This window comes from Helianthus annuus, chromosome 17 (genome assembly GCF_002127325.2).
Source record: "Helianthus annuus cultivar XRQ/B chromosome 17, HanXRQr2.0-SUNRISE, whole genome shotgun sequence".
Taxonomy (NCBI): domain Eukaryota; kingdom Viridiplantae; phylum Streptophyta; class Magnoliopsida; order Asterales; family Asteraceae; genus Helianthus; species Helianthus annuus.
The window spans coordinates 23,241,394-23,313,482 of NC_035449.2; the positions used below are offsets into that span (position 1 = coordinate 23,241,394).

At 35.3% G+C, this 72,089-nt stretch overlaps 4 protein-coding genes and 2 long non-coding RNA genes across 33 annotated transcripts; 1 reads left to right on the top strand and 5 right to left on the bottom strand.

Moving 5' to 3' along the window:
- Positions 1 to 10,691: 10,691 nt before the first annotated feature.
- LOC110922555 lies at positions 10,692 to 13,273 on the bottom strand. The gene is made up of 2 exons (XR_002583248.2): positions 13,208 to 13,273; positions 10,692 to 11,167 (listed from the first exon to the last, which is right to left on the bottom strand). It is a non-coding gene; the product is annotated as an uncharacterized LOC110922555 (long non-coding RNA).
- Positions 13,274 to 22,475: 9,202 nt separating this feature from the next.
- Positions 22,476 to 24,467, bottom strand: LOC110923833 (transcription factor MYB41). Its single transcript, XM_022167890.2, has 3 exons — positions 24,154 to 24,467; positions 23,709 to 23,838; positions 22,476 to 23,166 (listed from the first exon to the last, which is right to left on the bottom strand). The coding sequence occupies exons 1-3, from the start codon at positions 24,278 to 24,280 to the stop codon at positions 22,476 to 22,478; spliced, it is 948 nt and encodes a 315-aa protein (XP_022023582.1). The 5' UTR covers positions 24,281 to 24,467.
- Positions 24,468 to 31,085: 6,618 nt separating this feature from the next.
- LOC118489141 (protein THYLAKOID FORMATION1, chloroplastic-like) lies at positions 31,086 to 32,970 on the bottom strand. The gene is made up of 5 exons (XM_035986780.1): positions 32,628 to 32,970; positions 32,269 to 32,539; positions 31,975 to 32,191; positions 31,445 to 31,560; positions 31,086 to 31,345 (listed from the first exon to the last, which is right to left on the bottom strand). Exons 1-5 carry the CDS (start codon positions 32,824 to 32,826, stop codon positions 31,252 to 31,254), a joined length of 897 nt encoding a protein of 298 aa, XP_035842673.1. The 5' UTR covers positions 32,827 to 32,970; the 3' UTR covers positions 31,086 to 31,251.
- A 1,244-nt stretch (positions 32,971 to 34,214) lies between these two features.
- LOC118489142 (putative 12-oxophytodienoate reductase 11) lies at positions 34,215 to 36,094 on the top strand. 2 transcript variants are annotated; one of them, XM_035986781.1, is made up of 5 exons: positions 34,215 to 34,338; positions 34,444 to 34,518; positions 34,613 to 34,753; positions 34,821 to 34,951; positions 35,034 to 36,094. In XM_035986781.1, the coding sequence occupies exons 2-5, from the start codon at positions 34,448 to 34,450 to the stop codon at positions 35,888 to 35,890; spliced, it is 1,200 nt and encodes a 399-aa protein (XP_035842674.1). In that variant the 5' UTR covers positions 34,215 to 34,338; positions 34,444 to 34,447; the 3' UTR covers positions 35,891 to 36,094. The 2 variants fall into 2 exon arrangements, with proteins under 2 accessions (XP_035842674.1, XP_035842675.1); XM_035986782.1 differs by lacking the exon at positions 34,215 to 34,338 and having other exon boundaries at positions 34,356 to 34,518; positions 35,034 to 35,216; positions 35,292 to 36,094.
- LOC118489143 (ATP-dependent Clp protease adapter protein CLPS1, chloroplastic-like) lies at positions 35,938 to 38,610 on the bottom strand. The gene is made up of 3 exons (XM_035986783.1): positions 38,208 to 38,610; positions 36,499 to 36,646; positions 35,938 to 36,424 (listed from the first exon to the last, which is right to left on the bottom strand). Exons 1-3 carry the CDS (start codon positions 38,263 to 38,265, stop codon positions 36,163 to 36,165), a joined length of 468 nt encoding a protein of 155 aa, XP_035842676.1. The 5' UTR covers positions 38,266 to 38,610; the 3' UTR covers positions 35,938 to 36,162.
- An 8,266-nt stretch (positions 38,611 to 46,876) lies between these two features.
- On the bottom strand, positions 46,877 to 52,661 carry LOC110922382. Of its 27 annotated transcripts, XR_004886374.1 has the most exons (12): positions 52,522 to 52,636; positions 51,996 to 52,139; positions 51,491 to 51,688; positions 51,321 to 51,348; positions 50,220 to 51,252; positions 50,002 to 50,116; positions 48,837 to 48,898; positions 48,661 to 48,683; positions 48,343 to 48,430; positions 47,974 to 48,032; positions 47,169 to 47,876; positions 46,877 to 47,086 (listed from the first exon to the last, which is right to left on the bottom strand). It is a non-coding gene; the product is annotated as an uncharacterized LOC110922382 (long non-coding RNA). The 27 variants fall into 27 exon arrangements; XR_004886380.1 differs by lacking the exon at positions 48,661 to 48,683 and having other exon boundaries at positions 47,169 to 48,430; positions 50,220 to 50,633; positions 50,746 to 50,770; positions 50,888 to 51,252; XR_004886381.1 differs by lacking the exon at positions 47,974 to 48,032 and having other exon boundaries at positions 47,169 to 47,521.
- Positions 52,662 to 72,089: the final 19,428 nt, after the last annotated feature.

A 72,089-nucleotide genomic window follows, 5' to 3' on the forward strand; every position in this document is an offset into this window, starting at 1 on the left:
TATATATATATATATATATATATATATATATATGTATAAGGGAAGGCTAGACAGAAAACCATTAAATTTTTAGAAAACTCTGGAAACTCAAATCTCCCCCCATTTTTACCCAACCTCCCGACATTTTTTTTTTTTTGAAAAAAATAACACATGTAATATACATGTTTTAAAGTGTGTTGGGCCAAAAAAAAAAAAAACAAAAAAGCGCCGAAGGGATTTTTTTTAAAAAAAATAAACAAATTTCAGCAATGTCCGGTTGCCTAACATGTGTTAGGCACAAAAGACAGAAATTGTTGAATTTTTTTTTTTTAAATCATTCCTTCGGCGCTTTTTTGATTTTTTTGCCCAAAACTCTTAAAAACATGTATATTACATGTGTTATTTTTTTCAAAAAAAAATGTCGGGAGGTTGGGTTTTCTAGGGTTTTCTATATATATAGGGTTTTCTATATAGCCCTCCCCTATATATATATATATATATATATATATATATATATATTTATATATATATATATATATATATATATATATATGTTTATCCATATGTCCATAGTCCAAATGTCCAAAATCTTTGTTAAGTAAATATATATAAATATACATTTTGTTTGTCCATACACCCATTTTGAGCTAGTTTAAGTATCTTTATACTTGGTTGTATTTCATGGTATATTTGGGTGTATTCTATATTTGATTTCCTTGTGTGTATTTTGTAGTTTTTGCACCCTACGTATATATTAATACATAAAACACATAATATACACATAAACACACAAATTTTTGGTGACCACTAAATATATATAACTTGTCCTAATTATATATATTTATATCCATTTTAATCTTTAAGAAAAAACTATTTTCTTAACTTATATTTTGTATAAAAATTTGGGAAAATTATGGCTAAAAACTTTGAACATTTTTCTTGTAAAAATTCTTGTAAACATATATTTTTCTAAGTGTTTAAATTCTACAAAAATTTTGCCATAGTTTCCCCTAAAATTAGAGGTTTTCGCATGTTTAAAAACATGTGTTATTTATCTTCAAAATTCAACAATCATCCACAACAATTTTGCAAGTAAAAATATACAAAATAATCCATACTTTTCATGTTAATAAAGTTGAAATTTCATATGAACTTGTAGTAATTTAGATCTATACTTTTAACATGTGGATCTACTTGAAACAAGACTTATTTATTAAATTTTACAAACTTTGTAGAAACTTATTTTTGAAAATTTGTTCATCCACTTTATTTGTGTGTTTATAAACATAAACATGTCATTTTAACAACCTTTACAAGTTCAAATTTCATGTTTTTCAAGTCTACTAACATGTTTATCATGGATCTTGTAAGATCCATGTATATACTTGTTAGATCTACACTTCTAACAAGCATGCATGTGATGGATTTCATCCATAACACAAAACAATCAACCACAACTTCATAACAACTTCAATATAGCACAAGAATCACTTATTTTCTTTAGATTTTGTTATTTCTTCTAGTGTTCATACTTTAAAGTTTGAGATTCATGATGGTTTAACTTGTACATCTTTAACATACTACTAATAAGTATCAAAATGAAGGATTAGAGGACTGACAACTAGCACTATTAGCTAGGGAAGATGAAACAAGAACAAGAAGATGAATATGAGACAAAGTTGGTGGTTAAAAGCTTCCTAGAGAGGTCCTTGCACTTTCGAGACTTGAACCTTCCTTAGTTATGCTTGAAACACCCTTGAGAACCCTTAAAATAGCTTGGAGATCAAAGAAGAATGGAGGTGTATATGGATGTGATATGGCCGAAAGTTTGAAGGAGGGAGGAAGGAAGATGGTGTTTGAAAGTGTTGGTGATAATGAAGATAAGGTTGATGATTATAAAGTTCAAGCATACACCCTTTTCCTTCATGCATCCTATTGTCCAACAAGCCAATTGCATTCATCTTGAGACAACATGGGGGCTTGTGGGTCCCCCATTGTTGACCGTCCACTTTAGAGGGGGGGTTAATTGGCAAACTTTGAAAGTTTAGGGGCCTTGGATGTAAATTGATGTTTTTAATTAGAGGTTAAATGGAATTATGGGTTTTTAAGTGAAACAAGGTGTTTAATGATAATAACTAGCCTTATGTTGTCAAAATATGTCTAACTAGTTCATATTTGGTGTTTTGGTAGTGTTCTAATAATTCTTCGGTGCTTGCTTTGTTGTCGGTTTGCTAAAAGGTTAAGTTGCGTAGCTTATAAAGTATGATATGTTTTTAGGTTTTAATGATATCCCCGATACTTTTTAAGTTGTTTTTTATGTTTATTATTATTTCTAGACTTGGTATAATTTGGCCGATTCTCAATCCTGTGGAAAATTGTCATTTATGGTCCAAGACGGACACTTTTAAAGCTAGTTAAATTTTCCAGAAAATGTTAACAATTATACTTGTTTTCCCACTCTTGATTTGATATATTTTTTTATGTCGGACCTATGTCTAAGTCCTAAATCTACCATTTAGCTGAGTACTGAGGTTGTGGCAGCACATTTTGTCTAACCGGTGAGTTTACTAATTGTTTTGACGCATTGCTAAAATTGTTTCAAAAAGCGACGAATAAAATGTATGATATGCATGATTAAGATGTAAAACATGCAAACATGTAATGTTGACATTTAAAACACATAATTGCAGAAAACAAATAATTATCAAATGGTACAGAAGTTACCGGATTGTGTCGTTTGTCACAGTTATAAAAATAACATGTAAATAAAACATGGCTTTTTTCATAAATTTCAAGACACTACAAGGAAACGAGGTTTCAAAGGCGACATAAGTTGCTGTTAAAAAGGCCCGAGTCACCTTGAGTCACCGCTAAAAAGTGGTCACTAATGACCAAAAAGTCGACACTAATATAACAACATATATATTTTCGAATATTTCTAAGCTAATATAATAACTTTCAAACATTAATTTAAGCCATCACCGTCAAGCCACCACCTACCTCTCAAACATCAATTTAAGGTTAGTTTTCTCTTTAATTTTGTTCAACAAGAGGATTTGTGTAGTAGTTTCAATTTTAGGCTAATTAGTTTAGGATTTTTGTAGTTGTTTGGAAAAACTTGAGTTTATGATGTGAATCTTGATATTTAGAGAAAAAATTGTGATTTAGTGAAAATATGTCTATGTAAATGTGTGTATTTGGTAAAAATATGTGTATGTATGTATGTATGCATGCATGCAGGTAGGCAGGTAGGTAGGTAGGTATTCATATGTGTGTGTGTGTATGTAAGTATGTATATGTATGACAAAGTGTGTATGTAAGTATGTATGGGTGTATGTAGGTGTGTATGTACTTATATATTTAAATGTAAGTATGTATGCGTGTATGTAAGTATGTAAATGTGTATATGTAAGTATGCAAATGTATGTGTATTTGGTGAAAATGTGTGTATATAAGTATGTATGTGGGTATGTATTTATATATGTAAATGTGTTTATGTAAATATGTATATATGTGTATTTGGTGAAAATGTGTGTATGTAAGTATGTATGTATCTATGTAAGTATGTAAATTTGTATATGTAAGTTTGATAATTTGTATGTTTTTGTTTATGTTCGATGATATTTATGTTTAGGTTTGATAATTTGTATCTATAATTTGGTATGTGTGTGTGTGTGTATATACATATATAGAGGGAGGTTTATTTAAGAGGTAAAATTAATTAAAAAATAAGAAATGGTACAATTGTAAAACATTAAATAGTTTTTCTTTCATCTTATTTATTATTATTTTTTACTAATTAATTAGTCATAAACACTATCATCCTCCACACTAAAATTTTTTAGTTACACACATCAAAATTTGTCTTACACATTTCGAATTTATCTTACACATATCGAAATTTATTATACACTTTATCATACATAACTCGTAATTTATCATATACACCTCGTCATTTATCTTACACTTTAAATGATTTTTTTAAAGAAATATAAATTTTGAAAATAAGTTACAAATTTAATATAGTTAGCTATTAAAGAAGAAGACAACAAATTAATGATCTATGTAAGTTTATTTAGATACCCTTACAATAACATTAAATACAAATATTAAATTAAGCAAAAAAATATATGTTTACGAACTGGTTTTTTCTCGACCTGTATGTATCACTTACGATGTCGTAAATCCTGTATCATTTGAAATTTTTTTTTCTGAAAAGGTAATTTTGAAAAAAAAAAAATTGGTGAAGTTTTTTAAAAAAAAATCATTGGAAGTAGGAGTTCTCGTGGTTCTCATAACTCGGAGTGATATATATAAAGAGAGAGAGAGTAAAGTGTAATTTGCCACCCTATGGTTTGGTCCAGATTGCAATATGATACCCTACCTTTCACATTTTACATAATGAAACCTTGAGGTGGGCATTCCATCACACCATGCCACACACTGTTAGTCAACCGTTAGTTGACTGTTAGTTTGAGGGTAATATGTGTAATTTCACCTTTGAAGCTTATCAACCACACTCCATCACCTCCCTTATCTTTGGTACCTCACATTCTGGCACCAACAATTTACCAAGTCTTCACCTTCTTCCCCACAACCACCACTCGTCGGTTAACACCAACAACCACCACAACTCTTCAAACCTGTCACCACCAACCATCGTCGAGAATCATCCATTTCTTCATCTTCGCCGACTCTTAAACCTAACAACCACTCGCTGGTCACTCTTCCCGCCACGGTCCCAATCTCTACCGACGTTGTTGTGCTACACCAGCGAGGCTTCATCGCCTCCACTATTAGTCCCGAGCCAGTCCATGGCCAAAACCACCATCATTTTGCACCCGCTTGTTATTACCATATCTTCTGATCAGTCACGTCCGACAATAAAGGTAACAAACCGAACCCTCGTCTGATTCGAACATAAACGTCGGTCACTCTTGATTCGTTTCGTTTATTCCGGCGACTAATGCTTTAAAAATCTTGGATTCATTTAAAAATTGAATACTATGATACAATAATAAAGTTCGATTAAGCTTTGTTACTGAAAAACTTATCTTTTGTTCATGTTTGTTACTGAAAAACTTGGATTCAACTAAAGCTTTAATAGCTTGTCTTCCGTTCATGTTTCTTGAATCAAGCTTTGTTACTAAAAAACCAGTGATTATAACCTTTATGATTTTATGTGATGACACTTATGTAAATTTACAGGTATAGGTTTGATAAAAACTGTTTGTAAAATTAAGTTGGGAAAATCATATATATGTGTGTGTGTGCGCGCGCGCACGCTTTATCTAGTTTTCCTTTCACTTGTAAAAGAATTGAGTAGTTGTTAAAGTATGGATGTTGTACCAACAACAATCCACCAAGGAACTCCTGAAATTGATGGTGAGGATGATGGTTTTGGGTGGTGGTGAGGATGAAGGTGGTGGGTGGTGATGGTGATGGTGATGATGGAGGTGGTTTCAAATCGTTATAGTGATAAAACACGGGATGGCATAATGCAAGTGTAAAAGGGTACCATTGTCTTTTCACATGGTTTTTAGCCAGACATTAACGTTTCGGTTGCAATGGGTGATGAAATGTCCACTTCAGGGTTTCATTATGTAAAATGTGAAAGGTAGGGTTTCATATTGCAATTTGGAACAAACCACAGGGTAGCAAACTGATATATATATATATATAAGAAATATAAATTGGACACCCACTTGAGTTGACTAACCCTCAAAACCCCTATGTAGTCTGTAACATACTAACATGGATGTAACTTGTGCGGTATTTAGCGAAAAATTATAGCCACACAACTGTTACATTAAAAAAATTAAGAAAAAAAACAATTTAAAAAAACGCTCAGCGTTGCATTTTTTTGCTCTAAACGCTCCATACATACATACATATATACATACATACATATATATATATATATATATATATATATATATATATATATATATATATATATACTAAATGCCCATTTTTTATTAGAAAACAGTTTGTTACGTTAGGGTTTTCAAGGTTTAGTCAACTCAAATGATAAATTTTCAAAACATCCACCCGTTATATATTTGGTTTTTGGTGGATGCCATCCAATTTTTGGAGTTTGGGGAGTTGGGGAAAAAGATACTGTGACGCTAAGATCTCATTTGAGAAGATCTAAACCCTATCTCCTCCACACACCACCACTGTTGAAAACCCCACGAATCACCAACCCTTCACTAGTTCACCCTGTCATCACTACCCATAAACCATCGTCAGGGCCGTCTATGGCCAAGTGCAGAATGGGCCTGTGCACAAGGCCCAAACTAATATAGGGCCCAAAAATTTATTTATATATATATATATATATATATATATATTTAAAAAAAATTGTATGCTTTTATATATAAAAAAATTATTAGGCCTGTGTTTAAATGTTACAGGGCCTGTTTATTAAGTTTAAATGGGCCTGTGTTAATGAACTAGTCTTGGATCCACCAGGTCTATCAAACTCTCCTTTTGTTGAAATCAGAATCCAGTCTTGGATCCACCAAGTCCATCAAACTCCCCTTTTTGTTTTAGAGAAACAACCTTAAGAATGGAAGAAATATATGATAATAAGATTGTGAGTTAACTGGGATTTGTGGGTAGGATAATATAAAACTGTAGTTTCAGTCAAAGCGCTTCTACCCAATCAACAAGACAAATAGATTCTTCAGTTGGCTGATATTTCATATTACTCCTTCCTGAAACGATTTCCAGAGCAAGAACCCCAAAACTATTAGACCTGTGTTTAAGTGTTACAGGGCCTGTTTATTAAGTTTAAATGGGCATGTGTTTAAATGAACTACTGTATGGGTGTGTGCACAAGAAATGAATAAACCCAATTGAAATGGGTCTGCCTTAGTATAACAGTTTAATAGGCCCAGGTTAATAAACAAACATAATTCAAATTAAACCCATTAGAGGGCGCTAGGCATTGTGCGACTGTGCGGGAAAAGAAGACCATCAGACGCTGTGTTCGCTGTGACACTGTGTGACCAGACCAGGCGATCATCATCATCGACGTAAATGTTTCGTTTAAGGGCGAAATTGAGGGTTAACCAAGATATCATCATCATCATCGGTGCAGGAATTTTTTGGAACATCAAATCAAGGGTTTTGCGAATAGGACCCAAATTTTTATCTCGCACAGGGCCAATTTTTTTTTCATTTTTGTAGAGGACCCTGACCATCGTCACCCTCAACCACTACCTATGAAAGCTTGCCGCCACCCACAAACCATCGTCATCACCACCCACAAACCAACGTCACCCATAAACCTACTGTCATCATAACCCACAAACCACCACCACCCGTAAACCTGCCGTCATCACCACCCGCAAACCATCGTCACCCATAAACCACCGCCACCCACAAACCTGCCGTCATCACCACTTACAAACCACTGTCACCCTTAACCACAACCATCGTCTTCACCACCTGCGATGACCACTTCACCCTGTCATCACCATCCTCAAACCGAGTTGTCAATCGCAACCCACCCCCACGGATCGTCATCAAATCCGACAACTTGGGGCAGAATTGTTACTGGTGGAGTGACGACTTTCCTTTTAATATATATTTCATTGGTGTTGGTGTTGGTGTAATTCATGGAGTTGCAGGTGGAGTGAGAATAAAAGAGAGAGAAATGTGAGGGGGGTATTTATTTTGTTTTATAAGAAGTAGGTCTCACAAATAAATAATTAATTAGTTGGATGTTTTACTATAAGGACGTTTTAGTTATTTCACACTCACATAATACTAGAAAATAACTCTCATCCATATTAGAGACTAGTCTGAAAAACAAGTGTGCAAAAGGTACCGGTCAAAGATGTAATTTTAGAAAGGTGAAGACTATAGGTAAAATTTCACCAAAACATAGAGACAACCCGAACATTTTTCTCTTTAACTAAATATGTTAAGTTGTAAAGTTAGAATCTAAAGTGTTGCTTTTAACAAACCACATACACTATTTCTTTTTCTTTTTTTAATTTATATGTAACTTTACAAACACTATGTTTTTTTATTCATATGTAACTTTAACTAAACTAGTATTACGCACCCTCGCATTGCGGCGGGGACGTACACTAATGTCACACTAATGCCAGCAATCACCGACACTGAAGTTACAGCGTGTTAATGCGAAGAAATTAAACCGAAACGTAAAACGTAGAATAAAATAACTAAGTTGATCTAGGACTTGCGCGTTACGATAAACCTGCGTCTATTTTTTTTCCGTTTGACAGGTTTATCGTAATCTATATATAATATATATCATTACCACTATACTAACCATAATGCATACAATACAACAACCATTGCATCAATATGTTGCAAATTATATTTATACAAGATTTTGGCTAAATTAATTAGATTATTATAAATAATAATAATTTACAAACAAAACAACACAACTTTAAATGGATCAAACCGATTGAATTTGGTAAGATAATGAAACCATTATTTGATTATGGTACAACCACTTAAGCACAATTCACAACCATACATGCTTACAAACATATTGAATTTGGTAAGATATGAAACCATTATTTGATTAAGGTACAACAACTTAAGCTCAATTTACAACCATAAATTACATACAAATGTTAAAAAATAATAGTATATAAATAAGGTACAACAACTTAAGCTCAATTTACAACTAAAAATGCATACAAATGTTACAAAATAATAGTATATAAATATGTTAAGTTCTAAAGTTAGAATCTAAAGATCTTGCTTTTAACAAACCACATACACTATTTTTTTTAAATTTATATGTAACACTTAAAACACTTGTTTACAGTTGCACTATTTTTTCACATTAAAATACGAACAGAATAATATTGCCGCGAAACTCAAAACTCTCATTTTTACGGCTCTAAACTCTCATTAAATTAAATAGCTCTTTCATTTTATCTTCTTGTCAACGTTAAATTGAAGGGTAAAGTTCTTGTACAAATAATCTTAACATACTAAACATACAAATTGAAGGAAAACTCAAAAAGACAAGGTGGCATTTTTGTAATTATCAATAACTATCAAAGTTACTCTACAAATATACCTAAAAAAACCTAACCACTCCCCCCATCCTCAAAAAAAACCTAACCCCCCCCCCCCCACCCCCCAAAAACCTAAAAAAAAACCTAACCCCCACCCCCACCCCCACCCCCAAAAACCTAAAAAAACCTAACCCCCCCACCCCCAAAAACCTAAAAAAACCTAACCCCCCCCTCTCCCCCCACCCAAGCTTAAATGCTAAAAACTAAACCACCCAAAAAACCTAAAAAAATAAAAAAAAACACACAAATTATTTTATTTTATTTTTTAACATTTTTTATTAAAAAATCGCTACTTTTAGTAGCAGCCAAATTTTTTTTTTTTTTTTTTTTTTTTTTGCTAACGAAATGTAGCGATTTTTTAATAAAAAATGTTAAAAAAAATTTGTGTTTTTTAGGTATTTTTGGTTGTAACTTTGATAGTTGGTGGTAATTACAAAAATACCACCTTGTCTTTATAGGTTTTCCTTCAATTTGTATGTTTAGTATGTTAAGATTATTTGTATTTGATCTTTTGCCTAAATTGAAACGAAAATGATTCCCCGCTGTCGGAGAAATGAGACATGAGGCGTCATTTGAGCACGTGGCCCGTCGTCATTAGACGCAAGATTTCCCGGCGGCCGACCAAATACGGCGCGTAAGCATTTGATAATTATTAACTTCATTTTGACCAAGTAAAATACTAATATATAGATCTTCTGCAGATAATGTTCCAATAACTATGCAATACCTGGCTTCTTTCTAACCATTCATAGCAATTGGTATCTCTGGATGCCACTTCGTGCAAGATTAACGTATCTCAGCTAAAATATAAGATATGAAGCTGTTGAAAACAGTAATCTATTCACGTTTCTGCGTGTAATATTTAAAAAAAACATTTAACCTTGTTTTGGATGACTTCATTAAAACACAAGGCTATGTCGATAACGAACTTGATCTCATGCTTTTTTTTTCCAACGTAGAAGCCTAATTCATCGTGACGACAATAAATTAACATAGAAATTTGTTGCAAACTAATGCCGTAAAAGATAGCTCACTAATTAATATTATAATAATAATAATAATAATAATATAATAATATAATAATAATAATAATAATAATAATAATAATAATAATAATAATAATAATAATAACAATAATAATATATCTTTCGACCCAATGATGACAATTCATTATGCGTTTATAAACAGACGATATCATTTTGCTCCATATACATGTAAGTAAGTTTTATATGACATATAAAAATATATTTTCTTTAACTAATTAGTCATGCTTTATGTATAAGAAGTTATACTAAATATATATTTTAAAAAATTATATAGCTTTCAAAATAAATTTAACAAACTATATTTATGTTTTTATATAAACATAATAAGAAACTATTAATAAATTTGTCAAATAAAGTATCATAAGTTGAGTATATATAATACTAGGTTAGAGCCCGCGTATACACGAGGTTTAACAAATGAAAATCCCATGAAGCTTTACTTTATAATCAACAGACTAATGTGCAAATTCAACAATAAACATGTAATTTTTAAAATTACAGAGGAAGATCCCATTTTTAGAGAAAAAAACGTAGAGAGGCATAACTTTAAGAAAATAAGATGCATAAGGATGCCATTATTAAAGGATAGGTGTATAAAAACATTATAAAACTAAATCAAAAACTATGAAGTGGGAATATTTACATGAGAACCACTCCATGTGAGTGTACACCAGCCGCTTTCGCAATCAAAGAAAAACTGAGTTTACAAATGGCAATGAAAGAGTAACATGACTATGACTTACATTTTTTAGTTTTGTGCAAATGGCAATCATCATTTCTATTTCTTTTACTCTTCAGCTAGCCACAGCCACAGCCAAAGCCAAGGAAACTCTTTGTATCTGTAGTTTAATATAGTTGCGACATCATGAATGAGATTCGAAATTTCACTTTGATTACTCTGAGTTCCTTCCAACTTCTTAAGCCTTTGTGTTATTTATATTTGCCTTTGACTAATTTCGAGGACAAAACCTTGGAGCTTTAACGGAAGATCATTCACCATATGCGAGGGGGCGTTTTTAAGCACAAAAAGAAACTTCTAAACACAAAGAAGGCAGGCTTGCACGTCATCTGTCTGATGTGTGTAAAATGCAACATATAAATCACATCAATTAAGGCATAAAACTAACCCTTTTTAAGTACTAATGTTGGAAAAAGAGTGTTTTTGTCTTTCTTTTGTATTTTCAGGATGAAATGAGCTCAAAATCACAAAAGAAGCAAAAAGACAACTAATTCTAGCATAAATACAAGAAAAGGAATAAAAGTAGACCGCCCGGACCCTCAACGGCACCTCCCAAGGCAAAGAAGAGAAAACAGAAGACTGAACACGCCCCGTGTTCAGCGAACACGGGGCCGTGCCCAAGAAGCAGCAGAAAAGACAAACCAGTAGAAGCTTCCATTGCCCACCACGGGGCCGTGTCCAGCGGGCACGGGGGCGTGGTGAAAGTACAGCAGGCGCATTAATTGTAATTGCGAATTACAATTAATGAAGAGAGAGAATGTCAGACGGGCACGGGGGCGTGTCCAGCGGACACGGGGCCGTGCCCAGCCTTCTGTTCAGCCTATAAATAGGGGTGCTTGGTTTCATTCCATCTCATCCCTTGGCACACCACCTCTCTCACACTTCATCCACCACCCACCACCACCATAACACCATCATCCACCACCATCATCCATTGTCCATCATAGAGTGTGTGAGTCGTCTCGGGATCCAAGATTGATCGTAAGAGTTCTTAACAATCAAGGCCATGTTTGCCTAAGTCTCTTACATCACTTGGTGAAGACAAGTGTTTAGTATAATACTTTTTATTTTTAATCTTTTGCACTTTTTATTTGGTTTTGTATTAATGACTTTAATAACTAGTTACTTATGTTGAAGGTGATCTTTCCTTATCGTTTGTCCGTGGTGTCTTGGCATTATTTTACTGTCTATATAAAATAAAAGATTTTCACCATTCATATCTCCACGGTCTATATGGAGGTATGTTGGCTACCTGGTCGGGGGTTAAGGGAACGGTTTGGTAAGGGTCTTGCCCTTGTTCAGCGTTTAGAGGTCCTGCTTGGGACCTGGGTCAAATTTAGTAGGATCTCCTTCAATGCCCATAGGTATTGGATGGCGGGGATCCAAACTCTTTGACCCCCTCATAAGTTAACTACTATTAATACTATAACCCGGCTATTTAGGACTGTATCCCTGCTGACTCAGACTACTTAGCCGAGAGTAACGTCACCGCCGAAAGCGGGGCCTACCACAATTTGCATTAATAACTTAATTCATTATCTTTCACTAATCCGACCCTTTAGGATTGTATCCTTGCTGACTCAAACTACTGGGTTGAGGGTAACGTCGCCTTCAAAAGAGGGGCCTACTACAATAACTAAGATAATCTCTTAAACAAGTGCAAAAGTGCGAAAATAATCAAAGGTTATACTAACACACGTGTCGGATCCAAGTGATTCATCTTGTCTATTTGTTTTTATTTTATTTTATTTTTCAGCGTTTAGTTAGTTTTCATTTTTCTTAGTTTAAAACATTTTTCTCACTTTTTGATTTGATTAGACGTTGAGGATAAACCGGTATTAAAAGCTCTTGTGTCCTTGGACGACCTCGGTATCTTACCAACACTATACTACGTCCACGATGGGTGCACTTGCCCATATGTGTGTTTAGTGTTAGTAAATATCGTGTTTTATAAATTTAAAACTTGGCTAAAAGTGTAAAAAGGGGCTTAAATATACATCTAAAATATATTACACTACACACGCATCACTGTCATTATGCGAATAGAGCCTTAACCTTTCTATCTCAAACTATAAATAAGTTATATCTAAGACGGAAAGCATGATTGTAATATTAATGGGGACAAAATATCTCCTCAAACTTTATGTGACTTATGCCGATAATCCAGGGTAAAAAAATGCTCAAATATTAGTCAAACAGGCCCTCAAAAATAGAGGGTATTTACATACCAATATTATGTACTATTTATTTGTTAGCAACAACCGGGTCGCCCTTGATCTTACCGATGATTAACACGGAAAGAAACTCGGTGATTTATGTGGAAATACACACCCCAAGACTATAGAATCATTCAAGTGTAGTTATAATACCTCACCCCTTGACATGACTAACATCCTGCCAAATCCGAGGCTGCTTATGTTTATCCCTGCAAACCTATAAAACAAAAAAAAAACATATATATCATAAATCTTCGCACCAAATAACAAACACAACTTATGTTGATTAATAAATATATTTTATATAATAATATTTATTTAGAACGTTTAATATATTAACTAAATCATTAAAAGGGAATGACCATTGTAAGAATGTAGCACTTGCCTTTTCAACTCAGACCTCCTTTGGTGAATGTAACGACCGACCTATTTTTGTTCCAGGACCTGTTGCAATGGGTCATGTTTCTTCGGCTACCATGGAACATGGTATGAAGTAGGGGCAAGTCAAAATGGGTTCGATGTATAAAACCGATATTTGATATTGGTCGAATCTGGTTGGTGACTCTCGGCTAGCTTTTAACGGTCAACAGTTAAACCGACATTAAACTGAAATACGTCGGCATCTACTTATTTTTATTAATCAACATATTCAATTCTAAAGTATAATCCATTAACCAACCGTCATGTACAACCCGGTTCAATGGGTTGAACCATTTTTAAGCCCAATCTTGTATGATTTAATAACTGGTTCTTAAAAATTGCTTATTTTTGACTTGCTAAATCATAAAATTTGAGCAAATTTCTCTAAGTTAAAAAATACACTTTTAATAAAAACTTATTTCTTTAAGAATCGCATAAATTGTCTTTCATTCAATAATAATATTTTCTAATAAAATGGAAATGTGTAATTTGAGAGAATGAAAATTTCAAAAAGAGATTTAAATATATAACAGAAACGGGTTATATTAAGACTAATAATGTTCGATTCTGTTTCTAAGGACCATGTTTAGAGGTGCACATTATAACCGGTTTGTTAATCGAAACTGAAACCGGTTAATAACCATTAGAGTAGTAACAGCTTAATGGTGTTTAGTAGTGGAATGGGTTATTAACCAATTTTTCAACCGGTTTTAACCGATTTACTGATTAACCGAATAAACAAAAAAAGGGAAAACTGGTTGACTAACCGAAAAAACCGGTTATTAACCGAACCGGTTAAAGAACCAAACACGCCTTAGAATTCTTGAAATATCATATCTTTGTTTTATAACTTTGTTTTCCTTGCTAATTAAAAGATTGTGCCTTTTTTTTTTGCCCTAGGCGTTTTGCCTTCTTTAAAGTAAATCCATCAGGGCCCCTAATGAGGTATCACTTGGATATAAATCCTCATCTGTTTTTTTATCTTTCTTGAAAGCAAATGAGATGTTGTAACTGTAATTGTGTTACTCAATAAGCAACCACAATTATAACATGATTATTGCAGCTCGCATCAATACGCAATTGTGCGGCTGATCTGAATGAAAAAGATATATGTTTTAGCATATTGTGAAGACTGTGGTGTTAAATTTTGACTATGAATATCGATCCCATATTTGAAACAATGAAATACTGAATAGATGTCTTACAAAATTAAAGGCTTACATAAGCAATTGCAAAAAAAAAAAAATGTCTTTTCCTTGAAGAAAACCAAGAGGTTCAAGATCAAAACCTTGATTGCATACCTTTGTTTCGATTCAATCAATCGGAGAAGGATAATACATTAGATTTGAGAGGAGATCTACGAATAAAAAGGAAAAGTTAGTCTAAATTCAAACAAAATAAAGTAAATCATACCTTGTAGAAGAATATCAGAATCGAATTCAAAGATGGATGGGAGGCGATTAGGGATGGGGAAGAGAGATGAACGTGAGGGATCTTGGAAACCCTAGGGTTAGAACTGAGGGTCAGGGAAAAAATTAGGAAAGAGGGATATAAAGGATCCATATAGCTTACCGGGTTACCCAAAATAAGATCACACGTTAACAAAAGGCGGAGAAGGAGAATTGCGCCAAAACTAAAACATCAACACCCTCATCAATTGCCACGTGTACATATTTAATTTACTTTATTATATGTATAGATTATAAAAAACTTTTAATATATTATTGAAAATAAAGATGAAGCGACGTACATAATTAATAAAGAGCTATTAATAAATTTGCCAAAAATTGTGGATTTTCTTCAACAAGTATTTTACATGCTCAATTATTAAATATACATGGTTCAAGAAGATAAACTATTTTTCCCTTATACTAGATGTAACATGCAACTTAATTATACTGAATTATCTTATTTTTGTTGTGAAACAACGACCTACTAGCAATGTATAGAGAAGAATGAGAGAATGAAAGATGGATTTCTTATTGATGTAAAATATGGATCACATATGCCTCTATTTATAGGCTTACAAGATGTGAGTTAAGTACATGAAGAGATGGGAGTTAAGTACATGGAGAGTCATAATATAATGATAAACACAAATGGATAGTCACACAATTAATTCATAACACTCCCCTTTGACTATCCATTTGAGAAACATATCCACATGATGATATACCATTCTTTAATACGCTTGGTGATGCTGCCTCGTTAAAAACCTTGCTAGAAAAACCCAGTGGGACAAAACCTCAGCTAAGGGAAAAAGAGTGCAGCGCGTGTCTCCCCCTAATACTCCTGGATCAGGTATGTTGCCTCATTAAAAACCTTACTAGGAAAACCCCATGGGACAAAACTTAGTCAAGGGAAAAAGAGTGCAACTTGAATAAGTCTCCCCCTCATTTTGACATGTATCCTTTAAGTGATGTGTGTCCATCTTACTTGAAAGTCGAATAAAGATTTTGTAGCAAATGATTTGTCGTTTGATCCCTTATATGCAATCCTTTATGTGGAACAATGTTGTATAATCTTCTAACGAGACTTTAGGTGCCTCCTTCCAAAAATTATCATATGTCCACGACTGTGTTTCGTTACATTCCTGCATCTACAAGACTAACCAAACTTGTTTTGATGGGTTAGTAAAATATAATCAAATATGGTTTATACCTGAAATATTTCTTTGAACTCATTCCAATGTCTCTTCGCCTGACAAAGGTTATATCATGACAATAAGCTCAAGTGAAAGATATTATAACCATACATAGCTAGCAAAACATATTAATGCACTTATGCATTTAACGATGGTACTTCTAGAATGAGAATCTCTACTTTGGTAGGAGATGATAATAGGCATTTCTTATAACAAATGACTTAACAACCTTTAACATACTTTAAGGTTCAACTATGTCCATACTAAAATATCCAAACATCATCTTCTGGATGTACTTGAGGGATTAGTAAAATATAATTACATATATACTCGAACTGCAGTTCAAGTAATAATTAGAACGTGCCAAGGTCATTCAATAAATTCTCTCTCTAAAAGCTCGACAATTTCTCTCAATGATGCCTAGACATCATTACTGTAAATTGTGATTATAGTAAACTTTTAAAAGTAGAATGTTCATAGAATATGGCTAATTTAATCAAACTTATATTACTCTTTATGCGAATATCTCGAGTTGTACAACACTCGTTTAGACTATTTAGTCCATACATATTTTGTCAACTTCATATAATACGTTCTTGAGGTTTTGACATCATTAATGCTTCTAGCATTATCGATCCATGAGGGAATTCTTTCCATCTTATCCAAATATGCATGTGCTTTCATTCTTTAGAAGTTTTACTACATAAATTTGCCCATTTAACATATAGATATCTATATCATATGCAAAAATGTCATGAACCCTTGCTTTTATCTCCAAATTCTATATTGTACCATGCGTGTACACTATTTATTGAGATATCACAATCACTGGGTACAAGTTTCTATGGACGTTTCTTGGTGCACAAGTATTACATCATTAAGATGTTTCAATTAACCTTTTAAGCACCCAATGGCTTTAGAAACTCATTAGGAGTTTCAATTATATCCAACATATAAAAAATCATAACCTATTCAAAATCCGAATATATATACAATAATCACATTGTTCTCGAGAACTTACTTTACATGACCTACATAATTTAATCCTTTAGGACTTTCTTGTAAACTCTCAGTATCAAATGATACATACATTCATAAGACGAATATCAATTCTCTCTTTATATTACCTGACTAATAAAATATTGAAAAGTCAATGCATCCACCACTGGAGAATACGTCTCCTCATAATCAGTCATAGGTCTTTGCGAAAATTATTGTGTCACCAATTTTTCCTTATATCACTGAATTTGGTTTTCAGATAATTTGCATAAAAGACCCGTTTATATCCAACATATTTTACAACTTTAGTTGTATGTATTGTTGGTCCAGATACTTTCCATATCATTAGAGAATTCAGCTTTGCCTTATTTGCGTCTTTCCATTTTGGCCAATCATTTCTTAATATTCATTTATAGGTAGATCTTAAATCTTGATCCTTATCATTTAATCATTTTAAGCACAACATTATATACAAAAGTATAACGACGTCGATTTTTATTTCGATTCCATACATATCTTAGACATGATACAACTTATCGAGATCTCTTTATTTTCAGGTACCTGAGGTTCTTCTTGAGCCATCATGTCTATTATCTCTTCAGGAGATCTTATTACTATAACCTCGACTTGACCATCTTAATTACTTGCTCCAATTTTCGAGGAATTTTATTATTGGAATCAACTAGTTTACCACGCTTTATGCGTGCAATAGACTCATTACAAAAATATGTGGTTGTCCTCTTGGGACACAAATAAAACTGGAGCATAAGCAGTTGATTATGTGACTTACTTAGTCACTCTATTTAGGTCAGTGAACTTGTCTGGTAATTTGTTCTTTAATATTGGTAAATGAATTATACTTTAAACTTTTAGTTCATAATTTATAGTCTGAGGATCAAGATGACATGATAATTCATTTCATTTTTCACTTTTCAACTGCTTGTTATCTCCCCCTAATGTTAGGAACATTCATTCATTAAAGTGAAAACCAATGAGCCATAAACGAATTTCTTACTAATGGCTTTACATATTTAATCATAAAATATTATTTATACCCAACATATTCTCAAACTTTTTAGATATCCCATCTTTGTGGGGTGTGGTTGATGAGTTTCAATATATGTCGCACAACCAAAATCTTTGATGAGACATCGTTGGTTCCTGACCAAAAACCAACCGTATGGGGAGAACTATAACTTATTGGCTTGATGTGAATTGATGTTACTATATATAAAATTACATGTACCTAAATGAACTTTTGCTTCTCTCATGATCATTGGGTTTGTAACCAATAGTAGACGTTTACTGATCATCTCAATAATAATACTTATTCCAATGATCGTTAATAACTTGGGAATCAAATTCACTATTATCAAATAAATATACTAATATGGATTAATATGCTTGCTATCACATTAGCTAAGCCACAATCACACAAGCTTCAGGTTGTGGATTTGATAACCATTTAGACGATGCATCGATTTAAAACATTAAATGGTATCATGTTGGGATATGCATATCCTTTAATCGCTTCCAGGATATTTAGGTATACACACCCTCGTTTATTTTGCAAATATATAATTTCCCTTGAGAGCAAACATTACATGCTAATTATTATCTTGAAGAATCTTCTAGTTCTTCATTATGATTCACATCATCATTGACTCGGTGTGGTCTAACCGGTCATGCCAACTAATTAAATAATTATGATCCATAAACTTCTGGTTATGATCATATGTGTATTACTTGCTCGTATGTAATACAAAACGTTTGATACGAGAGAATATATTACAACTTCAAAGTTCAAACCATCACGTTATGCAATCGCTCCTTAGTTTGCCACTTTTGTGGTCCATTATCATTATTAAAATGACCATCATTAATATTCTTATAGTCATTCTCATCATTACAAGTTTCTCAATTAGGTCCATCATTACATATACAATGATTAATATATAATCACATTCACTTTTGGGAATGGAGTAGAACCAAAACAAGTTTCATAGTTTTTCATTATTTACTCGGTCACATGAGTATAAAATCATTTCATTTTTTCATGACTCTTATAATGATATTGCTACTTTAGGAGCATATGTCTCAAGTGTGATAAATGAAAAGAATATAATCAATTTTTCCTTGTAAATAATGTTCTCTTTGCTTACCATCAATTGAGAAGTAGATGAGTCATATAAGATTTATCAATCTTATATCTTACGACCTTTATAACAATCATTGTATAGTCATCTCATTATTAACATGGTTGATCTCATTACATGAGCATCATAACAATTTTCTCATTTACCATGATTACGAACTTTACACCAATTATTATATCATCACATTCTATTCAAGGAATAGATTATACCTTTCATGGTCGCATCATTACAATTTCCTCACTATGTACATAATCACGACCATTATACTAATTAGTATATCATCACATTCACTTCAAGGAATGGAATAGAGTCACACAACTTTCATGATGACTGTTTCAAACCTTATATATCAAGAGCGCATTTGAGGTTTGACAAGTGGAAATTGTTTTGTTCAACCTTCTTATATATCTCATTAGATGATGTAAATCAAGAAGTAGTTATATGACCGAGACAACAAAATTTGTCGATCGAAAATCTTACAAGCTTCCATAAATTTATAATAAACTTTATGGAGTCTCACACTTTGTGATTAAGCATGCTCATAAGATTTCATAAAAATGATAACAAACCACAATTTTAATGCAATTGCTCTATTCAATATTTCTATATGCATAAGCGATAACATATTAAATATACTGTATAAAGTCAAATTATACAATATATGATTGATAAGATGTATTCTTATCAAATAAAATACATATAATTAATTTGACTTACTGTCATGATTGAATATTAAAATATATAACATGCGTTCATCAGTTTTATGAAGTATGCATTTATTTATGAAATATGAATATTATGTAGTAACTCGTCGTGATATAACCAATCACAAATATCCATATACATGGTTTTGTCACTCTAACTTGAAAAATAAACAAATATCTTCATGAATTTATTTTAGGTCATACTTAATATACGCTCATTTATTACTTGTATATAAGCATGTTTTCTATAATAGTTATAATTCAGATAATAGAACATAATATTCTGTCTTTTCAAGTTTTCCAAATTATACAAAGCGTCTTTCATCTCAATTTCCATGCATAAATTATAAGTTATTTTATAACGGAAAATGTTCGAAGTTTTTCAGCAGAAACCCAATGAAAAGGTTTTGGTTATTTTAATCAACTTATCCAAGAATTTTTCTATTACTTAAGATCCAAACAATGAAATACACAATAATGCAGCAGGATCTATTCAAAATTAAAAAAAAAAACATTTATCAAAATAACAACTCCATGATGGCCTATTATGGAGCTACGATGATTTTGAATATAATAGAAAAAAAATCTAACACATAGTGTAAAGAGTTTGTATAAGACAAGACAAGAATAAATTTTTTTACATTTACGAGGATGTTAAACTTTCAATGATTGTAAATTGCAACGTATGCTGTTATTGATAGTATAAACAATAATAAAAATTATGCTTATTATTAGTAAAATTATGAATGAAGTTTCATGACATATATTAAATGTAATACTTAAGAGATAATGAATCAAAACTTTAAAGGTAATAACAAAATAATTAATTATTAAATAAAAAAAATTCATACGATTTATTGATGGATCATATGAAAAGTCTATTTACTATTTCCTAATAGAGTGAGCATTACATCACTTCAGTTAACTTTGTGGAGTCTACACAACCGGTTATAACAAACATGCCCTACAAAAGCTACTATTCATTTTTTTTTATTTTAAATGAAGTTATTTCATTTTTTTTACAAATCAGTCACTTCAGTCTATCCTCCATTCAGTTCGGTTTTATATCATATCAATTGGAACAATTTTTTTTTAAATGGAACAGAGATTATATAAACAAAAATAGAAATTAGATGGTTACTAGATAGAGATAAGATCTACCTCATTTAGTTCACAGAAGGGATCGAGAATAGGCATTTAGTAGCCGCCATACACACCAAGTATCCACATATGAATCACATCAACGGATGTCAAATCCAAATCAACAAATAGTTTACCTACGAATGATTATCGACAATTTTTTACTATTTGACCTAGCACTTTCGTGCTGATAACGTGTTGTGAAACAACGACCTACTAGCAATGTATAGAGAAGAATGAGAGAATGAAAGATGGATTTCTTATTGATGTAAAATATGGATCACATATGCCTCTATTTATAGGCTTACAAGATGGGAGTTAAGTACATGAAGAGATGGGAGTTAAATACATGGAGAGTCATAATATAATGATAAACACAAATGGATAGTCACACCATTAATTCATAACAATTTTCACATTTTGAAATTGTATTGAGGTTTGATTTTAATTATAGAAAAGATCATATTTATCAAATACATTTTTAATAGTAAATAAGTTTGCATAAATTGTTTGCTATGTTTATATATGTTTTCAAAGGAAAAGTGCGGCCCAACTAAGGAATGCGAGAGTTATTGTGTGCGCAAATGCATTGTTGGGGTTTGTATGTTAGAAACTATATATTGATGTTTAAAAGTTGGCGTGATATCATGTGACATTGGTATGCATTAAATTCGGTACGTAAAATTGTCAATCATCTTAGCCTTGTGGTAATAAGATAATGATATAAATAAGATCGATGATCAGACAAGCAAGTGCGGGTTCAAGATATTATTAGTGAAATTAAATCTATCGGTTTTTTTGGATTGAAAATAGATGTAAAACGAGGTCGATTTCATGGACCGACTGAAGTAACTTTGTAAATATGTAGGTTGTGTTTCCTTGTCCCCCCGTTTCGTGGGTTGGTTTAGTGAAGTTTACTTTAAAAAAACAAGAAGAAGATAATGATAGTCACAAGAATCATTGTTTTTTCTATAGTAAATAATTAAGGTGAGATTATTAAGTAAAAACTGTGTGTAGATAGAAAAACATTCTAATTTCATTATGTATTGTAAAGTTACAACAATGAACAAAATGAGTATATAGCAAGATGCGTGGCTAAATTAACTAAAGGAAAAACTATATGTATGTAAAAATAATTTTCTGAAAAGAAAACACCAAATTTATACAACTACATGATTCCTTCAACAAGTTTGTTTAATTTACAACACTTCACAATTAACTAAAGGAAAAACTATATGTATGTAAAAATAATTTTCTGAAAAGAAAACACCAAATTTATACAACTACATGATTCCTTCAACAAGTTTTAATTTACAACACTTCACGTAACTAGCTATATGGAATCATTAAACTCAATACTATATGGAATCATTAAACTCAATACTCTTTTGAATGTCTAAGTAAAACATGTCGTGCTCAGCGGTGATATCATTGATGAACCTTGATGACGACATTAATGGTGTAGTGCTTGACATGGATGATGATAAGACCGACTCATAGTTGAACTGTTGGCAACTGGAGTTTTCAGACGTTTGAGCAGTAGATTGATTGCTATAACTTGGAATGGTAAAACAATCATCCGTTAAGCATGCACGCATAAAAATATCTTCACTGGTATCATAGTTCATGTTTACCGAGTTCTCTGGAATGTTTTGAGCATCATTTGCATGCATGAGATCATGTCTTGGGTTCAAAAGGGTGCTTGGAAGATTAGAAGGGACACAAGTGAAATTCGAGTTTTGATACGGATTCATAGTGTTTAAGTAGTTATTGAGAAACAACTCTCGGTTCTCATTTTTTGATAATGATGCCAAGATAGTTACAAGCTTTAGAACTTGAGGATTTACTAGAGTTTGGAGGTTAGGGAAGTTTGAGGGATTGAATCGAGCCGAATTCAGTATGGACGAAAGCTCCAAGAAGTTGACTTGAGGAGTATGTGTCACTGGATCAATTCCATTTTGGAGTAGCCTTTTCCGGATGTGGGTATTCCAGTAGTTCTTAATTTCGTTGTCAGTTCTTCCAGGTAAACGAGCGGCAATTGCTGACCACCTGTATTCAATCAAATTGGAAAAAGAGAAAAAGTAAATATAAATTATATGTAGACCTTGATTAAGTTTTGTAAAACAAGCATGGAATATATGAGAATGTCATATTTCATTCACTACTAGAAAAGTGTCAGATTTCTACCAAAATTTGTGTAGCAAATACGTAGAAAATGACCATTTCCAATGAAATTCTAGCAAAAGTTATTTCGTCGGTAAAACTAGTGGATAAATATTATCCGACCGATATTTTTGAAAAAAAAGGGTCAGAATTATTTTTTTGGTTTTGTATCTTTTCGTCGAAAAGAGGTCAAAATTTCTGACAGTTTTTTCGTTAAAAACTTACCCTAGTATTGAAAAAATATAACGGTTAAATAACGTTTTTTTTAAGGAATGCCAAAGTATTAACGAACATATATTCTAATCAATCATCTTTTAAAATAACCATTGACCGAAACTGACAGATTTTTTTTCATAAATATAGTTTTTATTAATTTAACTGATAACATTGAAGCAAATATCTTTGGGTGTGAAGTTAAATAAAGTTACTTATTCCCCATAACGCTATGAAGTTGAATGATAGTCTCTTCTTCTTCAAATGAAAATCTTCCTCTCTTTATACCAGGCCTCAAGTAGTTTGTCCACCGAAGCCGACAACTCTTTCCGCATCTTTGAAGCCCTATTACATATAAACTTATAATCAAAGTTTTGCCACATATAACAAAATTCAAATAGAATGTTGAAATAAATTAAAGAACTAGTAGCTTCTAGGGATGTAAATGCTGAGCCAGGGTGGGCTTGTGCTCAACTCGTTTAAAAACCAAGCTGAGCCAAGCTCACTCGTTTATATTAACGAGCTAAAATGTTGTAAGGCCCAGGCTCGGCTCGTCAAAACTTGAGCCAGCTCGTGCCTCGTCAAACTAACTTTGAGTGAGCTGCAAGCGTCCACTCTTTTTCAGTAAAACCTAAAAAGTTACACAGTTTAGAGGCTTACCGGCTTTCTTGGGAAGGGTACGCCAGTGGCCAGGTCCATGTGTTTGAACGTACTGGATGAGTTTGAGATCTTCTTCCTCACTCCAGATCCCTTTCTTGAGCCCGTTTTCCATCGCTATTTTTCTCATTTCTTATAGACTTTTTCCTAATGATTTTCTCGGTGATCCTAACGAATATGATTGAATGTAAAGCCCAGAGATAGACAGTTTAACTTTAAAAAGATTATGACTAATTAAGGTGGTTAGTTGCAAGAAAAATTGGAAGTGGTAGGTCCAAGAGGGAGATAACTATATCCATGTATATATTGTTTTCGGGAAATTGTATGCATATATTATATTTGTGTTCTGTTAGGTTTGGATAAATATGAATATGACACACGTTAATTAACCAATGGGGTTGACTTTAACTTGTTTGACTTTGAAAAGTTGAAAAAGGACGGTAAAGGTTGTAAAATAGTCTACCCGCAATGTTTACGTAGTTTCTTCATCTTTTTACACAAACACTCCGTGATCTTATGACCACGTCGTTGAATGTTGTTTTCCATCACCTGAAGTGGAAGGATCTCATTAGCTTCGTCGGTCTATTGTTTCCTTTTCACTTCATATGTAATTACATATCAATGATGCAACTCCAACGTATACCTCTGATACGGCAACTCAATAACTCTTTTATCATAAATGAACTCATATAAACTAGAATTGATTTTCCACGTTACAAGGTCATTTAAGCGTAATGATTTTTTTTTTGTGAAATTGTTTGTTAAAAAAAATAATGAGTGATTACATTTCCAACCATTTTAATACTTCCAAAGTTGTTTGAGAAATCAGTTGTAGTCGGATCTCATGGTGTATTAACGCGGTTGAACCTAGGGGTGTTCAAAACCAGATATCCGAATTTCGGATATCCGAAATTTTTGGATATCTGATTTCACTATCTGATTCTGTATCCGAATTTTCGGGTATCAGAAATTCGGATGTCCGAAATTTCGTATATCCGATTGGATAGTGAATCGGTTATCTGAATATCCATTAGTTATTCAATTTTTAATTTTTAATTGTTATTATTTTATTATTTTTTAATATTCCGAACCAGATATTTCGGATAGTTTTGGATATTCAAATATAAATTTTCGGATATTTTTTAGATAGTTTCGGATATTTTGGATATTTTTCGGAGATTTCGGATATTTTCATATGTTCAGATATCCGATACAAAACAAAAATTAAATTTTTGGATATTTTGGATATCCGAAATATCTGAAAATTTTCAAAATTACTATTCGAATCCAAATCCGAAAATATATAAGTATAGGAATTAATAACAAATAATTTAATACTTATATTTATAAAATTACTGAAATGTCATTTTAGTTAACGAATACTTTAGATAGAGTTAGAGGCGGGGAGCAAAATAAGAAAAATATAGTAAACTATTAGAGAAAAATGGTTGTTTTTAAATAATTGGGGTAAAACCGTTAAAACTCCGGGATCAAAACGAAAGTTTACTCTTATATTAATTTATTTTGTTGACTTTTAGGAGAGAGGAGTAAAAACAAGAATCATAATTATTTTTAAATTTTTAACACTAGAAAAACAAGAATGGTTTATTTTTACATTTTGTATTCTCACGGTAGTTTGTATGACGGTTGTAAAAATCTCGACTAGTCTTTGATTAGTCGTCGATTAATCACTAATCAGAGTTTCGCTGACCAATGAAGTAATGGCTGATTAATCATTAGCTGGTCAATGATGGTCCTATTCTGGCCAAATTTTGTCCGGATCTTGACCAAATTTCAACCAAAACTTATAAGTTATTGTCAGTTACTTAAAAAAATGGGTCAACTAGGGGTTAAAACTTATCTACTTTAAAAAACTACGTATAAAAATGTGTGTATGTATATATAACTAAAAATTACATATAAAAATCTTAATCAGATTAATTTCGATTAATCCCTATTAATCCCGATTAATCGCTAGTCGGTTTCCTACCGACCAACTACCGCCTAACGATTCTTATAACACTGACCTCTTATCGTGTTTGTGTATATAAACAGGACACCAAGACTGTTTATAGATAAGCTATGTTGGATACAATATTACAATAAATATATTTTAATCATATGTTTCAATTTAAAAAGTAGCTAGTTAGTTAACTAACTTATTACCAAACATAAATACAAATGGATCAAGTAATCTAGATGTTGGATATTCTTGGGGTACAAGGTTAACAGATGAATAGGCGATTAATGAGTAACATAAGTCAAAAGGCGTTGAAGTTCACATACATCATTTTGTGAGTACTATCGTCATGTCCTTTGAAGATCTCTTTGAAACCAAGGCCCATGCAGATCTTGCGTGCCTTATACGTTTATATTTTCAAATGTCTTGTAACTTGTTTTCTAGAAGACATTTGGCTATATATATTTGTTGTAATAAAATATAAGTTGGTTTAGTCGCCTTGGCATCGGGATCCACATACCTTTAGTTCTTGCTAGAACTTTAACAATATTTCGGGCATCTTAGCTTTGTGGCACCAAGTGATTGTTTCTATTAAAGTTGTGTGTGTTTAAATCTTATAAAGTGGACACTAGATAGATTTAGAGGATGTGTGTTTACCATTAAAAAAACAATATTTCCTCTTTTACCGTTAAAACTTAAAACCGATAAATGCATCGACATATATGAATATAAGTGAAGGTTCAATTAAAAACCACTAGTTAGAGTGAAAACCCGAAAACTAACTAAAAAACCTAAAAAAAATACCAATTTTTTTTATAAATTTTCGCTACTTTTTATATATAAAAAAAACTTGTACTACGCATGTGCATTATATGTGTACTACAATTTTTTTTTTGAAAAAGCTTTTTTTATATATAAAAAATTGCGATTTTAATAAAAAAAAATTGATATGGTTTTTAGGCTTTTTTAGTTAGTTTTCGAGTTTTTACTCTAATTAGTGGTTTTCAATTGAACCCTCCCCTAAAAGTTTCAGCCTTCTTTTACGCTAGTGTGTTTGGGGAAGTGGAGACATTCAAGAAATAAAAATTAAGTACAACATTTGCGCGGTGTATATTAATTAGGTGAAGCGAATACCTAACAAATGGTATACTGAAGTGAAATCTTTTTAATACGGCAGTGGTGTCCCATTTGTTTATTATTGATGACTGATGCGAATCCAAATATGATACCCCTCCTTTAGATTATAAAGATATAATCAACACGTACCATCATACTTTAATTACTTGTATAGACAATTAGACTAATCTTAAACAGTGTCCCCTGTTTGGTGTTACATAGACAACTCAATCACAATATGTAAAATGTATTAGGTTTTTAATTAAACAGAGAAAATTAATTTGTTAATTAATATACTAAAATATAAAGATTACTACTTTAGAATAATCCAAACTAGGAAGGAGATAAACAATATGATATTGTATTTGCCTTTTTCATTTCACAAAATATAAGATGACTTACCACTGTTAAATAGTGCTAATTATGTTACTTTTAAGTTGCTCACTGCTTATGCAGTGGCGGACCTATCCACAGTCGTGGGTGGGCGGCCGCACCCTTTGAAAAAAAAAAAATAGTAGCCAAAAAATCCGACACCCCTTGAAAATATGATTAAACGCCTCCTCATCTACACCCTAGCAGATAATTTCTAAGTCCGCCACTCACTATATTTTTCTTTAACATGTCAACATGGCATCCATATGGACCATTTTTAGTTTAATCAATTCAAAAATATTGATTATACAGAAAGGAAATGAAGTCCACTCATGGCCCAAAATCATGGTGTGTCATGGGTGGCACATTAAAGCCGAATCAAGGTTGAGGCCCATAACTTATGCCTCCTGATCCAAAATAGCTTACGGTTGGAGACATTTACGGAGGGTAAAGGAGTTCAACAGCAGCATTATACAACAACGTTGAGGAAGGTAACTCATTCGTTATGTTTCATGAGCATTCATCTATCCCTCTTCGATCTTTGATCCAAAATGTTAAATAGGTATTTGACAAGTTAAAGAAACTATACTTGACAAGTTAAAGGAAGGACATATTCCTTATCAAGATTTTTGATCGTCGCATATAGCAGTTGCAGTCGCAAAGGATGCCATTGCCAGTTTAGCTTCATTTTTACCCACTTAACTTCCATTGCTCATTTTCGGCAATATCTAAACGTAAAATCGTAGAAGGGTTTAGTGGAAACGATGAGGTTTGGGGGTGTAAGGTCAGGCACTATTAGTATTTACAACGTTTAGTAATACAATAGGATCTCACTTTTTACGCAGTTGTTGTATGCTTAATAAAGTTATAATAGCTAATAAAAAATTATTAATTCCCAACCAACTGTGTTCCCCGTTTCGTATTAGCAAATAGGAGCATGCAAGTTTCAAAAGGGTTATACAAATGATGTGGGAAGTAGGTTCTTTTATCATTACCAATTACAACATTTGCTATTATAAGGAGATAGTATGTATGCAATGAAATCCTATAAAAAAGTACCATACATATTAACTAAACATGATCAAACAAAACTAAACCCAAGATCTAATCAAACACATAAAACATGTGACTGTATAAAAAAACTTCCATTGACCCGTTCTATCTTATTACTGACCCATTTATTGACCCGTGTTGCAATCATTTCCGACCCATATCCAATTATCCGAATTTGACCCGTATCTATCAAGATTCGGGTCAGGGATGTCATTCCTCCTCCCATTGGAGACGGTCTATTTTATCCATTGTATATGACAATTAAGCTAATGATATTTAACACCATTGAATATGGTCTAAGATCCTAATTCAACATGTAAAGCCCCACGAGTAAATCTAAAATTTAAGTTAGGAATTTATGGCACAAAATGTTTCACTTCAACCTGAAGTTTAGCTTAAATTCTTTAAATATTTTTTTCATCATTATCGTGCAGTGCGTTTATATTTTAAGAAAGATAAAATGGATCAAGTAAGTGTTGACTAGAGAGATTTGAATGAGAATTTTTTGTATTATATTGAAGTTGCAATTACAAAGAAGCAAATAACAACTATATATATTTTTCAATGGACTTAGAAAAGGAAATAACTTAATGTCGATGATGGCTGTCATTCTTGGAGAGAAAGAAATGAGATTTTCTAAATATAGGAGATGATGTGATGACAACCAATATTGATGATCCCACAAATCTTTCTCAATCAATAATTTTTTCCATTTGTTTAACACTCCCCCTCAAGTTGAATTGTGGTATTGCCAAAATTCAACTTGAATTGGTTTTGGTTTTGGATTTTGTTTTGAAAAAAGGTTTTGTTTTGATTTGAGAATTTGGGTTTTGAGTTTTGGGTTTTTTTTTTCTTTTTTTTTTTTTGGGTTTTTGGTTCCCCTCAAGCTGAAAAACAACTTGGCCATTTGGGTTTTGGCATTTGGACTTTTTTTTTTTTTTTTTAAAGTTGGTTTTGGTAAAAAAAGGTTTCGTTTTTTTTAAAGATTTTTTTTTCCTTTTAGGGCACTTCATCTCTTAGGGCTTAGTGCCAAGCCCAAAAATTTTCTTCGAAAGCTTCATCACCACCACTCTTCTCGGTGCTGTCGTTGCTAGTAGAACTATTTTTGCCTATGACAATGGCAACCTTACCCTCTTGATTAGGGTTCTTGGTTTTGTGATTGTCACTCCACCAGTCAGGAAATCCCACGATTTTAAAGCACTGTTCTTTGGTATGTCCCCTCATATCACAGTGGGTGCACTTGAGGAGCGATTTACCTTTTTTTATTGGTGCTCCGTTCTTCTTTTCTATCCTGCAATATCCTTTGGTTGCGAGGCCTAACCCGTCAGATTCGGTGGCTGACAACCCAGCTCCGATGCCTTGTGTATCACTATGAGCCGCTCCTAAAATAGTTTGGTGGGCGGTTTCTTTCCGAACAGCAGCATAGGCCGTCTCTACAGATGGTAAAGGCTCCCACCGGAGTATTTCGCGCTTTATAGGATCATATTTTTGGTCGAGAGCACTTAGGAATTGAAAAAGTTTGTGTTCAGACCTTATTTTTGCGTAAGCCTTGATGTCATCCGGGCACTTCATGGGGTTAGGATCGATCCTTTCGATTTCTCCCCATATCCCTTGTAAGGAAATCCAGAAACTTTCCAGGGAAGCATCATTTTGTTTAATCTCATTGGCCCTGACATGGAGATTAAAGGCTTGCAATTTATCTTTTCCGCTGCTGTAAGTAACCACCAAGGCATCCCACAACGTTTTAGCGGTGGGGTACTCGGTTAGGTTGCCTGCGAGAACGGGTTCGATATTTTGAATGAGCCACGAAAAAAAAATTAAATCTTCTTGTTCCCACTTCTCATAATCTTCACTTGTTTGATCTGGAGGATTCGAGGTCAGGTGTGATAACAAGGATTTGGATCTTCCGCCTATGGCGACTCGGATCATCCGGGTCCATAGCGCGTAGTTTTGATTATTGAGTTTGAGGTTGATTTGGAGATTATCGGATAGTTTTGGGTTTTGAGGCTGCTGATTAAAGGTGTTCTTTAACAGATTCGCGAGTTGTAATGACAAATCGGAACCCGAGTTGTTGTCTCCGGCCATCGTAGCTCGGATTGGGTTTATTGATCTGAGGAGGTTGGTGAAAATCAAACGGTATATGATGAGCACGCCTGCTCTGATACCATGTTGACTAGAGAGATTTGAATGAGAATTTTTTGTATTATATTGAAGTTGCAATTACAAAGAAGCAAATAACAACTATATATATTTTTCAATGGACTTAGAAAAGGAAATAACTTAATGTCGATGATGGCTGTCATTCTTGGAGAGAAAGAAATGAGATTTTCTAAATATAGGAGATGATGTGATGACAACCAATATTGATGATCCCACAAATCTTTCTCAATCAATAATTTTTTCCATTTGTTTAACAGTAAGATCACCATAGAAGTACTGGTAAGCACTTGATCAACCATATCTATATACGCAACGAAATTGGATCTGTGTAACGAGTGCTTATCGTCTTGTTCACAACAAATTTATCAAGAAACATTGTAAACGAAAGAAAATATAATGCCTCAATTTACACTGAACAAAGGTTTAAATTACTTTATTAGCTACATTCTGGTGTATAAGTTTTCAGCTAAGCAGCTTTTAACTGCTTCATTAGCCTTTCGAGGCTCGGTTCTTTCTTCTCGCTTCTTCTTCTCCCTGAAAACAAGAGGTATAATATATATATAGCTCAATAAATACATGATTCATCCTCATTGATCGACAAAGTGTTCAGAATCACAAGAGAAAATTGAATACCTCTCAACATATTCTTTTAATAGTTCTTTTGCTTGAACAAGCTTTGAGAGCAGATTACGATAAACATCAAGGTCCCTATCGACGCTTTTCTTGTTGATGTTCAGTGCTGCACAAAGCTGCAATCCCAAAAACAAGTTAACAACATGGTGTTCTTTGCATCAAAAAGAAGCTGTATATATGTTTAATAAGGACAACCATAAAGATTCAACTGTCACAAGTACTACTTTAGTTCTACACACACTATGAACCAGTGGCAGACCCAGAAATTATTTGCTGAGGGTGCGGATGAGGTGTTCAACCATATTTTCAAGGGGTGCGATCGGGTTTTTTTGCCTAAAATATACACTAATTTTTTTTTCAAGGGGTGCGGCCGCCCACCCTGGCCAAAGGGTAGGTCCGCCCCTGCTATGAACTCATATCGCTTGTCACATATGCGTAATGGGACTCATTGTCGTAAGCATTGACGCATACTATAGAATCCATTTTGAACAAAAAAAGGGACAGATGATTATTGATAAAAGGTGTATTACCTTCTCCAAAATAGTGGGATCTGTCGCATTCGACAACTCTAAAAGGCGAAACAAACCGACAGCAAAGAATCGGCTGTAACTAAAACTCCCATTACCCCCTGCTCTCTCTGCAATATCCTTCAACATGTCCTCAACTTCTCCTGTTTTCGACGAAAAATCAATCAACGAACTAGCGTTTTGCGCACGCGCCCATGTTTCCAGTTTCTGTGCATCATCCCTGCACCATGGCAATTTAAAATTAAAATATTAAGAACAAAAAAAAGATAAAATCTTGGTGAAAATTTAGTAATGGACCTGTATTGTTGTGGATCTTCATTTAGTGCCTTAACATATGCTTGAAAGATAGCCTCACGATCATCCTCACTTGGGTATCCATCCATAAGCTGATCATAAACAGTAACAAACCCCAAAGCGAATACCGCGTCGTACCGATAAGTCTTCTTGTACTTCATCAGATGTTGCTGGACAATAAGCTCTTGCAGCACCGTGTTGTAGATACTCGGTATCGGGCGTTTGTAAGCATTTAGAAACTTCAACTTTGTCTCTGAAACTGGTGGTGGTATATCTGAAAAGAAACAAAATCCTAATGTTAACAAAACACATTGTTATAAGATCAAAAAATTAGATAAATCATGGTAACCATGAACACTTGCCTGATGATTCAGTAGACATGCAATGGACAACTAATCGGTTTGAAGCCCGGAAGCTTATTGGATTAAACGAGAAGCTTGTACGGACGCGAATGGAGTAGGAATCGGAGAGTATAGAGCGAGATGAAGACGGGATACATATTTTTCTTTCGGTTGGTGATTGAGTGACTCCACAGAATGAGAGTGAAGCAACAGTAGCCATGATTGTTTCGGATAAAATGCGGGACTGGAATTGGAATCGGAATTGGAATTGGAATTGGAATGGATTTAGTTCAAGAAGTGAAGAGGGAAGCCATTGAAAGCAATGAAAATGAGGGGATGGGGATGTGAGGCTTATAGTTATTGGTTATCTGTTGTAGGATGAGTTATCAGTTATCTGACTTGTTAGCCAGTAGAAAGGGTACACGTAGGATGGGTTTGATGCTGACTTGACATGTTTAGAAAGTTTGACTTTTTGACTTGATGAAAAAGCCAAGAAATCAACTTCGGATTGTTTCATTTTATCTTTTGAGTGTGAGTTATAAATTGGATCCAAATGTTTGGTCTCACATTAGTGTTTGTATATAGTAGACAACCAAAAGTTCAAGTTTATAATATAATCCATTCAAACCGAAATTTAGACTCGGATGCGTGTTAAAGGGTTGTCTTTTGAAGTCCTGTGCGGTATCCTTGGTATGGTTGGGGACAGGTTTATGCACCCGCTTATGACAATAGGTCACTAATTTTGTCATATCATAGACTCATCGAAGAAGTGCTCCCAACTTCTGTCAAGTGGGATAGTGTTTAAAGGATAAAAAGTTAATGAGCATATGTGATCCTAAAACATTTGGCACGTAATATCTGCTACAGTAAAACCTCTATAAATTAATAATGTTGGGACATGGATATTTTATTAGTTTAGCGAGATATTATTATATCGATAAACTAATAAATTATTAATTTAAAGAGTTAGCTTATATTCGTGAGCAAGTCTCAAACTAATGCATCGACCTTCAAAATTTTCATGTCCGTTCACTTTACCTATTTGAATAAAACAGAAATAAGGACCTTCAAAATTCCTATGTACATTCACACATTAATGAACTTGTGAAGTTCAATGTACATAGATTTAGATTGATCACTATACAGTGTCTCAATTCTTAAGTATAATGGGAAGATTTAAAGATAAACTCAATATATATTTGAAGTTCAAAAAAAACAAGTGACTGTAGATCATTTTTTACTAGACAATCCTAGAATTTTGGAATATTTTGTAATTATGACTTTATAGTTTCGTTGGGACCAATGTATTTACATTGGGATTTCAAAAAAAATTATTATCTTATTATTTTATTGATTGGGCTCCAAATTTCTACTAGTCCTAAGTTGGGACCGTACAAATTATTAATTTTATCGAGTATTAAATCATAAAGGTTATATTGTATATTAAGTTAAAAAAAATGAATAAAATTAGGATGGTTTATAACTTGTTAGGAAAGTAATGTCTATATTGTATATTGCTATCTTCACAATGTCATATCTATTTCAAGTAGATGGTCCGTCTATTATTGTTTGCTTCTTAAAAAGAATCCACAAACTAAGTTGCCTACATCCAAAGCAATTAATTTATAACCACTTGCTTCTTGTTTGTTGGCTCTCAATGACTAGACCTATCAAAACAACTCTCTATCTGTAATCCCCTTTTCCAGAGTTAGAATCCTAAGATACAGAAACAGTAATGTTATAACAATTTATATATTATTATGCATTATTTTCAATCAAAATATTATAAATCAAAAGATACATGTTGTTCATATGCTTGATTCATATATTTGTGCAGAAAAATGGAAGGTCAAAGAGAGCAAATCCCTCTTCTTACCCCTTACAAGATGGGTAATTTTCAACTTTCCCACAGGTACAAAGATTGTTACTCACTTCAGATTTGGTGCAGGAAGTATCTTTAACCACTTGGTCTCATTCTCTTGTATATATTTATTGTTGTTAAGCAGAATTGTTTTGGCACCAATGACAAGGTTTAGATCTTACAATAGTTTTCCTCAATCACATGCTATCTTATATTACTCTCAACGAACCACCAACGGCGGTTTTCTAATTGCCGAAGCGACTGTCATATCACGTGCTGCCCAAGGGTAAAATAAACATTTTAACGAATTTCGGAAGAAGCATGTAACTTAGTCGGCTTTTGTTTGGTTTAAGGTTTAAGGATACTCCTGGTATATGGTCAAAGGAACATATTGATGCCTGGAAACCGGTTGTGGAAGCTGTTCATGCAAAAGGCGGCGTCTTTTTTTGTCAACTTTGGCATCCCGGAAGGGCTTCGGTTCAAAGTATGTTAATCAGTAATCAAAATGACGTATTCTTTCGGAGATGACATTTTGTATTCATGTTATAACATTGTTCTGAAAGCAGGTTTTGAGTCGAATATTGGTCACCCACCGGTCTCTTCCACAGATAGACCATGTAGTCCTTTTATAGATACCGATACTGGTCAAGTTTTGCTTGAATATTCACCTCCTCGAAGACTAACGCCAGAAGAAATTATTTTAATTGTTAATGATTTCAGAGTTGCAGCGCGAAACGCAATGGAAGCTGGTAAAACGCAATTAGAGGTTACCGAAAACAGTCATTTTCTTAGTTTTAAAATAAAGTCTGGTAAAATGTATACAGGGTTTGATGGAGTCGAAATCCATGGTGCAAACGGTTACCTGATCGACCAGTTTTTAAAAGATCAAGTCAATGATCGAAGCGACGAGTATGGAGGTTCATTAGAAAACCGTTGCAAATTCGCCTTCAAAGTTGTAGAAATCGTTGCAAATGAGATTGGCGCAGATAGAGTTGGCATCAGGCTTTCACCTTTTTCGAACCACATGGATGCAGGAGACTCAGACCCGGAAGCTTTAGGTCTATACATGGCTAAATCCCTAAACAAATATGGCATTCTTTATTGCCACATGATCGAGTCAAGAGCCGAAGCCACAGAAGACGAAACTGATCAATGGTCCGACAGTCTGGTGCCCATGAAACAGGCGTTTAATGGTACTTTTATTGCAGCCGGTGGGTACGTGAGGGAAAATGGTAACGATGCTATAGCTCAAGAACGTGCGGATCTTATAGGTTACGGTCGTTTGTTCTTAGCAAACCCTGATTTGCCTAAACGATTCGAGCTTGATGCACCCGTTAACAAGTATAGAAGAGATACGTTTTATATCGGAGATCCGGTAGTTGGTTATACCGATTATCCGTTTCTTAACGACGACCAACGATAAGGCATATCGTGAAGGAAGAGTCGAATTTTATGTTTACACTGAAAAAATAAATAAATTATATTTCTTCATACAACATCATGATTTATTAAAAGACAGTGAGTGGCAACAAAGTATACTATACATCTTTTGCAGGCCTAGCCGACAATGCGATAGCGTCTGATAATCGTGTTTTTCATCGGACATTATATATCATCCTTTTGATTACATCCTAGTACTTACAAATGATACCCATCATATTACTTGAAACCCGTGTGCTTAAGCTAACTTAACTTTCAACAACCTCCACTATCGGGTTCAATCGAGCTTAAAAGCCCGTTACCTCTAAGCTGTGTGCAATGCTCCTCTGCATCTGGCTGACCACAAACAATCACCACAGACAGACCGTTGATGTGTGCCTCTTGCATAATATTAACCGCGTTGTCAACAGTCATTCCCGGTATAACCTTCATTAGCACTTGCACAACGTACTCACGTTTATTATAGTTGTCGTTGTGTAGCATCACCCGATATGGCGGGGACATTTTCTTAGATTTCCTGATATGAAATAAGAAAAAGTTGTAAAAAATAATAGCAATAAACCACATCAAGCTATAAACCGACAGCCTTACTTCAAGTCAAACTCTGACTCTCGGCCGGGAGTTGTTTTCTCTATAACTGGTTTATCCAGCACCCCACCACCCTTTTCGAGCCTTGGTGGTGCCATTGTCATAACGGTGATCCATTTTGTGCTTTGTTTATGAAGCAGGTATTTGTCGCCTGTATAAGAAACAATTTGCATCAAGAAACGACAATTATCCTCCTTATCTCACACCGAGAACTAGACTATTTTCTAAACTGAAAATTGTCTCTCTGTGTTACATAACGTAACAAGTGGATGAAGACACGTTCAAATATTAGTGACGACCAATGAATGATTCTTTGTCCAAGATCAAACATGTGTTTAGGCAGACATGATTACAATTGCACAAAAAAATTCACAGGTAAATGATACGTCGTCGGGTTTGAAATTTATAAAACCTCAACCAAATGCGCTAAAGACAGGGTCCTTGGGATGAAACTTTAACTTCTACCACATATTGTAATTCATACAATTTGGGGTTTAAAAAAGCTCGCCTGAGGCGCGCTAAGGCGCATTTCCCATCGCTGCAGCCTACACAAAGCACACGGTTTACAAAAAGCGCAGCTGAGGCGCGTATTTTTGTCAAAAAGTTGGCCTTGAGGCACCCACCTCATGTATCTTCCATATTTTTGTGCAGCAAGTTGTTGAACATCATGCTTTTCAAGTTGCAAGTGTATGTAATTTCAATATTTAAACATATATAAAGCTTATTTGTGTCTAAATATTGGTTAACTGATGCTAGAAACCTATATGAAATATATAAAAGAGTTAAATGCCATTTTAGTCCCTGTGGTTTGGGCTATTTTGCCAGTTTAGTCTAAAGGTTTCTTTTTTCACACGTGGGTCCAAAAAGGTTTCACCGTTGCCATTTTAGTCCACTGGGTTAACTTCATCCATTATTTCTGTTAACGAGAAGGGCAATTCAGTCATTTTATATGTAATTCTGTTAACTAGAAAGGCAATTCGGCCATATAAAATGACCGAATTGCCCATCTTGTTAACAGAAAAAATGGAAGAAGTTAACCCAGTGGACTAAAATGGTAACGATGAAACCTTTTTGGACCCACAGGTGAAAAATGAAACTTCTGGACTAAAATGGCAAAATGGCTCAAACCACAGGGACTAAAATGACATTTAACTCTATAAAAAATTATATAATTATTTATGCCTCGGGTACAAAAAGCGGTATGCTTTTGCGCTTGGCGCTTCGGTTTTAGACCCTATCGTTTTTGTGCGCTTCTTGCTTTTTAAAACCAAGCATACAACAAAACAATCAAATTTTTTTATGAACGACGGTGCGCACACACACCCCTAAAATCTACACCTAAAATCCTCCTATTGTCCACTTTGTGGGACTTGATTAGGCACCACTTTGATGGGGGAGAAACACCTGGTGCAACAACCAAGAGGCCATCGGCACAACAAAACAACTGATTATGCTACCTTCACTTTATCGGATCTGGAGTATAGCTAGCACTATATATGGTTAAATCGGGCAATACAGTGTGCTCGTTTTGACCAATTAGCCTGCACCCAAAATCCTATGGTATCGAATTCACTAATGATTCTAATCACCTTACACACAACAACCAAGAACCCAGTTGCTATTCGAAGGGAGAAAACATGACAGTTAATTAACCATTAATCTGAAAGTAATAGACGATTCAATTTACAAAGAGAGACATATAATAATACTACCTGAATTGGAATGAAGAAGAGGGGAAGGAGCGAGTCGACCGCAAATGGCAGTGTCCATTGCCAATAATCCCTGCTTCTCTCTCTCTCACCACACACTCTTTACTACCAAAAACAAATCTTTTCCAATGATATCAAACCATGGCTAAATGTATGTGGTTTTCATTTTTTTTGTTTTGTTTCAAATATTTTGTCACCACACTATTTGTTATTTCTTGATATTGTGTATTTCAGTTAAGCTACGTGTACATGTAGACATTCTTTTAAGGGGTGACCCTTTGATCAATTTATTTAATTAAATAACAACAATAAATATATTTTTTTTTGCTAAAAAATCAGCTAGTGGCGCAAAAAGTAGACCCTTTGTGTTTTAAGTGGTCTCGGTGGTGGTATAGTATTGTGCCTCGTTTGTTAGAAGAACCGTAGCGCGACACATACTCTAATCGTCAAGTCAGTCATGTATACTGAACCGGTTTGACCATGATACCCTATAAATAAAGTTTAATAGGAGATTAAATAAGCTGATAAAGACCATTAAACCATTTTGTTACAATTAGTTTTTGGTTGGTGATGAAAATGAAAAATTAATTTAATAATAATTGGGAGTGGTTGGAGTATTGTTGTATGAAAACGTTGGGAGTGTTGGTAAGGTTGAGTGTTAGATGGGAAAGATTGGAATAATTCTCCGTGTCCATTACCTTATGAATATGATACAATTTATACAGAACATGTGATTGCTACAATCTTGGCCAATCACTAGAATTAAGCTATTTACAATTATAAATAATGATGACAGGAGTATGACTAGGTAATCACAATACTAATAATATAGTTTCCTTTTATACTAATACTCCCCCGCAGTCGAAACGGGAGGTTCTCGGATGTTGAGGCTGGAACGAAAGTCGTCAAAAAGAACCTTAGGCAAACCTTTGGTGAAAATGTCGGCGATTTGATATCTAGATGGAACGTGAAGAACTCGAACTTGACCTTTGGCAACCTTTTCACGAACGAAGTGTATATCCATCTCGATGTGTTTAGTTCTTTGATGTTGAACGGGATTTCCGGCTAAGTAGATTGCGCTAACGTTGTCACATTTGACCAAGGTTGCTTGTGTTGGTGCATGGTGTAGCTCGAGTAGGAGATTACGGATCCAACATACTTCCGAGACAACGTTCGCTACGGCCCTATACTCGGCTTCGGCACTAGAGCGGGATAAGGTGGGTTGTCGTTTTGAAGACCAAGATAGAAGATTCTCTCCCATATAAACACAATAACCCGAAGTTGACCGACGTGTGTCGGGGCAACCACCCCAGTCAGCATCCGTGTAGGCGACAAGGGTGGTGGTGGGGGAAGGATGAAGGTGTAAGCCAAAATGCAATGTTCCTTTTATATAACGTAAAATCCTTTTTAAAGCATTCATATGAGTAGTCATGGGAGCATGCATATGAAGACAAATTTGTTGCACTGCATATGAGATGTCGGGGCGTGTAAAGGTTAAGTATTGTAGAGCCCCCGCAAGACTTCTATATTCGGTGATATTTTCCCAAGGAGTCCCCGAGTTCCGGCTTAATTTTTGTTGGGTATCGACTGGTGTGGATGCCGGGTTGCAATCGGATAAACCTGCTTTTTCAAGAATTTCCCTGGCATATTTTTCTTGAGAGAGAAAGAGAGAGTTTTCGCGCCTTGTAACCGAAATGCCAAGAAAATAAGTAAGAGGTCCGAGATCCGTCATGGCAAATTCATTGGAAAGTAAGGCCATAAACTTATTTCGTAAGTCATCCGAAGAGGTTATAAGAAGAATATCGTCCACGTATAGCAAAAGAAAAGCCATGTGAGTATCGTCTTTGAAGATAAATAAAGAGTGATCACATTGGCTATGGTGAAAACCCATTGTGTAGACAAAATCCGCGAAACGTTGGTACCATGCTCTTGGTGCCTGCTTAAGTCCGTATAGGGATTTCTTGAGAAGGCATACGTGGTTCGGATGATGTGGATCACGGAAACCCATTGGTTGATGCATAAAAACGGTTTCATTTAAATGGCCATGAAGAAAAGCATTTTTCACGTCGAGTTGGTGAATTGGCCATGAGTTTGATAAAGCTATAGATAGAACCGTTCGGATTGTTGTCGGTTTCACAACGGGACTGAAGGTTTCCCCACAGTCAACCCCCATCTGTTGAGAACGCCCATCACATACAAGGCGTGCTTTATACCTTTCAAGTGTTCCATCTGCCTTCTTTTTGTGCCTGAAAATCCACATACTTCGGACTATGTTCATGTCAGGGAGTTTGGGTACTAATTCCCACGTCCCGTTATTAATAAGTGCACGATATTCGTCGATCATGGCATTTTTCCAGTCCGGATTAGAAAGGGCTTCGGTTGGATTTTTGGGAAGAGGAGATATTGAGGTAGTGGTAGCAGCATTGAGATTGAAGTGTGATTTTGGTTTAACAATACCAGACATGGAACGTGTATGGATAGTTCTTGTGTTCGGTTGGGCCATGAGTGTGGGAGCAGGAATGGAAGAAGGAGGGTGTGGCTGTTCGATATTGTTAAGGTGAGTTGGGCTGGAGGATGGGCTGGTAGTGGGATGTGGGCCAGGTTGGAAGGGGGATGGAAGGGAAGGTGAGGTGGGAGCTGGGCCGGTGGGAGGTGGGCCACTGGTAGGTGGGCTGGTGGTGTTTTGAAGTGGGCTGATGAATGAGGAAGGAGAGGGAGGAGTCGGAGTTTGGGGTGTAGATACGAGTGGGATGGGTTGAGATGGTGGATCCGATTCGGTCCAGAGAAGGGGGTGAGGGTTAGTGTTACCTTATGAATATGATACAATTTATACAGAACATGTGATTGCTACAATCTTGGCCAATCACTAGAATTAAGCTATTTACAATTATAAATAATGATGACAGGAGTATGACTAGGTAATCACAATACTAATAATATAGTTTCCTTTTATACTAATATTGAGTTCTCAAGTTTTTGTTGAATTTGAACCATTGATTGTAGTCATAAGGTTTGGGCAAAGACCAATCTAAAGTGACATCATCAGTAAAAAACAATAAAAATGAATAATATTACAGATATTGGTACCTACGCTGTTCATTCGATATTAGTTCAGTTTGTGTCGTTAGTGCTACAGAACTGACAATCAATATAGTTTACGATACAAAAAAATGCATTATTTTGAACAAAAAACCGTTTTGTTACGGTACCGGTACTCGGCAAAAATTCGTTTTGTTACTCCACCAGTGCTCGGCGTTGTAAACGTAAAAAAGTTGTTAAACTAATAACCGGACCAGTTAAAAAATAGTTGGTTAAAGTAATAACCGTTAAAAAATAGACTTAGTTTTGCTATTAAAAAAGGGTTAGCAACGCAGCTTGTTGCCCGTTTACTTTCTATTTCGATGTAATATTTTATTTATTCAATATAATAAAAAGTTTACAATATATCAAAAAAAATCTAAAGCGTTAACTGCTTAAAGTAAGAAAGTGATATTAACCGGTATAACGGTTAACCGAATCAATTATTGAAATTAACCGGTTTGTGCTCCTTTACTCTTGAGTGACTCTGGAGTCAGGTCTGCTCAAACCCACGGGCCACGCCGTAATCAATATGAATTGCAGCATTTTTAAGACTACCAGCCCACTGAGTTTGGGTTCATTGGTTTTGGGCCTGATCCACCAGCTACTGGACCTCAAGACGGTTATTAGATTCCAGGACTCCATGAGCTTCTATACCGCAGAGGTGATTTGATCCTCTGATTAGTATGTAGTGTGTACATAAACTATTATTGTGTATTAATAAAAACTCTCTCTGGTCATGATTAATATGTGTCTTTTATATTATTCTATAGATTTTAACTACATTGAAAATATTTTTAAATGCTTTTATAGTTTTATACAACTACTAGTTTCTCCAACTAGTAATATGTGGGACAGCCAATGAGCTAGTGGTGGAGTGGTAAGGGAGAGACCTTGTGTTCCAAGTGACCCAAGTTCAATTCATGCCCCTAGCATTTAGTTTCTGCGGCACCTGGTGATGATGGGAGACTAGGCGAGTAGGCGGCGATCGCTAGTTCGATCCTTGAACTGAGCGGGTTTTACCTCACTGCACTGTCGTGCCTTCGGGCGAGTGTTCACGGGCTTCGGACCTAGGTGAGGGTTTTCCCCGGTTCGGAAGGCGAGTGTATCCCGATGTGGTGAATTTCGCCAGTAGCCCATTTGGAGGATTCGTTGGCCGTTAAAAAAAAAAAAAGTAATATGTGGGACATTGACGTGCATACTATGTTGGTGATTAGTGGTTCAATATGATGAGTAGAGGTGGTTATGGTGGACAACTAGGGGTGGACCCAAGTATCCAAGTATTTTATCGGGGCCAAGTGAAGGATTTTTTTAGTGTATCTAGTGTGCGATGCTCGTTTTTTCTATTGTTACAATACTTCAAGCTTGGAAAACATGTAACGTTTTTACATTTCATTTAATAAAAAAAATTAACTTATATGGTAATTATTTTATTTTTATTGTAGAAGTTGTTTTTACCATATTATATGTATAACAATTCAAGAAAACGGTTTTTACTGTAGCGAACATCCTGTCTTCGTCTACGTGGCAAGTTTTCTATAAATGACATTAGCCTAAGATCTAGGAGTGTTTTAATTAATCATTTTCGTCTCTTTAGTCAAAGATACGAGCAGATCCTTAAGCTAGCTTGAAAGAAAAATAAGAAACCTGTATTTGTAACTTTATAACTGAATCAATTTTTTATGTAATTTGTGTCGCCTATAAGGTTGGGTGGTCAGGAAGCCGGGAACACTGCATCATCTCCCCCTTCCTTGTGAGTTTCCAGGAGAACCGTGATCACGCCTCGAGCTCCCTGTCCCTTCATCCTCTCTATCTCCCTCTTCTTTCTCCCACTTTATTGAACTTTAAAAAAATATAGAAAAAAAGGGCAAGAGATGAGAGATGAGTATAACATATGTTGAGTGCTGGAGGTGAGGGATAAGAGAAGATAATGATGTGACGCTAATATGACAATCGAAGATGATCAGGGAAGAGTATAACGCCTATCCTATGCTAAAATTTGTTTGATGAACTTTTTTTTATGGACAACCTTTAATGAATTTTTTTGAACGGCCAATGAATCCTTCAAATGTGTCACTGGCGAAATTCACCACATCGGGATACACTCATCTCTGAACCGGGGAAAACCCTCACCTAGGGCCGAAGCCCGTGGACACTCACCCGAAGGCATGACAGTGCGGTTAGGTAAAACCCCCTCAGTTCAAGGATCGAACTAGCCATCTCCACCTATTCGCCTAGTTTCCCATCATCACCAGGTGCCGCAAAAAATAATGGAGAAGGCATAATCAAATCTGGGTCCCTCAGAATACCAAGTCTTTCCCTTACCTCAACCGTTTTGCAAAAGAAAAATGTTGTATTTTATGGAAGTATGGAACTGAAATTTGATATCCTTCAATATTTAAGCTTGTTAATTACCCAAATTCTTATAATTTCCTTCCAAAAATATCATATTAATATCTTAAAGTTTGTTAAAACAAATAGTTAAAATATAATTTTAAAGAATCCATACATTATTAAATTATTTATCAAGAATATTGTAGATATTTATGCTCGACAATGAAAGATTCCTGAAATGCAAATGTGACTAAAGAAAACTAGAAAAGTCATAATAACAACACCGGATGCCATTAGTTTTGCAAGTGATCAGATCTCTCACATATGGACCTCATTGATCTTATCCTCTTCTTAATAATATCCTCCAACTCAAATTAATATCTACCCTCCTTTTTCTACCTTTTTCCCTTTTATCAACCAACAACATTTACATCTCTATCCCATCTATTTCTTAGACCATACTCATAACATTTTATTTGGAACTTAAAGAAAATAACAGAAAATACAAAAGGAAACATGTTTTGGTTTGGATTTGGTAATAGTTAAGAAGATGCATAGGTAATTATTCATTTAAATAATGTATTATTAACTCCTCAAAATAATTGTGTATACAGTAAGCATCTCCTTATGACCTTAACTCTTAATCAGGACCATTAATGGTTGTGATTATCAACTCAATATTAAAATACACACTGAAAATAAAAACAATTAAAAAACTCAATATTTAAAAAGAAAAATAGAAGAAAGAAAATGTTTTTTCTTAAATAAAACTCAATATTTTGATCCTTATCCTGATGTGTCCATGTCGCTATTCCTATATATTATTCTCCAAAACCTCCAATCTTTTTGGTCTATAAAACCTAGTTAATTTTTCAAACCAGATCTCTCTCTCTCTCTCTCTCTCTCACACACACACACACATCAAGCTATGGCAAGAAGAAATGATAAGTGTGCATCTGATATTTCAGTGATCACTGAAAATGGTATTTGTAAATTGTTACAAAAGCCAAGTGTAGTGGTAGGTGGTGGTAATGCTTATAATACATCTTGTACATATGTTCAAAAGGGTGCTGTAGATGGTTCAAAAAAACTCAGTTTGTCTGATGAGTCCTTTCGTACCGTCATGTATCTCAGCTGTTGGGGACTTAACTGATGATTTCGTAGGATCTACGGCGCAATAGTTGTTTCTGAGTTTATGTTATGTGTATATACTTAGGTTAAATATTTGTTTCTTTTTTTTGTTTAATTTGTACATATGTATGTTCATATGCTAGCAATGGAGTTTAACTTTCTGCTAAACATGTTTCTGTTATATTGATCCGGAAAGTTTTAGGTTTTTCGGTTAATTAACGGTTTGCAGAGAAGATGGTTCTTATGTGTGAGATCTATGACAACCCCAATCCTTAATTTGCCATTTAGTAGCTAGTTTGGTCTAAACAACAATGTATAGATCATGCATGATGCATATGGTTTGACTTTGTTCTAGAAGCATATATGTTCAAACTAAAACTTGGACCAAAATGCTATGTAGAACCTCCACCAGATTCCATCTAGCAACAATGTTCAATTATGGCTTTCTATAAAGACAAAATAAACAATGGAAGGTGTGATCTGACCACAAAAGTAGGAGAAATATATTTGTACAACTGTGATTTCAATAAATATATATTGCTTAAAGCTAGTTCTTTTCTTTTTTTTTCCTTTTTGAACGGTAATTTTAGAACACTGACGGATCACAAAAGTATTATCGTGTTACCAACGGAATTTCACCCGATCGTATCCATTTCCACTAGTCAATAATACATATATAATAATTCAGAAAGAAACCTAATAAATGTGAGAAAAAACCCTTGTAAAAAGCTAGTTCTTTTAATTTTCAAGTTTCATGTAAATATTTTTCAAGTTTCATGTAAATATAAAGATGAAAATCACTTAATGGACCTAAAAGTAAATCCTTTAGTTGAAGGGAAAATGTTAATTGGTGAAAGATTTAAGCCACTAGAAGGCCGACGTGTAACCAAATTCATACGAATTTGGCTTTTGGAATTTGTATCACTTTTAACTAAATCTCACCTCATTCTGTTTTAATAGATGACTAGTTTTCTTTTTTATTTTTAGTAGTGGATAACTCACGTATTACGACGGTGTTGATAATTTAATTTTCATTAGTTTTATACTAGGTTATCACCCGTGAATACTCACGGGTTGTGAATCTTTTTATCTAAAAAATAAATATACATATATATTAATAAATGAAAATTGCATGATTAGTAAGGTAGATTAATCAATGATAACGACGTCTGTAAAATTAAACATTTATAAAATGTAATACTAAGAAAAACGAAGTTGCTTTATAATTCGTTATATCATAACTAAAAGAATATTAAATAACTTAAGCGGCAACTTTTTCTTTAACACGTGCAAGACGTCGTTCAGGAATACGAACCAAAACTTCTGTCCCTTTAAAAAGCATCATGTTAAACTTTGACTCGGAAATCATGCCGAAGACAATGAAGTGTTCATCTTGAATTTTCATGTATTATTTGATGCGATTCCATCCGGTAGTCATATAAAAATTTCAACCATATTTTTCCATAACAACCAACCATATATGGTTAGAAAAGCGCTTATAGTAACATGTTTCGTAAGTATTATGTTCTTCATCTTATGATAAACAAAAAATCTATTGGACCATCTGTCGTGAAAAAAGTATGAAAAACCTGCTTTCCTAATTTTGACGGTAAAAACTCTTCCATCCATCGTAATGATTCGAACCATTCCATCAGGAGCTAACTTGTATCAGCTACCCAATTGTGGTAACTCTTTGGTAAAATTTGTATACACAATGAAAATTATTACAAACATATAATATAGAAAGAAAGTTGATAATAACATAGAAATACCCAAAAATTCATCTTGTTGTTTACATATAGCTTTGAAATGAAAAAACGAACCATTACTTAGGTAAAGATGAAATTACAATGAACTATTAAAAAGAAATATGAAAATGATTCAATTTATATAATTGTAATGTCATTTCAGTTAGATGAAATTCTAGTCGGGACATCAAGCGTTTTGACTTTTTATACATTTAAACATCTCACAACCAACTTCCGAGTTAGTTTTGTGCGACTTCATATAATATCTCAACATCTCGATTGGAATAAGCAAATTAGGATAATAGAAACCCAATAATCATTCTTGAATTAATGCATTTGAATGGGTAGAAAGAAACCCTAGACTGCTAAGGAACTAACGTAAACCACAAACTTTAGCAGAATTAATGATTTAACCTCATATAGCTATCTATATATTTGACAGGAACTGAACAATTTCGTTAAACAATTAACTTTCCATAGTCAAATAAAGTGAACAGTCCCTAGATGCTCTCCAAACCTAAAAAAAGTCACTTTGATTGGCGCCCAGTTGTTCCACTTGAACTTCTGACCCGTGTCGACCTGACTTGGAACCTGCATTGTTTGCACGAACATTACATACCGAAAATACCCCAGAAGCATCTAATACTAAATTTAAGAACAATGGTTATTTTACCTTGGATCCATAGTAACCATAGATATATATCATCAAGGGTTTGATAAGTTAAGGTCCCATCAGTTCAAAGCCCAACTCTTCATAAGCTGCTTTCTCTTTTTTTTTTAAAACCAGACGGAACCATTTTAGTCAATGCCACAAAAACTTACAAAACCCTATTGCATCAAATCCCTCTAAACTTGATTTTGTACAGTTTTACACTTTAGGCGACTTCCAATCCGCTTGACCCCGCTCCACTGATCCGACCAGTTTACCTGAATGTTTTCCTTGAAGTGAGGGTATACACAATAAACAGGAGCATTATTATCACCTTCAAAAGTGTATTCCTTTCTACCAATTGTTACATCCCAAACCTATAGTCACAAGACAGTAACACACCAAAAAGTAAGTACATAAATGTATTATTGCATTATGTTCGACCATAAATATATTCTAAACAAATCTTGTTGGTCTTTTCATCTCCATAGGTTATCACACAAAGCTTCTTATTCGATACAATGGTTTTAGAACATTATAAAGAGTGACCCATCCAAATTGATTTTTTTAACAGACTGTTTTGACCCAACCTCAGAAAACAGTATATCAAACTCCTCTCGTCTCCAACTGAAGAACACAATGAAGACTTGACATTCCACCATCAATAATGCTACATCACACGAACTTTTTTAAGCAGATTGTTTTGCTGTAAGACCTCCCCTACGATATAAACTGATTCACAAAACAAATCTTTATAAAGGAATTAATATATCTATATAAAAAGCCAAAATAAAATTTAAAATAATGCATTATCCAAAAGCACACATACATGAAGAAGAAAACATGTGGTCCTTAATTATACGATTTCTTAACAATCTGTAATATCAACTGTAAGATAAATTGAGCGTGTTAAAATACTGAAACAAACATAATACCAAAAGGCGATCTAGAAAAAGAACCAAATGGCATATTCAACTTATTCCGCCTAAAACAAAAGTCAAACACAAACTATAAACTAAGAAAAAAAATAATGATATAGTTTACCTTTAAGTGAAGCGTGTGACCCAAATTGACACACACATAAGTAATTTGTCCACTAATCCATAACTTAGCTATAAATGTATGACTCATAAGTAATTTGTGTGCAATTTGGAAAAAGTAATAAAAATAAAAATAAAAGTATAAGTAAGATGAATACCTTGTTCATTAAAAGAGCCCGAGTCGGACCTAACTGTCGACAAAGGATATCTCATTCATTAAGGTGGATTTTACCTATCAAGTTGTACCTGTCAATTAACAACATGTAAATAAAACCATGTTAAAATATGAATACTAACATGTCAGAATAAATATAAATGGGTCACATTTGTAGAATTAAAGAACAATCAATGTTTGTAAGAAATAATAAATATATATCTTAAAAAGTCATATAGTTACAGCTTAAGATATGCCTCCCTCTTTTCAATACAGATATTAGAAATTGATCAATATATATGAAAAAAAAAAGATCTTGAACCTTGAGCCACATATTCTTCTAACCTAAAGAAAAATATTGAAATGATCACTTTATCTTTAGTGCAAAAAAATTATCATATATGATGTTATTTTATTTATTTAACCATATTCTTGGTAATATACATTATGTCATGTTTGATATAGATAATTCTACAAAAACTCAAAGCAAATACATACCCATTTCCTTGATGACTTGTCTTGAGAATATGCCTCACTCCTCCTGAGTTTTAAGGCTTACACTGCAACAAAATAAAAGTTAGAAAAATTAAAATGACCAAAAATACAACTAATTCAAATGAACTTGCAAATGGATTTTGGTAGCTTTGTTTTTTTCACTGCAAAACTTTTATACATAAAGAGATTATTGTTAAATTGAAGAGCTTTAACGGCCATTTATTCAACAAACCTAAACTTATCAAAGAAGAAAATAAAACTAACGATTTATAGATTCTTTAATTGCACAAATCTATACATATATCCACGATTATTTCCACATATCTATACATAAACGAAACGAAATAATCAATAAAATTGGATTAGCTCAACAAACCTATACAAATATCAATGATTAATACGACAAAATCAAAAGGCAAACAAACAAATCTATACATTAACCAACAATTAACATATTAGATTACTTCATTTTTGTACAATAAAACCGTTGCCAACTGAAACCGACCAAAAAACCAAAAGCGGTTGTTATTAAAACCGTTTTTTTTTCTAACCGATAGGGTAGAAAAGGAACTGTCGGTTTAGGATATGGTTGGGATTTTGTTAATAAAAACCGATGAAACAACAGATTACAGAAAAAAAACCGGTTAACCGGAAAACTGAAAACGTTTATATTAAAAAATGATGTCTCGGACCAGTTTTTCTTCAGCAACTAAACGTCGAAAACGGGTAGTATATTTCGGCATCCGGTTCGGCAAAAAATGCAGGTTTTTAAGCAAAAAACCACAAAATCAGTATGTTTATTCAGCAAAAAACGTCGAAAAAGTGCAGCTTCTTTCGCATCTGATTGTCAAAAAACTGTAGGCTTTTAAGCAAAAAAAAACCCAACAAACAACATGTTTATTTAACAAAAAAAAATATCAAAAAAGTGCAGGTCTTTTGGGCATCCGATTCAGCAAAAAACAACATTTTTTCGGCAAAAAAACTGCATTTTTTTCAGTGAAAACAGCAAACGCAGCAACGTTCTGCAGGTGTTTTGGCAGTTTTTTTGAACCGGTTTTTTTATCGGTTTTTTTTACCAGCTTTTTTATCGTTTTTTGGATCGGTTATACTAACTAAATACCATTTTACAACCGTAAGCGTTGAGAAATGGATCGAAAAGCATGCATACCTTTACGATCATGTTGAAAAGAGTATCTAAATTTCACATTCCTCAAAACATTCGACAAATCTATACCCTCTCGGATTCCTGCTGCTGCTGAGGCGTAGCGTAATTTACTGTTTCCCTTGAATTGGTATAAAGAAAGTGTTCCATTAATCTAAAGTTACCATGTTTCCAATCCAGATTGCAAATCCAAAAACTAACTCGTATAACATACAAATACATACCATGTCAAAATGAAAGTTTTCTCTACCTTTTAATCAGCTCCAAGGCACAATCCATTGCATCTGCAACCGAATCAGTATCCCACAGGTGATCCGTATGGCCCACATAAAACGGGGAACATCCGGTGAACTCGGAAAGAACAAAAAATGTAAGAATTTGATAATCAAACATATATATATATTCGGTCTTTTTTTAACATTTTTTAAGTTGCATATCGAACCTAGAAGAATTATTGACCATGATATAGAAAAACAATGTCTCTGCAACTGTTAGTTAATCAGATTCAAATAGTTTTCGAGAACTGAAAGTAACATTTTTATATAGATTAGAGAAAAATGAATAAAAAAGAAAGATACTAAATATTTGGTTATACTGGTCAGCAGCTACGAATCCATTGTCACCATTTCAAATGTTGCCTGCACATTAAAAACAAACACGAAAATACACAAATTGACATAAAAATGTATAAATAAAACCTAAATTGAATATATAAAAGAGAAAAGACATCCCAATTGTTGAGACTTTTACCATCTTCAAGATATGAACTTTCAATCTACAAAACCAAATAGAGATGAATTCACATAAAGAGTCATTTTAGAAGTTAGTCCCCAACCCATCCAACAATCAAAAAAATGGTATCAAACTGAAACAATAATTGAGCAAAGCATACTTGGTATGCTAATGTTCCCATTCTAAACAAAAACTCCTGTGGTCAGAATATACACTTTTGCAACTTCACGAATTTTTGCATAAAATCATCTTCATTTAAAATGTAGGTGTCGATAATCCAACACCAGAAGTGTGTCAACACTCTAAGTCCCTAACCTTCAATTTATTTTTTCATTTGATCTGATATGCGGCTTGCAGATCTGAGACGACAACAGTAATCAGATAACGAAACATCAAAAAGATATCATAAACTAAATTGAAGGTATAATCGGTTCGGATACACAATCCCTAAACGGTAAACACAATAAACCTTTTATAAAATACTTTTGACAGCGTATTGTAGATGTAATGGATAAATAAACATACCTGCAATCTCAAAAAAGCTGAATGATCATCCTAAGAATAATCTTGAAATAACATTAAAAAATGTGTACCTTTTCGTTGTTGTGAGTAGCATGCTTTCTGGATCAGTTTTGGACGACGATGAATCGTGGCGAAGAATGAAGAAGAACCAGCGTATGAAATACACGTTAGAAAACGAATAAGAATAAAAACAAAGAGGGTAAGAACAATAACATACCTAGATGAAAGAACAACAACATACCTAAGATCAATCACGAATAATCGGTGAAGAACATGAAGAATCGCAAAGAGGAATTTAGGGTTTGAGAGAAGTGTGTCTGTGAAGCTTTAGGATTTGTCAAAGACGACATATATGATCCATCTGATATCGGGTCACTCATTGTAAAAACGGATCCCGCGTCCAAAGTTAATAGAATGGATTCCCTCCCAAAACCACCCTCTACTCCACCATAAGATGCCACATAAGCAAAATTGTTCCACCATCACATGACAAATAGCCCAAATCATCTCATTTATTAATATACTTTTATATTTTATTAAATAATTGTATATATATATATATATATATATATTCAAACGTTATTGAATTTGAATCGCATTGACATGTTCAAAAAAACTCAAAATTGGCAAAAAAAAAAAAGCATCATCAATCTAGACCATTAAACACTGTAAAATTTGCGACATCATTAAAATGAGTAACCAGTAATTCCGCTCAACCACAACATACAACATCATTAAAATGATACCTAGTTGATGAATTAAAAATGCTTGATCATCATAATGGGAAGACGATACATGATTGATCCTTCTAAGCTTTCGGTTTCGCTGGGGCTTTTCTTCGACGATTTCCGCCAATATAGTCAATTCCGACACTCCATTGTTTCTGATAGCTTTCATTCAAGACCAAAAAAAATTATATATTATACTGATATATATGGCATAAAAACCAATAACAGAGAATTAAATAACATAAACAACAATACCAGAGAATTAAATATACGGAACCCACAAATCAAAATCGATAAAACTCATAATCCAATTCGACTTCAAACACAATTCACTAAGATGGCACTAAGATACCTAACTTGTAAGCCGCCGCCGGTTACACCTTGTTGAAATTGACGGAAAAAAACAAATCGACGTCCAATAAATAGCCCTAATCTGAACTGATATGTAAAAAAAATGTAATCTGGACTAAAATAAACCCTAATCTCATAATCGAATTCGTGAAAAAACTAAAAACAAAACAACATAATTGTAAGATATACTCACCTTGTAGTGGAAGAATCAAAAACCCTAAGAATTTCTTCTTGATGTGCAAGACACCCGTTTTAGATTGTTTTGGAATCCATTGTCTCAAGAAGAAGAAAGAAACTGGCTTCATTAGGGTTTTGTAAAAAAAAAGAGTGAATGATAGAAAAGAAGAATATAAGGGATCCATATATCCGACCCGAAAATTTCCGGATCCCGCGTCTATATTGTTTTTGGTTTGGTGTATAGAGAATGAGATGAATTCCCTCCTAAAATCACCCTCTACTCAACCATAGGATGCCACATCATCAAATTGGCTTCACCATCCAAGGACAAATAGCCCAAATCATCTCCTTTATTAATATATATAGATTAGGTTATGAGGGAAAAGATCAAATAGAAAGTTAATTTTCGTTAGGAAGGATAGAAAGTCATAGGATTATGACATGTGGCAAATTTTAAAATAAAGAGAAAGGGTATTTTAGTCAATCCAACTCCTTCTTCTTCCTTTTTTCAAAACCCAGTAAATTCAAAAACCCACCATTTTCAAAACCCACCATCTTCAACTATTTCTTCACTTTCTATCTCAATAATCACTACATTATAGTGCGATTTTCATCACCAATCAATGATTCAGAACCCGATCAACGTGTTCTTCAGCTTTTTTTGAAGAAAACCCAGTTTAATTTCATAAAAGAATCTCGTTTTTCCGGTGATTTTGGAGATAATCACTCGATTCTTTCGTTTCGAGCGTTGATAAGTGTTTCTATCATTCAAATTTTGTCAATTGATGAAGAAATCGGCTTCGATCCATGTAAGAAATTCTTTAATTTCATTTTCATGATCTGGGTTTTTGATTTAGTCATTGCGTTTTACGATCTTTGCGTGGGTCCGGGGGCGGCAGCCCCCGGTAGCGGGGTCCTAGGGGCGGCAGCCCCTGGCGGGGTCCAAGGGGCAGAGCATTTTACATATAAGACATTTCTTTGTGTTTTTGGTGCATTGCGTTTTAGGTAAAACACTTTTTTATGTGTTTTCAGTCCATTGCGTTTTAGAAAACAGACATTTTAAGTGTATTCTGGCCATTGCGTTTTACAAATAAGTCATTTCTTTGTGTTTTTGGTGCATTGCGTTTTAGGTAAAACACATTTTTATGTGTTTTCTGGCCATTGCGTTTTACAAATAAGACATTTCTGTGTGTTTTCTGGCCATTGCGTTTTACAAATAAGTCATTTCTTTGTGTTTTTGGTGCATTGCGTTTTAGAAAAATGTCATTTTTTAGGTTTTTTTTTCATTGCGTTTTACGTAACTGGTGGTTTTTCTATTGCGTTTTACGCAACTGGGTTTTAAATTTTTTTTTTAAATATAGCAATAGTATACTCGTTTTAAAAATAAAAAAACGCTCGTTTTTTTGGTGCAATTTTTATAAAAAAATAATGTCGTATGAAAGAGTTATTAACGTTTAAAAAATGGGGGGAATTGGAGGAGAGGGAAACTATTGGCTTGGATTGACTAGAATGCCCTTGAACAAACTCACGCGCCTCTTTTCTTCCTTTCAATCTCCCTGATTTAATCTTAGCCCTTGATTAACTTAATGGATGGTCAAGATCACTTCCTATCCTTCCTAGCCAAATAAACTTCCTATTGTATCTCCACCCTAGGTTATGAATCACTTGAAAGAATTAAGGGTTTTGCGTTGGGTTAGTTAAGCTATGTTATGCTGTTTGGTTATTTGTCCGATATTTATTTACCTGTTACTGAAATTTGATCGGTATTTTTTCGTTATGGTATTGGCATATAATATAGCATTCATAACTGAAAACTCAAAAATAAATTATATGAATTCGGTTTGTAAAAAATAAATCCATATCTGATGAAACACGGAAATAATTTTAGAGTTAATTAGTTTGGCTTATGTTTCTTTCATAAGGGCTAATCTTCTTTTAACTTTCTGAGCTCCGATTGATCCGATAATCCTGCAAAACAGAATACCGTTAGCTCGTTAAGAGGGGAATATGGGGATTTCCCTCTTAACCAGACTCCGGCGTGAGAATAAGTATATGCTTTGAGGAGATAATTGTGTGTTAAGAGTGAGAGAGAAGGGAATCGAATGTTTAACCTGTGCAATGGAGGTCTCTATTTATAGCCGGAGAGGTGTAAGAGGAGATGGGCAGATGGGCCTTGGGCCGGAAGGCGACAACTAGAGGATATGCTCTTTGTCTCACTGGTGTCGACCGTTAGTGTCTTCTGGAAGATCTCCGGTGCTGGTGCATCGTGATTGGAGCCACGTATCTCGGTTGTCGGCCTTGTTGTCCCTCTGCCATCAACAAGTGAATGGAGATCATAGGGCAGGTGTCACTGCCCCCTGATTGGTGCCACGTAGGCGTCTTTGTGTACTTTCTGTCTCCTGCACGTCAGACGATCGTTGAGCATGATTGAGCACAGCCTAGAGGACGCTGATTGGCTTGTTCTTCTGCCACTTGTACCTTTGGTACCTTCTGAACTGGCCTTGCGCTTTGACTCCCGCGCGACCCTTGCTGAGCACGTCCCTAACCTGCGCAAGGTTACAGGAGGTGAAGCCTCTTATTCAGGACGCCAAATGTAGAAGTTGATGTCATCTCTTGGTTGGACCTCGCGCGAGATCAAGATTTGCTGGGTCATCCCGCGCGGATCTAAAGATTGTTCACCAAAGTGATTAAGGAGTATGGTCCAACGCGCGACCTGACAGGTCTGCGTGGCATTTTTGGGACCATACCCCTTCAAGGCCCCCCCCCCTGTCCAGTGTTGCATCACGCGCGAAGTGAGTGGTTGGAGCTCTGGACTTAGAAAAAATGAAGTGCTAGTTTAGAAAAATGCCTGCTAGATCTTGATGAGTCGCGCGTGTGTAACTGTTTGTCAGTTACTACGACGGGACTACCAGATTTGTGTGTTGGAAATTTTCTGCTGTCGAACGTAAGCGCGCAGGTGCATGGGATGCTTATGAACGATGCGCGGCCTGGGTAACTTCTACATGAAGTTTGTAGTAGATTTGAGCGGGAAAACCCTTGATTTTTGAACTCTGACAAGTTGGTGAGAAACGTTGTCGATGGCGACGTTTGAGTTGACTGCTGGCACGGCTTTCATCAAGGTGTCCCTGACGGTTCGGCTTTCCGTCAGTCGAGTGAGGCCCAGGAGCGCGTGGTAACCGTCACTCCGGGAATTACGTCGTACGTGGCAGTTACTGGTTGGATACACGCGCGGTGAATCCGGCACGTCTACTCATCGCATTAAATGCGATGAGTATATATAGTCGATGAGAGGAGAGATGAAGATCATAATCCTTTCTCCTTTCTCTTCTTTTTTCTCTAATTCTTCTTTGAATCTTCTTTGTATCTTCAAATCTTCAACCAAGCAGTAGCAGATCTTCAAGTTCGAATCTTCAAATATTCAAATTTTTCCAGAAAATATTCAAAGTTTCTCTTAATCTCTATGGTTGAAGAAGAGTCTCATCAAGAAGAAGGTCCCTTCCCCGTCCTCAAATGGGACCTGGGTTTATTTGAACAAATTACGAGAGGGTTTCGGTTTCCACCGGAGTGGGATGCACGATATCCCAGCCAGAACCAGACGGCTACCGATGCACCGCCGGGGTATGTTACCCTTTTTGAAGATTTCTTTTTACAGGGCAACTTCCGGTTGCCGGCGACGAAGTTCATGGCCCATATTCTTCTGTATTAGGGGTTTCATATCTCACAGATGAGTCCGCCCGGAGTGGTGAGGGTGAGACACTTTGAATTCTTATGTCGATCCCATGATATAGAGCCGACGATGGTAAGGTTTAGGGCGTTTTACCAACTTATTAGGAACATGGGTTTCTACTCTTTTGGCAACCGGGGGTCTGCCAAGAAGATCCTTCTCAATCCTCCTAAGAGTTTCCATGACTGGAAACAGAAATTTTTCTTCATCAGAGAAGAAGTTATCCCTATTGCGATGATCTTCTGTGCGCCGGATGTGATTGAGATGGAGGAGCTACCAATTCCGAAGGGAGAAGCCTGGTACTTAAAGCTGACTGCGACGCCAAATCGGATCTTTGGTGAGAACGTTCTTGTTGCTGCGCAGATGAGCGACCAGTGGCCAACGGAGAGCAATGAAGTTCTAGTTTTGAAGTTTCAAGATAGTGGTTAGTTATCTCTTTAACTACTTCTTTTGTAATTCAGATGCGCTTAATTGTTCGGTTTGAATGCAGAGGCACACCTCTATCAAGCTGCTTTCCTCACATTTGATGGATCCATGGGGGTGCGCCCGCTGGGACCAGGGGAGCAATATTGGTATGATCGCATCAAAGGTCAATTTCTATATCTCCCAGCTGGAGTTTTCGCCAATCCTCCCACTGCAACTGAAGGTGCGCATCTTCCCAATCCCAGACCCTTGCGTGCTGTGACTTCCGCTGGGAAAGAGATTCTTTATCTTTCCAGGGAGGAGTCTGTAGGGTCTTCAAACGGGGAGCTAAGTTCCTGGTCTAACATCTTTGCAGGTGTGTTGCGTGACCTTGGGATTGATCCTGAGGAGAAGAAGAAACCACCCTAGAAGAAGAAGGTGATCACTATTGATCCTAAACCACCAGCAAGAAGGGTGGGAGTAGTCGCGTGATTGCTGGTGCTTCCGAGAAAGGTACTCTTCGATTCCGGCAGAGTAACTGTAACATCCGCCAATTTTAGCGCTGTAGGTTGTAACGCCCCTCCCGTATATACGGGTATTGTTAGGTTTAATCTATTAACTCTATTACCACCCTTTCGAGGGTTAGGCTATGTTAATTGCGTAACTATGGTTTGGACATGTGGATTTCATCGTTACGAGCATGACAGTTAATTGAATATCAGTTGTTCACATGGATTAGATTTGATAAACTATTAACTCTATTATGCTATATCAAACCTGTATACTCGCCAGCAATTATTTGTTGATTGTATTTTAAATGCATACTGCAGGTTGAGGATCCAAGAAAAACAAGAAAAGACTAGGATGGCTTAGAAACCCATCAACTATTTAAATTTCCAAATCTATGTTATGTATTTGAACTTTTCTATATATTGTATGAAACATATGATTATCAATGAAATAAACTTTAATTATTGTCACAATTAGTGTTATGATGTCTTTGAACAGTTTGTACGTCTCATCTCGATGTTTCCGCCATCGGTTGGGGTGTGACAGATTGGTATCAGAGCCATAACTATAGGGAATTAGGTAGAGTTGCTATACTTTTCCCTAGTCTATAGTAGGAGTACTCTGATACCAGATTGGTATCAGAGCCATAACTATAGGGAATTAGGATTGCCTTGCTTTACCTAGTCTATAGTTTAAGAGCTTTCTCATTTACTTGCTGTTAAAGACATTATCCTTTGCTTTCTTCTTTGCTTCTCTCTATTCTTTTGGACTTCTAATATACAAGCCTTTCCTAAGGCTAACACAATACACACTTGGAAGCTTTGAAGACACTCTTATAACACAATCGAAATGATTCATCAAGATAGGGGTGATTCCCACACTTGGTGATGATTTTCACTCAGCTATACTTTGATTTTGCACGAAATCTACCCTCAAGTTAGGAGTGATATCCAAATCTTGATGGGAGTTTTCCATTTCCTAATCTAGTGGACCCTCATCTTTGGATGGGTACTAACCACGTTAGGGTACGATGTTATCAAGTTAGAGGTGAAACTCGCATCTTGTTAACTAGTCCCATTCCTTGATTTTCGATCTCGCCAAAGTTTCGATTTACCCAATCGATTAAGGACGTGTAGTAACTGGAAGGACAAACATCGTTAGTCGCTCCTCGATGAGAATGTTTGTCTATTAGGCCAAAGCACGTTTCCTTAATTCGAAAAGGACTTCGATTCACTTTGGAATAGTCTATGTTACGTTCCGTGACACTCCATATTTATTGATAAAATCTCTTTTTATGCTATCTCAATTATCATGTGATTTACATTTGAGCGTTATCTTCGATTCACGTTTGGGAACACGAAGCACGTTATTATCGCAATCCAAAACAATTAATAACTACTCTCTTTCGTGAACAAACTAAATTTATATTGCTTTCATTATTCTATGTGAAACATCATTCTATGTGTAATACTATGTTAAACTATGTGAAACTATTTGGTGATTCATGTGGGAAACTATGTGCTATGTGATGCATACATGAAATCAATTTTCCTAAACAAAAACATTATGATTAAAAGTCTCATCCATTTCTTGTTTTGAATTTCTAGATGTCATCATCTCGTCAGTACTCTCACTCTCCCAGAAAATCCAAGTTCCTTTTTATCAGATGTACACTTTATTATCTTCGATCTTTTATGATGAAACTCTTTCTTGTCAATTTTGAACCATTTTTAGGATTTCACTTTTGCGCATACATCATACGATTATACATCATTAGCATGCATAATTTCACTTAATTTTAATTACACTTTCGTAACAACGAGTGAAGACATATCATCGAGATAGGAGTGATTTCCTTACCTAGGTGATCGTTACCAATACTTTCTTTAATAGATTATATTGCGTAAACACGATCATGTTTATACCTAAATCATTTATCATGTATTTCAAAATGCTTCATTTATTTAGACGTATCTCCTATTCTATAATCTATTTTCACATCGCTCGCATACACAAAAATTTTCAATGTTACCAAAAACGCGTATTCCTCGATTTCAAAAATTTCACAAAATACTACTGTCACCCTAATCAGTTTAATAAATCTATTGCCCACAAAATTTCGTATTCCACGTAATTACTAAAACGCACTCATCTCGCATCACTATACTAAAGAATTCTAAATTTCCAATTGAGAATCAAACCAACTTTTCATACAGAATATTACAAATATTATCCGATCAGTTATCAAAACTCTTTTCAAGATCAACAAAAACATTCTATTAAGGACACCTTTCACGATCACCAGGTTCATATACCAAAATTCCTTTTCCTAAGGTTAAACCTTTTCACTAGAATCTGTAAACTTCGAAGTTAGTAATACAAAAAAAAACTTCTTAAAACGATGCAAACTTTTAATTCGAAGAACTTTTCAAAACCTCGCTTGATACGTTAATTAAATTCAAAACACGTGGGCAAGGAAACTTTATAAGGACGACAAATTTTCAGCTATGAAAATTCTTTTTTTAAAACCATAATAGCACTTCCATTCTTTTACAAAGTATCCTTTCGCATAATCAAAAGATGTTTTCCTTTATATTCTCTTTACAATTCACAAACTAGATTCTACATTCCTGACAACTCAATCTAATTTAACTTCACGTTTTGCACAGACAACTATATATGTATATCATTTTACACGTTTTAGTCAATATCTCACAACAATCTCACGCGTGTCACTCGTTCTCTTTTTCCTTTCATATTCAAAACTTTAAACCTTTTATGCGCATAAACTCATGTATTTTAATTTTATATTATAAACAAAATCATTAATCCCTACGTCCATACTTATACATTTTATGCTTTCACTTATGTTCACACTTACGCATTTATGTTATACTCACGATTCAAAACTCATACGTTTTACGTTTATACACACACTCACAATTATACATTTACGTGATACTTAAATTCATATTCATACACCTTCGTTTTACTTATAACCATATACACATTCATACGTATGCAATTTGCGTATACGCTTATACCGCTATGTTTATACTTGTATTTATATTCAGACACATTCTCACGTCTGTTATGATCCTCGTATTTATATACTCATAACTACCACGACACGTTTCGTGTCTATACTTTGACTCATATTTACACACGTACTCCCCACAATACGTTCGTATGCTTACACTTGTACTCATATTTATACTCATAGTCGCAACAACATACTTGTACTTGTACTTATACGATCACGTTTACACTCATATTTATACTCGTATTCACACTAGTACTTGTGTTCATACTCTCATTTATACGATTTATGTTATACACGTACTTTTGTTGTACTCTCATTTATACGAATTTTGTCCATACTCACGTCATTCGTTTGTGCTCAAATTGTGCTCACATTTATGCTCGTTTTAATACACGTTATGCTTATACTTTTGCTCACACTCCTGGCATGCGTTTTATGTTTATGCTCACGTGCGTGTTCAAATTTAAACTTATACTATGCTCATGCTTTTTACTCAAAATTTATACATTCGCACATGTACACGGGCGAAACCCGAAGGATTCGTTTACGTTAGTCTTATACTATTTGGAACGCGAACATGCTTACATGTTACATTTTTATACGCACACAATCTTATTTTCAAAATTTATGTATACCTTGATTCATACGCAAATTAGTACAAGCTATGCGGATCATGCGACGATTGGTATAATCACGGGTGCACACGGGATTATAGTAATAAGCGCATGAGAACCATAGAGTGTACTACTGTGTATGGTAAGACATGGAACGTAACATGACACGAATAACGAAACGGACGTAACATGGTCAAAACATGGTGGATACACCGCTGGTACATCCTATATATAAGTGTTTTCACCACGTTACCAAACTTTCGTGAAACGTGCCATGAGAAATTCAGTGTTTTGCACACCTTTTTGGACCTAATGCAAACTTTAAACAACTTACAAACGCATTATGTCCGATTATCCAAGACGAAACTCCATTCTTACTACGCAACTTTTGTATATCCAATACTTATGCCATTCTTATACTTGCATCCACTTAGAGTCAATCGTTCACTTCCATACTCCCACTATTCTCTATTATTCCATGTCTTTGATATGACCCCCATTCACAATCAAGTTTCATCTATTCCCTCTGTGGAATCCTTGGATGCCATCTTTTCAACAGTCTTCCTCTTAGATTTCGAGGACGAAATCTCCTAAAGTAGGGGAGACTGTAACATTTCGTATTTTCAAACTTTCCATTTTTGGAAAGTCTACTTGTACTTTCTACTTTTGTAAGTTGTACCTTTGTTGTACTTGATTCAAATTCCAAAATTTTACTCGAGACTTGAAATCATAATGAAATTGCATGATTTTATCCATATTTTGTGTTTGAATACTATGAATCATTGAAACTATGAAACTATGTTAAACACGTTGAAACTATGTTAAACACGTTGAAACTATGTTAAACACGTTGAAACTATGTTAAACACGTAAAAACAGAGGAATTCCATCTTAATTTCGACTCTTTAATTCATCGTTGCCAAGAGATTACCCTAAACCGTACAAAAATTGGGAATTTATACGCTAATTCGGTAAAAATATTGAAGTTTGGGTTAAATATGATTTTTATATTATTTTATTAATATTTTAGATAAATAAAATAACAATTTAAATTAAATAAATAATTATTTTCTAAATTTTTATTGATTTTCTTAGCATTTCCGTTAGCGAATCTAACCCCGTTGGTGAAAACCGGTTAAATAACCTAACCTGGTTAGCTTTTACTAAAGGGCAGCACTAACTGAGTTGGAAAACTCAGTTAGTGGCTAACCCAGTTAGTTAAAACTAACTGATATAAAAAAAAGGGATTAAATCCCAATGTAATGCGCGACCCGGGATTCGAACCCGCGTCCATCAGTTCACAAACAACAACCATAACCAACTGGGCTGCATCATTTATGTGTTAAGGTTTGGACCTGCACTGTATTTATCACGTATTTAATGCGTGAATTTGAATCAAACAACATAACCGCCAACAAGCTGCTTCGTCTTCTTCGTTTATTAAACCGACTTCTGATCATCTAACCGGAACCGACCTTTCAGTTCTTGTAACCAACACCCCCATCACCTATATATACTTGATCGAACCTTCATGGTTCGTCCCTTTACACCCGACCGAATCCAAAACGCCGATACGAACCGAAGTCACCTCGTCGCCGGAATCTAGTTCACGTCGCTGAAACCAGCGTCTGCCACCCACCTTCGCCGGAGCCACCAACTTCACCGCCGACCACCGCCATTGCAGCCGGTGACCGTGTCCGGTACGAATTCACGTTCCGATCCGTTTCCTTTTTCCGGTTAGTATTACTATTACAGTTATTATTAATACTGTTATTATTATTATTAAAATTATTATATTGTTGTTGTTATTATTATTATTAATATTATTATTATTATTATATTATTAAAACTAGGTTATTTATATTATATTAATATATATATAATCAGATTTATATTATAAATATTAATATATAATTCTGAATAATTATATAAAATCAGTTATATTTATTTAGAAAACAAATATATTAATATAATTATTATTAAACAGAATTATTCATTTTAAATCTGAAATAATTATTTATTCAGAATTATATTTCTATTAATTATTTTCCAGATATTTATATTTCAGAATTTTATTTTATTATTTCAGCTTTATAAAATCAGATTCATTAAAAATCGGATTTATTTATATTAAAATCAGAAATTTTATAAACCTATATATCATTTCCTGATTTATTAATTAAATCAGAATTTTAACAAAACAGTTTTATTATTTCAGAATTTATTTTTATTCCAGAATTTTTATCTCTTATTTAACTAATTCAGAATTTTTATTATTAAATATATTTCAGAATTATTAATAAATTAAATCAGAATTATTATTTGTGTTATTTATATAGTTCTGATTTATTATTTTAAAAATCAGAATTTTTATAAAAACAGAATTTATATTACACATATTTAATTATTTCAGAATTTATTATTTAATTTGTCTTTCAGATTTATTATCTTATTTTATATAACTAGAATTTTATAAATAAGTTTATTATTTATAGAATTGTTAATGTTAAATTATTTATTTTAGATTGTTAATTTAAATAATTTTATACATATTCTTGTTTATTTAATCAAATACTTTGGTAATTCTATTTGTGATATTTGGTAGAATTAATCTTTATTTTTATCTACTTATTTGTCATAAATTATTAAATATATAAGGCATCTAATTTATATAATTTAGAGATATTAATTCTATTTTATTGCCTTGTTAATTAATAATTCCCAAAATTCCCAATAATTGATAAATCCTTCCAACTTAATAGGGTAATCTTCTTGTGCACATCTCTTGGGATTCTATTATTCTATCTTTTCCAAGAAATACGCAACGCACTCTAAGGTGAGTATACTTGACCCATTTTCTTTTTACACGTTTGGGTGTAGTATGCATTTCCTTATCAAAAACACAATGATAAACACTTTCATTGCACAATCTATCCATTTAAACATGAACATTTTCTTATGCAATGCACAAAATAATACATTATATATGAATACTTTGATACATCTTGATGCTTGTTAATACTCATATTCCCAAAAAAAAAAAAAAAAAAAAAAATGGAAACTTATCATCAAGATAGGGGTGATTCCCAAACCTTGATGATTAGCTCCACTCACTTTCTAACTTCACCAACGAGCTAGAGGTGATTCTCTTACCTCGGAGGTAGTTACCAACTTTTATTCGTTCTCAATGAAATTTTATGATTGAACGTTCCTTTTCAAAAATTTTAGAATTTATTTCACGTGCATGCTAATACGATATACTGGATTCGTGTTCCTTGGGTTAAACTTTATGTGATAAACTTGTCATTAACTTCGTAAGAAGCCACACCTTAACATACTCGATGGGTTGACCTGTGTATTCACATGCCAGGGATACGTTAATCTTGTTAACTAAGTATGGCATGTGGATTGTTCTAAATTTTTATGAAATACGTTAATCTTAGATTTCGAGGACGAAATCTCCTAAAGTAGGGGAGACTGTAACATCCGCCAATTTTAGCGCTGTAGGTTGTAACGCCCCTCCCGTATATACGGGTATTGTTAGGTTTAATCTATTAACTCTATTACCACCCTTTCGAGGGTTAGGCTATGTTAATTGCGTAACTATGGTTTGGACATGTGGATTTCATCGTTACGAGCATGACAGTTAATTGAATATCAGTTGTTCACATGGATTAGATTTGATAAACTATTAACTCTATTATGCTATATCAAACCTGTATACTCGCCAGCAATTATTTGTTGATTGTATTTTAAATGCATACTGCAGGTTGAGGATCCAAGAAAAACAAGAAAAGACTAGGATGGCTTAGAAACCCATCAACTATTTAAATTTCCAAATCTATGTTATGTATTTGAACTTTTCTATATATTGTATGAAACATATGATTATCAATGAAATAAACTTTAATTATTGTCACAATTAGTGTTATGATGTCTTTGAACAGTTTGTACGTCTCATCTCGATGTTTCCGCCATCGGTTGGGGTGTGACAGTAACTTAGAGGATTACGTAATTACAAGTGACTCACTTGAAGGCTTGTCTCGTATAGGCGAGAAGAAATCCAGCGCCGCTGGTTCAAGGAGTTCGGGTAGCGCGGGGTCAAGGAACCCTGATGCTGGCGCAACCCATTCCTCGATTGCTCTTGATGAAGAAGAAGAGGAAGAAGACCATGAAGAACCTGCCGCCCAGTTGGTGAGCAGGAAAAGAAGTAGAGAGACAGCTACTGCTGACGTCAAAGTGGCGCAGAAGGCTGGGGAGGTCCCTGTGATAGCGAAACAGAGCAGGTTGCGCACCCTATATAAATTCTCTCCAGGTTAGTTTTCGCGACTTCCTTCATGCTTTATTTTAATGAAATTTCTTTTTAACCCTTGGCTTCTGCAGAGGCCAAAAAGAAGACCCATGAGAAGAAGGGTGTTGTGTTTAAAGACCTCTAAGAACCAGCACAGAAGAGAACCAGGGTTGTGAGCAAGCCCTTTCAAATTGTTGGGTTAGGGGTTGAGAAGGAGAAAAAGAAAGCTGCTGAGAAACCTATTGAGAAGGAAAAGGAGAAAGAAAAAGAGAAGGAGAAGGTTGCGGAGGAACCTAAGGGTGATAAATCTATGAAGACCGGGGCCACTGCTACTACTGCCTATGAGAAAGCGCAGGGTCCGGAGGTCGTCCATATTACGGGGCTTGACCAGCCCCTTCATGAGAAAAAGAAAGAAACTGTTCAAGGTAAAGGACCCGAGGTTGTGAAGCCAACCAAGCCTGCGCAGGTTGATGCCCCCACCCAAACCGTGCAAGTGACTTCTACTGCTAAGGGGTCAGCTGCTTCTGCGCATAAAGAGACAACCGCTGCTGCAGGTGGTGCGAGCGCTGGTGGTGCCGGAGGGTCTATGCCTCAAGCTTCTATCAGTCCTAAGGATACCTTAGGAGATATCTATGATAAAATTCACAATCTTTGATTTTATCCTCTGGAACTTCTGTGATGAAGTCTGCTAGAACCTGACCTTTTATGGCTGGGCGTGGCCTATACAGAATGTTGTGACCCCCCAGCTCGATTGCCCACTTTGCCAGGCGACCTGATGTCTCAGGCTTTTGCAAAATTGTCCCGATATGGAAGTTAGTGAGTACCGTGATTACATGCCCTGTGAAATATCCGCGCAGCCTCCTTGAGGCGTGTAGCAGCGCAAGCACTAACTTTTCCATTGTTGAATACCTCGTTTCTGGATCTGTAAGCATCCTACTGGCATAGTAAATTGGAGTCTGAACTCCATCTCTTTCCACCAAAAATATCGACCCAATTTCCTTATCCGAAGAAGACACGTACAGAATGAGTGGTTCTTTCTCAAACGGCGCGATTAGGGTAGGGAGCTTGATCAAACACTCTTTCATTTGCTGGAAGGCAGCTTCTGCTTCTGGCGTCCATTTGAATTCTGGCTTCTTCACGCAGTTGCGCAAAGTACTGATAAAGGGTACGATTTTGCATCATGATTTGACAGGAATCGATTAAGCGCGGCTAGACGGCCGGCTAATCTTTGCATCTCCTTGATGGTGCACGGTGACGGCATCCGCTCTATGGCTTGCACCTTTTCAGGGTTAACTTTGAATCCGCCATTTGTAACCACGAAGCCCAAGAACTTACCTTCCTCCATACCAAAAGAACATTTTGCTGGGTTCAGCTTCATGTTCACGCTTCTCAAAGAGTTGAATGTCTTCTCTATATCTTTTAACATTTGGTCCTCCTCGGGACTCTTGATCACAAGATCATCAATGTAAACCTCGATATGCTTCCCGATATCTTCCGCAAAGATCGTATCCATCAATCGCTGGTAGGTTGCGCCAGCATTCTTGAGCCCAAAGGGCATTTTTGTATAACAGAAAATTCCGATGTCGGTGCGGAACGCTGTCTTGTCTTCATCTTCCAGCGCCATCTGGACTTGATGATACCCTTTGTAGCAATCCAAAAAACACTTCCACCTGTATGGTACGAGAGAGTCTATCTTCTTGTCGATCTTAGGCAGCGAGTAACAATCCTTGGGACATGCCTTATTGAGAGCAGTGTAATCCACACACATGCGCCATCCTCCATTAGACTTCTCGACCATGACAGGGTTTGTGGCCCAGCTTTGATAGCGCACCTCCCTCAAGATTTCTGCTTTTAGCAACTCACAAACTTGCGCATTCATCGCTTTAGTCTTATCCGCCCCTAGGTTGCGCCTTCTCTGCACTTTTGGTTCGACGGAGGGATAAGTGTTCAGACAGTGTTCAGTAACGTCACGCGGGACACCGGTCATGTCAGCTGGAGTCCAGGAGAAAATGTCCATGTTCCTGAACAGTAACTGCTTGAGGTGCGTCCTGATGTTCGGTGAGATTGTGTGGCCTATCGTCACCGTCTGTTCTGGGTACTTGCGATTCAAAACCCATTTTTCTGGTTCAGTTGAAATTTTTGGCGCTTTGACTGGGCGCGCATGCTCTGCTGACATAACTTCTTTCTTTGCATAGATAATCGCCACCCCCGTCTCGGTTGGGAACCCGATGGCCGAGTGGGGTGTGGAAGTTACCATGTTTAGCTCTCCTTGGGTTTCTCTCCCAATTAAAACATCATGCCTTGATTTGACTGGCATCACCATGAAGTTGACGTGTGTAGTTCTTGAATGTTTCCCGTCAGACAACGTGACGGGGAAACTGATTTGGCCTAGTGGGAAGACAATCTCATTGCAGAATCCTAAAAGAGGATAATCCATAGGCTCAAGGCGTGCTTTATCTTCATCTTCGAACTGATTGAAGCATTGTTCATAGATGATATTAGTTGTACTCCCGGGATCGATGAAGATGTATTATGTTTCATAGTGGCCTATGATGCCAGTAATGACAACGGGGCGCGTGGCGCGTGGTCCCCCACACACTACCGGGAAGATGACTTGTTTTTCTTGTCATGCTGGTTCGAATGGGCGCTTGCCCTGGTCTCTTGCGCTGTATCTTGGTCCATTGACCATGTGCGTCTCCAAACGTCTAACCTTCTTTTGGTTTCCATCATCATTCCTCTAAATCTGGCGCGTCTCCTTGCGCACGTTTTTGACCAGATGGCTTAATTTCCCACTCTTCAGGGCTTTCTCGATTTCTTGCCTCAGACTGATACAGTCATCTGTCAGATGACATGTGTCATTGTGAAAATCACAGTACATGTTTGGGTCTTGCCCCTTCTTATTCGTCATAGGCCTTGGTACCTTAAAGTCATGGTTCTCCGTCATGAGCACCTCTTTCGGTGTTTTGATGAGTGGAGTCCAGTGCTTTTCTCGATTCTCGTTCCTAACTGCTTTTCGGTAACCAATGCGATCAATCGTGTCTCGCGTATCCTCTCTGAAGCGAGGCCTTTCATCGTAACCGCTGGACTGGTTTGCCTTCCATCCAAGGTTCTTGCTTTTGTTTCGTCTGTTGCTATCGCGCGAGCTTCCTTTGGAAAAACGATCTTCAGTATAAGAGTTCTTGGTACCAGCCAATGACTCTTCAGTTTGTGCTACTATATTTGCGGCTTCCATTAGTTTGTCCCACTCCTTGGGCATACCGTCCTTCCCCGTGATAGTCCTGATGAGGCTATTACAGCGAATAGCTTTCTTGAAGTGAGCGCGCATCAATTGTTCATTTACACCACCAATCTCTAAACACTCCTTGTTGAAGCGAGTGATAAAATCTTCTAGCCCTTCGTTGTCTCTGCGCCAGATGTCTGTTACCTCAGTCGTGTCACGCTGGTAACGTCTCTGCTGGCTGAAATGATTTACGAATTGGGTTCTGAAATCGACCCATGATGTGTCTTTCCAGGTGGAAGGCTTTTGAACCAAGCACGAGCCGCCCCTGTAAAGGTCTGGATAAACAGATGGCACCACATCGGCATGTTCCATCCTCCCATAACACCAACACTTGTGAATACTCGGACGTGTTCATCTAGGTCAGTTAGACCATTGAACTTTCCTACTATTGGAGGCAACTTTTCCTTTGATACTGGGGCTAGAGCGATCTTTGGAATGAACTTTGAGTGTTCGACTGCTTCAGCTGGTCTGTATGCGAGGCTGAAGTCTCGTTCTGCCTCTTCGCTGTATGCGATGCGCTGCCTTGGCTTGTAAGACTCGTGGTTTTTCGGCAAACGATTGAAAACTGAGTAAACTTCATCCTTTTGCCATGTATAATCTTCCGGATTCGTGTTGTCCCACTCATTGTTCATGTTGCTCGGCCCGAGCCGGCTATGAACTGGTCCCCTTTGCACATATGACGGGTGGTCGTAATAACCCTCAGTCTCCCCTCGTGTGTCGCGCGTGTCGTGCACGCTTGCTCTTCTCAAGGGAGGAGGTCTGTTGATTCTTCCTTGAAAATTCTGTTGCGGGGGTGTCTGGCGCGCCCCCTGACTCGGACCCGGTGGTGTGACCAAAGATGGTTCTGCTTGCAAGACTACTTGCTGTGCGCTCAAAGACTGATACGCAACATTGATGGTAGCAATTTGCTTGGCGTACCAGAAAGCGAAAGTTTCGCCTTCTGGTAGCCCCATTGGAGTGACGCGAGCGAAGCTTACGTGAGGTCCCCCAGTGTTTGTTACCTCAACTTCACCTATCTCTTCGGCAGTTTAGACTTGGACGCTCGGTTTGTCCTCCCCCAATCATGCGTTAGAATTCGTGCCAAAACCAAAATCAGGAATGATTCCTTGACCAGCCATGATCGAAGGAACAAAAACTTAGAAAAAAACTCAGAAAAAGAAGATGGAAGTGATTGTGAAAATCGGTGGGCGCCAATGAAGAAACACGGAACTAATTTTAGAGTTAATTAGTTTGGTTTATGTTCCATTCATAAGGGTTAATCTTCTTTTAACTTTCTGAGCTCCGATTGATTCGATAATCCTGCAAAACAGAACACCGTTAGCTCGTTAAGAGGGGAATATGGGGGTTTCCCTCTTAACCAGACTCCGGCGTGAGAATAAGTATCTGCTTTGAGGAGATAATTGTGTGTTAAGAGTGAGAGTGAAGGGAATCGAATGTTTAACATGTGCAATGGAGGTCTCTATTTATAGCCGGAGAGGTGTAAGAGGAGATGATGGGCCTTGGGCCGGAAGGCGACAACTAGAGGATATGCTCTCTGTCTCACTGGTGTCGACCGTTAGTGTCTTCTGGAAGATCTCCGGTGCTGGCGCACCGTGATTGGAGCCACGTGTCTCGGTTGTTGGCATTGTTGTCCCTCTGCCATCAGCAGGTGAGTGGAGATCATGGGGCAGGTGTCGCTGCCCCTTGATTGATGCCATGTAGGCGTCCTTGTGTACTTTCTGTCTCCTGCACGTCAGACGATCGTGGTGCATGATTGAGCACAGCTTGGAGGACGCTGATTGGCTTGTTCTTATGCCACTTGTACCTTTGGTACCTTCTGAACTGGCCTTGCGCTTTGACTCCTGCGCGGCCCTTGCTGAGCACGTCCCTAACCCGCGCAAGGTTACAGGAGGTGAAAGCTCTTTTTCAGGACCCCAAGTGTAGAAGTTGATGTCATCTCTTGGTTGGACCTCGCGCGAGATCAAGATCTGCTGGGTCATCCCGAGCGGATCTAAAGATTGCTTATCAAAGTGATTAAGGAGTATGGTCCAACGCGCGACCTGACAGGTTTGCACGACACTTTTGAGACCATACCTCTTCAATATCCATCGCAACAAATAAATAAATTATTTAAAAATAAGCCCATGTCCATCGTAACAAATAAAAAATAAATGGTTCTCACAGAATTATTGGCTCTAGAAATTATGAAAACTTTTAGAGTATAATTTTATAATATGAGCAAAAAAAGGGATATTATTTAATTTAGCTTTGGATTCATAGTTTGACTTTAATGATTTTGTCCTTTAAAAAACATGTTAAGGATTACAATGGTCAAAGGTTTACAAAACCGTCAAGATAAAATGTTGTTTATTCTCATCGTCATACCCACTAAAACTTACCAATAGCAAAGGTAAGGTCTGAGGAGGGTAGGATATAGATAACCTTATTTCTACCTCATAGGAATAGAGAGGTTGCTTCCAGTGAGACCCCCAACTGATAATAGTTTTGCATTAAACCTTAGACATAAGACACATAACACTCAGCAATTACTTGTTACTGATGTACCTATGAAATTTGCATACATAATAATGTAAAGCCCAAGATTATTTGTTTCATAAATCTCATTATATGGAAATCAAGACCTTGAATGCATAACAGTAACCAGACTTCAAGAAATCAACACAGACGTCTGATCACAAAACAGTATCAAGAATTGATTGTTTGAGAATAATGTTTTCATAACCGGACCGGATAACAAACCAGATGCCTTAGCGGTTCATTGGTCGAACTTGTCGGATCTATCGGACCGGATTTAAGAACCGGATAACATTATAGATTAATTTAAATATTAAAAATAAAAAATAACTCTAGATCACTTCTCCTAATTATTATAAGTGTTGAACTATATTAAAAAACACTATATCATTTCACCTCCTAATTATTGTAAGTGTTAACATCATAGAGATTCAAGTGATCATGATATTATGAAAACCCTAACATGGAACAAGGAAAGGCATGGACGATTGGGATTCAGACGATTGAGTGCCACAAAGGAGATTCGTACTAGAATTCCAATTATACCCTCCAAGCGTCTTAATTTTTTTTGACAACGTGCAAGTTTACCCCTCTAAATGGCTTGTTATCTCTTTCAACCATTTTTCATTTTATACCTCAACACTTTTTCCCTTATAGTTTTTTGTCTTTGATAAATTTGTCGTTTTATGTTTTAGTTTAAATTTTGTGAATTAACACGTTGCAACGCGTGTGTGTGATTCAACGTTTCTACGTTACTTTTTTTCTTTGAGGTTTAAGAGCCCCATCGCAATGCGCAAAGCCTAAGTCAACTTAGTTATTCTTTTCTATGTTTTACATTTATTTCTAACTATTGCAAGTTAACATGATGTAATGCGTGCGGCGTGGTTGAATGTTTTACATCTACTTTTCGGCCTACTTTCAGTTTAACTATCCCGCCGTAAAGCTCGGATCTTAGATACTAGTTTATTATTAATAACCATTTATATATATCTACACATTCGAACTCTCTACCTATAAGGAATACATCTTACCACCATTTTGTTCATTAGGCACAATAGGTAACTAATAACCATTTATATATATCTACACATTTGAACTCTCCACCTCTAAGGAATATATCTTACCACCATGGTGTTCATTAGGCACAATAGATAACTAATTTTTAAAGTTCATATGATGTAAATAGATGTTCCCAAGGCCAGACTC

What these genes read in the sequence shown, in the direction of transcription:
- LOC118489142 (XM_035986781.1), top strand. Translation starts at nt 34,448, where the DNA reads ATGGAAGGTCAAAGAGAGCAAATCCCTCTTCTTACCCCTTACAAGATG. An exon ending in ATATCACGTGCTGCCCAAGG is followed by an intron (nt 34,754 to 34,820) that starts GTAAAATAAACA and finishes GTTTGGTTTAAG; the next exon opens with GTTTAAGGATACTCCTGGTA. An exon ending in CGGAAGGGCTTCGGTTCAAA is followed by an intron (nt 34,952 to 35,033) that starts GTATGTTAATCA and finishes TTCTGAAAGCAG; the next exon opens with GTTTTGAGTCGAATATTGGT.
- LOC118489143 (XM_035986783.1), bottom strand. Translation starts at nt 38,265, where the DNA reads ATGGACACTGCCATTTGCGGTCGACTCGCTCCTTCCCCTCTTCTTCAT. An exon ending in TCTTCTTCATTCCAATTCAG is followed by an intron (nt 36,647 to 38,207) that starts GTAGTATTATTA and finishes TTTCTTATACAG; the next exon opens with GCGACAAATACCTGCTTCAT. An exon ending in GAGTCAGAGTTTGACTTGAA is followed by an intron (nt 36,425 to 36,498) that starts GTAAGGCTGTCG and finishes ATTTCATATCAG; the next exon opens with GAAATCTAAGAAAATGTCCC.
- LOC118489141 (XM_035986780.1), bottom strand. Translation starts at nt 32,826, where the DNA reads ATGGCTACTGTTGCTTCACTCTCATTCTGTGGAGTCACTCAATCACCA. An exon ending in GAAGATCCACAACAATACAG is followed by an intron (nt 32,192 to 32,268) that starts GTCCATTACTAA and finishes GCCATGGTGCAG; the next exon opens with GGATGATGCACAGAAACTGG. An exon ending in ATCCCACTATTTTGGAGAAG is followed by an intron (nt 31,561 to 31,974) that starts GTAATACACCTT and finishes TTGGGATTGCAG; the next exon opens with CTTTGTGCAGCACTGAACAT.
- LOC110923833 (XM_022167890.2), bottom strand. Translation starts at nt 24,280, where the DNA reads ATGAGAAAAATAGCGATGGAAAACGGGCTCAAGAAAGGGATCTGGAGT. An exon ending in TACCCTTCCCAAGAAAGCCG is followed by an intron (nt 23,839 to 24,153) that starts GTAAGCCTCTAA and finishes TATATGTAATAG; the next exon opens with GGCTTCAAAGATGCGGAAAG. An exon ending in CATAGCGTTATGGGGAATAA is followed by an intron (nt 23,167 to 23,708) that starts GTAACTTTATTT and finishes GATTGAATACAG; the next exon opens with GTGGTCAGCAATTGCCGCTC.